At 48.0% G+C, this 71822-nt stretch overlaps 1 protein-coding gene, 2 long non-coding RNA genes and 6 other non-coding genes across 9 annotated transcripts; 5 read left to right on the forward strand and 4 right to left on the reverse strand.

Moving 5' to 3' along the window:
- Positions 1 to 5559: 5559 nt before the first annotated feature.
- On the reverse strand, positions 5560 to 7505 carry LOC119118826. The gene is made up of 2 exons (XM_037245615.1): positions 7211 to 7505; positions 5560 to 7039 (listed from the first exon to the last, which is right to left on the reverse strand). The coding sequence occupies exons 1-2, from the start codon at positions 7354 to 7356 to the stop codon at positions 5560 to 5562; spliced, it is 1626 nt and encodes a 541-aa protein (XP_037101510.1). The 5' UTR covers positions 7357 to 7505.
- Positions 7506 to 11342: 3837 nt separating this feature from the next.
- LOC119118829 lies at positions 11343 to 14176 on the forward strand. The gene is made up of 2 exons (XR_005096982.1): positions 11343 to 11625; positions 13889 to 14176. It is a non-coding gene; the product is annotated as an uncharacterized LOC119118829 (long non-coding RNA).
- Positions 14177 to 19066: 4890 nt separating this feature from the next.
- Positions 19067 to 19139, reverse strand: trnat-agu. Its single transcript has one exon. It is a non-coding gene; the product is annotated as a tRNA-Thr (tRNA).
- Positions 19140 to 19523: 384 nt separating this feature from the next.
- Positions 19524 to 19596, forward strand: trnar-ucg. Its single transcript has one exon. It is a non-coding gene; the product is annotated as a tRNA-Arg (tRNA).
- Positions 19597 to 33678: 14082 nt separating this feature from the next.
- On the reverse strand, positions 33679 to 35084 carry LOC119118832. The gene is made up of 2 exons (XR_005096985.1): positions 34987 to 35084; positions 33679 to 34156 (listed from the first exon to the last, which is right to left on the reverse strand). It is a non-coding gene; the product is annotated as an uncharacterized LOC119118832 (long non-coding RNA).
- Positions 35085 to 45522: 10438 nt separating this feature from the next.
- On the reverse strand, positions 45523 to 45594 carry trnaq-cug. Its single transcript has one exon. It is a non-coding gene; the product is annotated as a tRNA-Gln (tRNA).
- A 6577-nt stretch (positions 45595 to 52171) lies between these two features.
- Positions 52172 to 52253, forward strand: trnas-gcu. Its single transcript has one exon. It is a non-coding gene; the product is annotated as a tRNA-Ser (tRNA).
- Positions 52254 to 57059: 4806 nt separating this feature from the next.
- trnas-gcu lies at positions 57060 to 57141 on the forward strand. The gene has a single exon. It is a non-coding gene; the product is annotated as a tRNA-Ser (tRNA).
- An 11209-nt stretch (positions 57142 to 68350) lies between these two features.
- Positions 68351 to 68432, forward strand: trnas-aga. The gene has a single exon. It is a non-coding gene; the product is annotated as a tRNA-Ser (tRNA).
- The last annotated feature ends 3390 nt before the right edge of the window (positions 68433 to 71822 follow it).

Consider the following 71822-nt stretch of genomic DNA (forward strand, 5'->3'; position numbering starts at 1 on the left):
AGAGAGGATCCTGGAGTTCGGCGACGCACTGGAGCTGGTGCTGTGCAACACGCTTTTCAAGAAGGACAAAGCCAAATTAGTAACATACAGTTCGGGTGGCTGCAAGAGCACAATAGATTATATCATTGTAAGGATGTGGATTAGTGGTTAGGGATGGAGCACTATGGACGAGTCCGGTCAGAGAATCTTGCATCAACTTTATTCTCAACAGCAGTGAGTATATAGGTTTCCAGGAGTGTATGTTAGTGGGTTTGAGTGTGTACTTGTGTGTGTGTGTGTGTATGTGTGTGTGTGTGTGTGTGTGTGTGTGTGTGTGTGTGTGTGTGTGGTCTATACAGAAGGAAAACAAAGAGAAATAATGTAATCAGATTATGACAGTCAGATTACATCATCTAATAAACATATGCATAAACAGCCATGTAGGGCATCTCAACCACAACAGCACAATGCAAGCAACAACAACTGATATACAGGGCAACAAACTTTACCACTGCTACCACCCTTAATGTACATTCAATAAGTGCGTTGCTGCCGCTTTAAGACGTGCACTGCTGGCCGACGGCACTCGGTGTCGGTAATAACAACGTATAGTACACAACTGAACTAAACACAGTAATACATTTCTAACGCTATAGGCACACGTTTGACAAACATATGACGATAGTACGCAGACAACATGGCGGCACCCCGTGCGAAGCCACTAACCACGCACTTATCCCATACAAGTTATATCCGCTCGTACCAGCAACAGGAAGTAAACAAAGATATGTTCGCTCCCCCAAGTGTACAGGCCAGCCTGCATAACTCACCTGGGGTTTCATAAACGCACACAAATGTCACGGGAAAAAGGGGTTTCGTAAATCCGTTTTCCTCCCTAAGCGCGAGACCAACAAAGGAGCGCGCAGCGTTCTCATAAGCGTCCCGCTTTCTGAGGAGGCATTCAAGTGCACCTCGGAAAAGTCGGTGTCGGATCAATAGACTTTCGGACAAAGCCGCCCCCAACTGTCCACGTGGCAGTTGAATGAATGGGAGAAAGTCTATTTGGTTGTCCCTTCTTCGTCCTTGTCGTCAACAGCTGGAAGAAGAATGAGTCTGGCGACAGGACGAACATAGATGCGGTCTTTTACCTGAACCGTGGCAGTCCGAATGCGTCCATCTGCTCCTGAATGCGTCAGGGTAATCCGGCCTACGGGCCATGATGCGCGGGGGAGTTGAGGATCCACGATTAGGACAACGTCGCCTATGGAGAGTGCCTTACCATCTTTCCTCCACTTACTACGCTCTTGGAGCCCTGGAAGGTAGTGACTGATGAAGGATGCCCAGAAACGATCGGCGATGAATTGACTGTGCCTCCATCGTCTCCTTCCTAGGTCACTGGGGTCATAGACAGCTTGAGGAAGGGATGAATCGTGACGACCCATAAGGAGGAGGTTAGGTGTGACTGGGTCAGGATCCGAGGCATCTGATGACAAATAGCCGAGTGGTTTTGCATTTAATATCCCTTCAACTTCCACTAGAGTTGTCATAAGGACAGATTCAGGAACAGTCTGGTCTCTAAGGACAACACGGAGCGCAGACTTGATTGATCTCACTTCCCTCTCCCATGTGCCACCAAAGTGCGGCGCACTAGGAGGATTGAATCGGAAGGATATTTGCTGTTCAGCAAGTTGGTCTTTCAACTCAGGTGCCATGGCAACGACGGCTTCACGCAACTCCCCCTCACCACCGACAAAGTTGGTGCCATTGTCCATGAGAAGCTCAAATGGTCTCCCACGTCGAGAAATGAATCTTCTCAAAGACAACAGGAAAGCGTCCGTGTCCAGGCTCTCCAACAGATCCAGGTGTACCGAGCGAGTTGTCATGCACTTATACACTATACCCCACCTTTTCTCAGTGCGGCGACCGATCCTCACTTGAAAAGGTCCAAAGCAGTCAACTCCTGTTGAATAGAATGGTGGCTTATAGAGTCGTAGTCGAGCTGGTGGGTAATCAGCCATCTTCGGTACATCCGGTTTTGCTCTCCATCGTCGACACTCCAGGCATGTATATTGATGCTTTCTAATGGCCTCTCGACCACAAATTATCCAGAACCGGCGTCTGAGCTCAGCAAGCACGCGTTCTGGTCCCGGGTGTAGTAGAGAATCATCAGCATTCTTAATGATGAGCTTAGTCACATGATGACTTGGGTCCATGATAACTGGGTGGATGGTATCCAGGTCTAGTCCTTCAGCATACCTCAATCTACCACCGACTCTCAGCAGCTCTGTGGTTTTGTCGTATTCTGGTGACAGGGATATAAGACGACTGTTTAACGGAAGCGCACGTCCAACTTTGAGGGCTCTCAATTCATCAGCAAAGCAGTCTTCTTGGGCCTTTTGAAGCATATCCAAGATGGCGGCGCCCCAGTTGGCCGCGGCCGCTACGGGTCTCAGCAATCGACGAGTATTTTCACAAAATATGTCGCCTAGGACACTACAAACAACACAAAGTTTAGTTTATCCATCCAGTAGATTAGTGTATGATCGCCAGCGCCTGCTGGAGGTACGGTCATCAAGTGTTTTCGGACTCGTAGCCACAACTACCCTAGTCTGTTTGCGTAGCCTTGGAGTGCTTAGGGCGCTAGCCCCAGAAGCTCACGACGCAGCGGGCTCGCCGGGCAGCACACGCCGGAGGAGGAGTAAGCGTAGGCGGTGTGACCGGCGGCGAAAGCGCGGCTGTCGAGGTGGGCTAACGGCTAAGCTTAGAGCTAACCCCTACAAACCGCCGCTTCCATCCATCTTCCTCTCCAACGTCCGCTCACTGGATAATAAAATGGACCATCTAAAACTGGAACTCTCTTCAAAGAGGGAAGTTAGAAACTGCTGCGCTCTCATCCTGACGGAGACATGGCTGAACTCATCAATGCCGGACAACGCCGTTAGCCTGGAGGGGCTCGCTACATTCCGCGCCGACAGAAACAGCGAGCTAAGCGGTAAATCCCGAGGAGGCGGGCTGTGTGTCTACATCAACAACAACTGGTGCAAAAATGCTAGATCTGTCGCTAGCTTCTGCTCTTCGGACATCGAGCTTTTGACTGTTAACTGCAGACCCTTCTACCTGCCCAGAGAGTTTACTGTTGTTAGCATCACGGCTGTGTACGTGCCTCCTAGCGCTAACACTAAAGAGGCCATGAGGGTTCTCTATCGGACAATCAGTGAGCTGCAATCCACGCACACAGAGGGGGTTTTCATCATTGCTGGGGACTTCAACCAGGCTAGCATGAAGACTATTCTCCCTCATTTTTACCAACACGTGGATTTTCCAACTCGGGGAGAGAACACTCTGGACTTGGTTTACACCAATATAAAGGATGCATTCAGAGCAGCCCCCCGCCCCCACCTCGGCTCTTCAGACCACCTATCTGTTATGCTAATCCCTGCATACAGGCCCCTGCTGATCAGAGCAAAACCCACAGTGAAGCAGGTGAGGGTGTGGTCTGAGGGGGCCATGGAGGCACTCCAGGACTGCTTTGAGTGCTCTGACTGGGACATGTTCAAATCAGCAGCAACATATGACAATCAGATCGACATTGATGAGTACGCCATGACTGTGTCAGCCTACATCAACAAATGCTCCGAGGACGTCAGCACCACTAAGAACATCATCACCCGAGCCAACCAACGACCCTGGATGACTGAGGAGGTACGTCATACGCTACGAGCACGGAACTCAGCCTTCAAGTCTGGCGACAAGGAGGCACTGAGGACAGCCACGACGCCAATAACACCAGGAGTATGTGACAAGGCATACGGGTGATCACGGACTACAACTTACCCTCCCCCCCGGTGGGTGAGGTTGATGCTGACTTCCTAAATGGTCTAAATAACTTCTTTGGGCGTTTTGAGGCACTAAACAGCACTCCTGCAGTTAAAACTGTTCCCCACCAGGAAGAGGAGGCCCTCTGCCTTGACTCAGCCGACGTGTGGAAGACTCTGAGAAGAGTCAACCCACGTAAGGCCCCAGTCCCCGACAACATACCTGGGCGGGTGTTCAAGGAATGTGCAGGCCAGCTGGCTGGTGTCATCATAGACATTTTTAACATCTCGCTGGACCAAGCCAAAGTGCCAGTGTGCTTCAAGGCTGCCTCCATCATTCCGGTGCCGAAGAAACCTCAAATCACCTCATGGAATGACTACAGACCTGTGGCACTGACTCCCATCATGATGAAGTGCTTCGAAAGGCTGCTCAAAGATCACATCGTCTCCAGACTCCCCCCAACATTCGATCCGTTCCAGTTTGCCTACCGGCAGAACCGCTCTACTGAGGATGCCATCTCCTCCGTTCTTCACCTGAGCCTGGCTCACCTGGAGGAGAGGAACACCCACGTGCGGTTGCTGTTCCTGGACTTCAGCTCAGCGTTTAACACCATCATTCCACAACATCTGGTGGAAAAACTGGAACACCTGGGCTTCAGCACCCCCCTTCGGAACTGGCTGCTAGACTTCCTCACCAACAGACCTCAGTCAGTCCGGGTCGGACAGAACACCTCAGATGTCATCACCCTCAGCACAGGCTCCCCTCAGGGCTGCGTCCTGAGCCCCCTGCTGTTCACCCTGATGACACACGACTGCGCCCCCAGGTTCACCACCAATCACATCGTGAAGTTTGCAGACGACACAACGGTGGTGGGCCTCATCAGGGACAACAACGACCTGGACTACAGAGAGGAGGTGGAGCTGTTGGTGGGCTGGTGCAGAGAAAATAGCCTGATCCTGAATGTGGAGAAGACGAAGGAGATCATCGTCGACTTCAGGAAGAACCAGCCTCACCACGCTCCACTGATCATCAACAGCTCAGCTGTGGAGGTGGTCAGCAGCACTAAATTCCTGGGGGTCCACATCACAGACGACCTCACCTGGACTGTGAACACCACAACACTGGTCAAGAGGGCACAGAAGCGCTTGTACTTCCTGCGGAGGATGAGGAGAGCCCACCTGCCCCCACCCATCATGAGGACGTTCTACCGAAGCACCATAGAGAGCATTCTGACAAGCTGTCTCTCGGTGTGGTGTGGAGGTTGCAGCGCCTCCGATTGGAAGAACCTGAGGAGAGTGGTGAGGACAGCAGAGAGGATCATCGGGGCTCCTCTTCCCTCCATTCAGGACTTGTCATCCCAGCGCTGCGTGTCCCGAGCCCATAATATTATCAGTGACCCATCACACCCCCACCATGGACTGTTCTCCCTGCTGCCCTCTGGGAAGAGGTTTCGCAGCATCCGCTGCAGGTCCACCAGGTTCTGCAATAGTTTTTTCCCTGCTGTCGTCAGACTGTTGAACATTCAAACGTAGCATTCCTCTGCACACTTGTAAATACTGCTTTTGTCTCCTGCACTGTTTACATACTTTATCACTGCTGCACTTTGTACTTTATAATTATCTTATTTCATATTTTTATATAGAATGTCACTTTTTTAACCAGCCGAAATACCACTACATTGTTGAAAGCCGTATGGAACGAAATTTCGTTTTGTACACACCTAGTGTTGACAAAATGACAATAAAGTTCTGTCTAAGTCTAAGTCTAAGTCATAAGCTTCTCTGCTTGAAGGAAATCTGTTGCTGAACACTTTGCTGTGGTGTTAGTGTTGGCCGCCCCATGAAGGGAGCTAGCGGTTTCCTGAAGAAGCTCTTGCCAAGTGGAGAACTTACTCAGGTCAGGATGTTGTGTGGGCAAGGCGCTGGAGACTGCTCCCACGAAGGCTGACTTCCTTAACTCGGTAGTGTCTGGTTCTGCCTCAGATGAGGGCATGATGGGCCACTCTCTCTCTGGCAAAAGGAGGAAATGTGGACCTTTGTTCCAGCGGTGATCCTGCACCATCTCTTTCAAGGTGAGTCCTCGGGTTATGTCATCTGCGGGATTGTGTAGACTACCAACATACCGCCATTGAGATGGACTGGTAAGATTCTGGATTTCTGCTACACGTGTTCCAACAAATACTTTGTAGCGGCAGGATTCTGATTTAATCCAGTACAGTACTGTTGTGGAGTCAGACCAAAGAGTGATGTGCTCAGGCGTTACTGTGAGCTCAGTCTCGATCACTTTTGCCAGCTGTGCCCCTGTAAGTGCGGCGCTGAGCTCGAGACGCGGGATGGACAGCTGCTTACGCGGCGCAACTCTCGATCTGGCAAACACAAAGGAAACGAAGACTTGTTGTCTGTCATCCGTTATTTGCATGTAAGCTACTGATCCGTAGGCGCGCTCTGAAGCATCACAGAAGATGTGAATATGACGGGCTGCATTGACGGTATTTCCACTGGCTGGTGAATAGGGACGAGATAACTTGAGTTGCTGCAGAGTAGGAATTTCCTGCACCCAACTCAACCATTTTCCGAGAAGTTCAGATGGTTGAATCTTGTCATCCCAGCCAATGTTAGCCTTCCACATGTCCTGGACAAGCACTTTACATCTTGTGGTAAATGGCACAATGTAGCCCAATGGGTCGTAAAGCTTGGCAAGGACGCTGTAGACGTTACGTAGAGTGGCAGCTAGAGGCTCGTTAGAGCGATGCTTATAACTCAACGTGTCGCTCAAACAATCCCGGCACAGTCCAAGTGTGGGCTCTTGAAGGTTGTCACTGGCCTTGGACAGCCATAGCTCACTGCTAGTCGATTGTGCTTCAGGGGGTAGGTGTGCGACAACTTCAGGCACATTACTGGCCCATTGTCTGATCTCAAAACCTCCCTTTCTCAGAAGTGCTCGCAAGTCATCGACCAAAGCCTTGGCATCTTCTGGTTTACTTACACTGTGGAGGCAATTGTCGACATAGAAGGACTGCTCGATCACATGCGTGAGGGGGGGATCTGGAGGTTCGTGGTCTCTGACGTGCTGCTGCAGGGCGAAGACGGCGCAACAGGGGCTACACGTTGTTCCAAATGGTAACACCTCCCATTGGTATATCCGTGGTTCAGACGTTCTTTGCATGTCCCGCCACAGGAAACGTAGGAGAGGTTTGTCTTTTGGCATCAAGCGGATCTGATGGAACATTGACTTGATATCTCCGCTGATGGCGACAGCATGACATCGAAACCGCATCAGGACACCAATCATGGTTGGACCAAGCGTCGGTCCCGGGAGGAGTTGGTCATTCAATGAGAGGCCATTGAAGGAGAAGGAACAATTGAAGACAACTCTGTCCTTTCCATTGTGGTGCACCATATGGTGTGGTACATACCACGATTCGGTGAAAGTTGCGGCCTCTTCCGTAGAGATCTCTGAAACGTAGCCGGCCTGAAGTAGTTTGTCCATCTCCGTACAGTATGAAGCCGCTCGAACTGTGTCCTTGGCTAGCCGCCGTTCAGTGCAACGTAGGTTGGGCATCACAGCAGCCGGCGAAGCACAAAGTGGGATGACTGGCTGACGCCTCAACAGTGGAGTAGCATAGCGCTGAGTACCGTCAATAGATACGCGTTCAGAGGCTGTCTGTAGGAGGGTGAGAGCCCGCTGGTCTTGCTTAGAACGGGTTGCAGTCTTCTCTGTCAGGTTCCCACGTCACCTGACTTCCAGCCGAGCCCGACCCATGTAATTGCTAGCACCTGCTACAGCTCGTTAGGCTCCCCATTTAACCTCTCTGTGTTCTGCCAGTAGTTGTCAGTTCGTCTGATTACCCTGCACGTGATACTGCTACCTTTTTGTCCCCGGACCAAACTTTGTAGCCAACTGCTTCCCTGAACTTCGACCACGCTCCAGATCGCCGCCTGTCCTGACTACTTGCTTGACCTTCGACCACGCTCCAGATCGCCGCCTGCCCTGACTACTTGCTCGTTCTACGTCCCCGTTTTCCCTCTCACCATTAAAGGATCGTGCTGCACTTGGTTCCCTGTCTTTGTTGCCTGACAGAACGAACTGACCAGAAATGCAACCAGCGCACGATTCCCTAGACATGGCCCGCTTGACCCACACGGAGTGGGAGCTCGGCAAGACCACAGAGGAGATGGCGGCGTTAACTAGGGTCGTCCAGCAGCAGCAACAGCAGCTCCAGCTGCAGCAACAGCAACTGCAGCAGCAGCAACAGCAACTGCAGCAGCAGCAACAGCAACTGCAGCAGCAGCAACAGCAACTGCAGCAGCACCATCAGCTCCACCAGGAACTGGTAGAGGCTCTCAGGGACCACAGAGACTTGGCTCCTCTGGCTGCTGCAGATCGGTTTGCGCCAACTCTGTCCACATCCGTGCCGCTCAGCCCCGCCGATCAGCCCACCGTTATGACCACGCCCCGTCCTGCCTCGGCACCCGGGCAGTACGTGGACGTCCCTGAGCCCAGACTCAGCAACCTCGCAAGGTTCGACGGTGACCCCAAGTACGTCCGGGCCTTTCTGACGAACTGCCGCGTCTTGTTCGACCTCCAGCCCGTCACATTTGCCACGGAACCAGCCAAGGTGGGTTTCGTGCTCACTCACCTGACGGGCGAGGCATGGCTGTGGGGAACGGCAGAATACGAGCGGCAGGGACCCGCCTGTTCGTCGTTTGACGCCTTCGCCGCTGAGATCCTGCGCGTGTTTGACTTGGGCTCCGCCTCGGAGGACGCCTCCACAGAGCTCCTCACGCTGCGCCAAGGCAGCAGGTCCGTCGCCCAGTACGCCATCCGGTTCCAGACGGTGGCGCGTCGTAGCGACTGGAACACCCCGGCTCTCGTCGGTGCCTTCATCCACGGACTCGCGGAATATATCAAGGACGAGTTGGTGTCCTGCGAGCGCCCACAGACCCTTGAAGTGGCCATGGACCTGGCAGTACGGGTGGACCGGCGGATCCAGTCGAGGCGACGCGAGGAGAGGAGAGTGTCTCCGCCCCCCCGTCGCCGTGACATCAGCCCGACACCTCGGGTGTCAGGGAGAGCACCGGTTTTTTCACCTGACCTGTCGTCCGCCAGGGACCCTGTCCACGTAAGCCAGCGCGCCTTTACTGCTCCTCACACCCAGCCCAGCTGGTCAGAACCGATGGAGATCGGACGCACCTCTCTCTCTGTGAGGAAACGCAGTCAGCGCATCAGAGAGGGGCTTTGCCTGTACTGCGGGGGTGAGGGTCACTGGGTGGTCTCTTGTCCGACGAGACCTAAGGACACCCGCCAAGCAGGGATCCGTGTGGGGTCGGTTTTCTTGCCCCCCACTACCTGTCGCGAGTCCCTGTCCCAGAACCACTACTCGACTCCAGCCCGCGCCCTTGCCTCTCGGCCCTCCGCTTCTCCAATCCGTGGGCAGCGGCCGCGGGTCCGGTCTCGCCGTCGGCCGCAGCGGATGGCCCGGGCCCTTACTCCGCTGCCGTTGCGACGTCCGCAGCCGGGTTCTGCTCCGGTGGGCGGGGTGTTAGGGTCTGACCGGCTTCCTGCTCGGAGTCGTCCGGTAGGGACCCGTCCGGTTCCCGCGCCGGCCCCCTGGTCGGCGTCTCCCGATGCCGCTGCTGGGAAGGTGGACTGGGCGGTAGTGCCGCCTGATGACGGGGCTTGGTCGACATGTTCTGATTCGGACTATTGACTGCCGCACGTCTTGGGTTACCCCCCTCCCGCCCGGTCTCCTGCTCCGTCTTGGGGTTCTGTTTTTGGGACGTCGGGGGCCGTCCCTTGGGGGGGGGTTCTGTCAGGTTCCCACGTCACCTGACTTCCAGCCGAGCCCGACCCATGTAATTGCTAGCACCTGCTACAGCTCGTTAGGCTCCCCATTTAACCTCTCTGTGTTCTGCCAGTAGTTGTCAGTTCGTCTGATTACCCTGCACGTGATACTGCTGCCTTTTTGTCCCCGGACCAAACTTTGTAGCCAACTGCTTCCCTGAACTTCGACCACGCTCCAGATCGCCGCCTGTCCTGACTACTTGCTTGACCTTCGACCACGCTCCAGATCGCCGCCTGCCCTGACTACTTGCTCGTTCTACGTCCCCGTTTTCCCTCTCACCATTAAAGGATCGTGCTGCACTTGGTTCCCTGTCTTTGTTGCCTGACATTCTCACTGATATAAGGAACTGTATCGATATGCCAAAGGCGTTCCACATTCCTGATAAGTTCTGTATATGGTGATTCAGTGGCGATGTGAAAACAGTAAGGCTGGTGAGAAGCAACTGGAATGATGTCCGACGGACCTTGCAAGGACCAACCGAGCCTTGTACAGACTGCCATGGGACTGCCAAATGGGCCTGATCGGACGGGCTGTGTTGGTGAGAGCAGATGGGCCATATCTGAGCCGATGAGGAGTAGAGGTTGTGCTCTGTGAATAGGCGTCAAGGGAAGTCCTTTGAGGTGCTCATAGCGCTTCTGGAGAGCTGCTACTGGGTACGTGTGCTCAGACAAGCTAAGACTATCTGCGGTGAACGCATGTCGAATGCAAAACTTCTGGTTTGGCTTGAAGACAGGGGATACATGAACGCTGACGCAGGAACCTTTCAGCTCCTTCACCTCTTGCTGGACGGTCCTAAGATGTAGCGTCTCTGGGTGTTGTGGGAGTTGTAGTTGTTCTACAGCTTGAGGGAGGATAATCGTTCTCTCTGAACCATCATCAAGCACTGCAAATGTCTCAAGGACGCGATCGCCATGATGTAGAAGCACTTTGACAACTTTCAGTAGCACTCTTTGAGGGCTTCTGGGCTGTTCGATGTAGATACTGGCTGTTGGATTACTAACCAGCAGCACTGTCTGCGAAGACTCTTGGATGGCATCATGCAGAACTGTAAGGTGTTTCTCTTTGCATGTCTTACACGGCCGTTTAAGCGTGCAGGCTGTAGCTTTGTGTGCCCGGCCGCACCTCCAACATCGGTCACCTTCCTGGATCCACTTCTTAATCTCAGCAGGGGACAGTTTCTTGAAGTCGAGACATGAGTTGAGATAGTGCTCCTTATTGTTACAGAATGGGCAATAAGGGCTGAGTTTGAAGGCTTGAGGCTTCGGCCGAGTGGTCTCTTTGGTGGCTCTCTCCCTTGTACAGAGGAAGACTGATGCGGTCTTATCTCTGGGCTTTGCACGAAACTGTTCTCTCTTAGGTGTAGAAGGCCCGGTAGAGTTATAGAGAAGGGTAGCTCGACTGGCCAGACGCTTTGCTTGAGCCTTCATCTGGAGCCATGCGGCAAAGTCAGGCAGGGAGTAGGTGAGCTCTGAACCGGGCTGCAGGATGCCGCGAACGAGGCAATATTCCACAAATCCATCTCTCTGGGATGGAGACAGTTTGCTTAACAGGCGGTCAACATGGGAACCGCACCGGAGCTCGTAACCTACAGGTCCCTCTAGCGTGCGCAGCATACCGACCAGTGACTGGACCGAGAGGGCAAAGGAGTCGAATGCATCAGCATCTCCACATTTGATGGCTGGGGAGTTGAGTATTGCCCTAATTCACTTTGGACCAGTTGTCTCGGTTGTCCGTATTTGTCTTGCAGAGCTCCCACTGCGGCTGTGTATGGTGCCGGGTCATACATGTATGATTTGGCCAACTGCAGAGCACTCGGGAGCTTGAGCTGACCCAGGAGCACTTGATATTTATAGTGTTCGCTGAGATGAGTGTGACTGTTCATCAAGTTGTCGAGTGCCATCTTCAAAAGTGCAAAGTCACTTTCTTTACCACTCTCAAAGAAGGGAAGTGTTGGTTTGGGAATGCCATAGGATGTAGCAATCAAGGTCTCCATGCCTGGGTAGGTCCAAGGCGGTGCAGCGGGGACGGGTGTTGCAGTTGGTGTAATGGGTTGAGCAAATGGCATTGTAGGAGGTGGTGGCATCACTGAAGTTGCCAGTGGTGGTGTTGTGAAGCTTGTACGCTCCCCGTACGGGCCACCACTTGCAATCGGTAGCGTTCCAACTGCATGGCTTGTTACCGTGGGGAGGACGGGCGAGGATGATACACGTCCAGGTGGAAATGCAGCTACTGTTGCTGCAATGGGTGGTGCGCTGACAGGAACACTAGCTTGGGCACTTGTGATGAGATTAGCGGGTGGTGCTACTATCTGTCCAGGGACAGTAGCTGGAGGTGGTATTTGAACGGGCGCTGGAGGTGGCGGTTGTACAGGTGGATGCTGGGTGAGAACGAAGGGCACCCGCGGTGGCTGTGATCGCAGGGACGGCTTGGAGAATGTAGCGGGAGCTGATGAAGTGGACAAGGCATCATCGTTCGTCTCTGATAGGTAGGTCTTCACAAGACTGGCAATTTGTACCTCTTTCTCCAGCTTCTTCAAGCGCCTGCGTCTCCCCATCTCTTTAGCTAGTCTCTCTTTAGCCAAATGTGCCTCTTCTTGTAGCCGTTGTCCTTCCCTGGCTTGGGCATCCAATGCTGCGGCCTCCAAGTCAGCCTTTCTTTCCTCTTCTATTTCCTGTTGTAGGTCTGCAAGCTCCAAACCCTTTATCTCCTCTTCTAATGCAGCTGCTTGTATATCTGATGTGCTTTGACGCAGACTGAGACTGTTTGACCTCTGAGAGGATCGTCGTGAATGTGCAGCTGACCGGTAACTTGTCAAACTCCTTGCTCTGGTTGACAGAACCTGGCCTAGTTGTCCTACAGGTGTAGAGGAGGCTTGGGCTACAGGTTGTTGAGAGGGCAAAAGAGTGACTTCATATGGGTCCAAATGTGCAGGTGGACGAGGATCTCTCTTGGGTCGGTCCGATGACTCCCGCTGCTGACAATCAGTTGTTGATTCCATAGTGTCGGGGGAACCCTAATCCGGCTCGAAGGACCATGTAAGGATGTGGATTAGTGGTTAGGGATGGAGCACTATGGACGAGTCCAGTCAGAGAATCTTGCATCAACTTTATTCTCAACAGCAGTGAGTATACAGGTTTCCAGGAGTGTATGTTAGTGGGTTTGAGTGTGTACGTGTGTGTGTGTGTGTGTGTGTGTGTGTGTGTGTGTGTGTGTGTGTGTGTGTGTGTGTGTGTGTGTGTGTGTGTGTGTGTGTGTGTGTGTGTGTGTGTGTGGTCTATATAGAAGGAAAACAAAGAGAAATAATGTAATCAGATTATGACAGTCAGATTACATCATCTAATAAACATATGCATAAACAGCCATGTAGGGCATCTCAACCACAACAGCACAATGCAAGCAACAACTGATATACAGGGCAACAAACTTTACCACTGCTACCACCCTTAATGTACATTCAATAAGTGCGTTGCTGCCGCTTTAAGACGTGCACTGCTGGCCGACGGCACTCGGTGTCGGTAATAACAACGTATAGTACACAACTGAACTAAACACAGTAATACATTTCTAACGCTATAGGCACACGTTTGACAAACATATGACGATAGTACGCAGACAACATGGCGGCACCCCGTGCGAAGCCACTAACCACGCACTTATCCCATACAAGTTATATCCGCTCGTACCAGCAACAGGAAGTAAACAAAGATATGTTCGCTCCCCCAAGTGTACAGGCCAGCCTGCATAACTCACCTGGGGTTTCATAAACGCACACAAATGTCACGGGAAAAAGGGGTTTCGTAAGTCCGTTTTCCTCCCTAAGCGCGAGACCAACAAAGGAGCGCGCAGCGTTCTCATAAGTGTCCCGCTTTCTGAGGAGGCATTCAAGTGCACCTCGGAAAAGTCGGTGTCGGATCAATAGACTTTCGGACAATCATGGTCAGAAAGGAGGACCGCGTCCTGGTCAGGGATGCCAAGGCAATCCCCGGAGAAGAGTGTGTGTCTCAGCATCGCCTAGTCATCGGAGACCTAACTCTGCGGATCAAGAAGTTGGGGGCTAAGAAGCATCCTCCCAAGTTGAAGGTGTGGAAGCTACATAGCGGAGGGAATAAAAACGAGTTTAGGCAGAAGATTGAGCATATAGCAGAAGAAGTGGAGGAGATGATGGAGTTGGGTTGTGTCGATGGCAAGTGGCAGGCAATGAAGAAGGCTCTGCTTGAAGCCACAGAGGAGGTGTGCGGATGGTCAAAGACAAAGAGAGACATGGTGGTGGAATGACAGCGTCGAAAGAGCGGTGAATGAGAAGAGGAGGTGCCATAAAGTATGGAAGAAATCTAAAAGGGAGGCAGACCGAGTGCGGTATGTAGAGGCAAGGAGGGCGTCACGGACAGCAGTGTGGGAGGCCCAAGAGACCAAGAGGAAAGAATTTGCAAGTGAATTGGAGAGTGAGAGAGGACAAAAGAGCTTCTTCAAGATAGCGAAGCAAATGGTTAAGGAGAGGCGTGATGTGACCGGTGCAAACTGTGTGAAGGATGAGGATGGCAACATCGTGACAGACAACAGAGGAGTGAAGGAAGTATGGTGAAGGTACATGGAGAAGTTGCTGAATGTGGAGAATGACTGGGATGGTGAGGCGGGATGCGACGAAGTGGAGGCTGAATGTGGCCCGATCACACGGACAGAAGTGGGAAAAGCCATGAAGGCCATGAAGGATGGAAAGGCAGCTGGACCATCTGGAGTGGTGGCAGAGATGCTAAAGGCAGCGGGAGACGTCGGTGTGCAGTGGATGACCGACCTGTGTAACAGTGTCATCGCTGAGGGGCACATTCCGGAGGACTGGACAAGAAGCGTCCTGGTGCCTCTATTCAAAGGGAAGGGGGACCCACTCGCATGCGGGTCATACAGGGCCATAAAGCTGCTGGAGCATGGAATTAAGTTATTAGAGAGGGTGTTGGAAAGGAGGGTGAGGACACGGGTAAAGGTGGACGAGATGCAGTATGGCTTCATGCCTGGTAAAGGTACAACAGACGCAATTTTTGTCATCCGACAGATGCAAGAGAAACACCAGGAGAAGAGGAAGAGGTTGTACTTCGCTTTTGTCGACCTGGAAAAAGCGTTCGACAGGGTGCCAAGGGAGGTGGTGAGGTGGGCCCTAAGGAAGTCGGGTGTGGAAGAGGGACTGGTAAAGGCTGTGATGGCTCTCTATTGCAGAGCCTGCATCTAAGGCCCCATCCCTGAAGATGAGAGGCCAAGTGTACTCAGCCTGTGTCAGAAGTAGTATGACGTACGGAAGTGAGGCATGGGCCCTGAAAACAGAACACGAAGACAAACTAAACAGAGCAGAAATGAGGATGATCAGATGGATGTGTGGTGTGTCAATGAGGGAGGAAAAGACCAGTGCAGAGCTGAGACAGAAGATGGGAGTGGAGGCCATAGTGGATGTGGTGAGGAGAGGCAGACTGCGATGGTACGGACATGTAGTGAGGAAGGACGAGAACGACTGGGTGAAGAAAGTTATGTCGTATAACGTAGAGCAGGGGTGTCCAAACTACGGCCCGCGGGCCGCAGTTGGCCCGCGGTCCAGTTTTTATTGGCCCGCAGCAAAGAAGTACTGGGCAGGCTAACGAGTTAGCGGAAAGATGCTAATTCGCGATCGTGCTAACACGCGCAAACGGACCTCTAAAGGAAATTAAACGAACATTTGGAGCAATACTACATTGTCCTAAAGGTTAGACACATGTGATCATTCATTTCTCTTGTTAGGAGACACACTTACATCGCCAATGACTCCTGTACCACTGTAACCGACATATGTACAAGAACGTAAAAAAGGAAGTGGTATCGCCTGAAAACGGCCTTCAAAATAAATCACCCTACCTCAAATCAAAGCATGGCTGAATAACATAAATAACATGGAGAATTCTTAACACAAACTGTAAATATGTTTTTAGAACAACTTTTATTATTATACTTTTTTTTATAACAAGGTAGAAGTGTACATACTGTAAATATGTTCTTAGAACTCTTTTATTATTATAACAATTTTCTATAACAAGGTACAACACTGTAAATATGTTTTTAGAACTCTTATTATAATAACCTTTTTTTGTTTTTTAAAAATGTACAAGTGCAGGTACACTGCAATTGTGTGGGCACTCCTTGCCTTCTGCTGGCGTATGGGCAAGTTTTGTGCCATAATTCCTCAATTTAGAAGTTTTATTTTGACTTTTAATTATTTTTTTCAATTTGGGAAAAAAATCCACGATGTAGTGAAACCGCGATAAACAAACCGTGATGTAGCGAGGGATTACTGTGCATCACTGAAAATCAAGGCAATTGTGTTTGTCTAATTTGTAAAGAGACGGTTGCCTTGTTTAAGGTTTTCAAACCATCTGTGTCACTCCAAATCATTAAATCCTTCAAACTCTTCGTCCTACGTGTCACTTACAAGCAAAGCCACTAAAGATGCCGGTAGTACATGGGGCTCTTCGTCATCTTTGTCATCCCGTGATCAAATCCTTTGTCATTTAAGTAAACAACCGCCGCGCCGCTGACGTCACTTGCAGTTCAAACTACAGTAATCCCTTGCTACATCACGGTTCGTTTATCGCGGTTTCACTTTTTTTATTTTTTTTTATTTTGAAAATTTGTGACAAAAAAATCACATATAAGTCGCTCCTCAGTATAAGTCGGCCCCCCACCCAAACTATGAAAAAAACGCGACCTATAGTCCGAAAAATACGATAATGACAACACACAATACAACACAACACAACACAACACAACAATACTTAACTTTCCTTTAAAATCTTTTTCTCTACCTAACACAGACAGATAATGGGAGAATGTGTCACAATGTGAAGGAGATGTATTGGGTAATGCAGAAACAAAACAAAAACTATTATTTATTGTTAGACACATTATCCACTAGGCTACTTTCCTCTTGACATTCATTAAATTGACAATGAAGGGACTTGAACCCCTTAATCTTCTGATCCAAAGTCAGTTAACTTCACTTGAATCTAGGCTGTAGATTTACTGTATATGCTCAAAAATCATTGCACTGCTATCACTTGTCAGAATTTCCTGTATGGCTATCTGGCCTAATGGATAAGATTTCAAATCTAAACAGATCTTCATGTCTAGTGTATCATCAAATTGAAAGAGGAAAATATAGGTAAACTGTTTGTGTGCTGTTTTGATCTTTGTTGTGATGACCCCAAATGTCATTGACAAAAGCCAAAAGAAAGAGGCAAATTTTTCATCTTATGTACAATTTTTAATTTGTTTCTCTTGACTCCAGTCGAGCAACCTGTGCTTGCTGATATTCACAATCCCTGCTTACTTTGCTGCCCTACCCCTTAAAAGAAGAAAAAGTTATTTTAGTCTGAGCAACCTGCTCCCGACTGAAAGTAGGGTTTCTAACTAAGGTTTCCAACTAGGACTAGGGTTTCCAACTAGGGCTAGAGTTAGGGTTAGGGCTAGTTTGGACTAGGTATATAAAAAGTCTGCCCCACCTGAGGACCGAACTCTTGACCTTCAAATTGTGAGACTGACATGCTAGTACCTGCACTAATGAGGCTGTGCATTTGCAGTTTTACAATTCTTTTTTACTGTAAAATTGATCAAACCACCGGCCATTTCAATCAAACTGAACTTCACAGAAAGAAAAAGTGACTGTAAGTCTGAGCAACTCGGGTTAGGGAAGCCAACTAAGGTTTCAAACTGTGGCCAGGGTTTTCCAACTGGGGTTTCCAACGAGGATGAGGGTTTCCAATTAGGGCTAGAGCAGGGGTGGCCAACCAGTCAGAGACTAAGAGCCACATTTTTTACTGTGTCATCGCAAAGAGCCACATCATACACATGAGCACACATGAACACCCCCCCCCCCCACACACACACACACGCACACAAACACGCACGCGCACGCACGCGCACACGCACGCACACACACACACACACACACACACACACACACACACACACACACACACACACCCCTCTGCTCAGCCAAATTTATTGTGTGACATTATTATGTCACGCACCAACATGATAATGACAAATTGACTCCTACAGTACTAAAACCGCAGACCAAAGACCACATTTTCAACAATGAACATTGTGTGCATTGTCTCACACAGACAAACTCTCAGTTCAACAAATTCTACAAACAAAAACATAATACGTTTTTTCACTTACTATGTGTGGCGGGACAGACCATTCGTTTGAGTTCGTCGTTTTCAGGAGACAAGATTTCAATAACGTCACTGAGGCATATTTTAACGAACTCCACTTCATTGTATGGCTTTTTAGCCCGTGCAATGTTCCAAGCCAGTTGAAACAATGCAAGTGTGACAGTCTCTGAGTGCTTCGTAATTTTTTTGAAAAACTGTACCTATTTTTCTGCCTGACTTTTCAAAGTCTCCAAACTTGTGCCTGCGAAATTCAGTCCATTTTGCAAAGTCCTTATCGATATTGGCATGAAGTGAGCTGAAGTGGCGCTGACCATTTGAAGCTTTTAAATGCGCCAATGACGTCCGACATATCAGGCAGAATGGCTTGCCATAGCATTCAACAAAAAACAACTTTAACTCTGTTAAAAACGTCCTGTGTTCATCGTCATATATTCGTTTAGCTGTGCATTTTTTCCTTGCCATTTTGGCAAGCGTCTTGTCAGCTTTTCTGGACCTAATGGGCCCCCGTAGTCAAAGTCGCCATTCATAAAAAAAGCGGGCAAAACCAATCTCTCTGTTTGTCCCTCCTCCTTTGCGGGATTTCACCTTCACGCGCATGCGCGTTTGACCAAAATACCATATTGAACTCAAGCGAAGCAAATACGCACGAAAAATAAACACAAATGTTGATATGAACGTAAAAGAGCCGCATGAAACTAGCCAAAGAGCCGCATGTGGCTCGCGAGCCGCGGGTTGGCCACCGCTGGGCTAGAGTTAGGACTATATAAAAGTATGCCCCGTGTGAGGGTCGAACTCACGACCTTCAGATTATGAGACTGACACGCCTGCGCCAACGACGCTATGTTTTTGCATTTTGTGCAATTGTTTTTACTGTAAAACTGATTCAACCACCGCCCATTTTGATCAAACTTAACTAGGCTAGGATTTCCAACTAGGACTTACAGGAAAGGCTAGTGTTAGGGTTGGACTAGATATAAATCATGCGCCGTGTGAGGATCGAACTCTCGACTTTCATGTTACGACACTGACGCGCTACCGCCTGCGCCAACGAGACTTTGTGGCACCGGTCTTAAAATTCTTTTTTACTGTAAAAAAGATTCAACCACCGGCCATTTCCATCAAACTGAACTTCATCGAAAGAAAAAGTTACTTTTGTCTGAGCATTCTCAAACTTCCAACTGGGGATGGGGTTTCCAACAAGGGCTCGAGTTAGGGTTAGGACTAAATAAAACAGAGCCCCGTGTGAGGGTTGAACTCACGACCTTCAGTTTACTAGACTGACACGCTACCGTCTGCGCTAACGAGGCCGTGAATAGTTGGTTTTACAAAGCTCTTTTACTGTAAAATTGATTCAACCACCGGCCATTTCAATTAAACTCAACTTCACAGACAGAAAACTTTATTCTATTCTGAGCAACCTACTATCTTCTGAAATTGACAATGATTTTACTGTGGACTATGGAAAACAGCGCCCCGTGTGAGGGTCGAGCTCACAACCTTCAGATTTTGAGACTGATGCACGACCACTTGCACTAACAAGGTAACATGTCAATTGCATTACAATTCTCTTTTACTGTAAATTGATTAATCCACAGGCCATTTGTCTGGAACAATTGTGAACTTCACTTCCCACCAAAGGCTGCAGTCATCAGAAGTCGTTGCCATGTTTCACTTGGTACAGTCTTTCACATGGCTATGTGGCCTAATGGATAAGGCGTCTGACTTCGGATCAGAAGATTGAGGGTTCAAGTCCCTTCATGGTCAATTTAATATTATTTATATGAGATCAACGACTTTATTTCAGTCTGAAGCAACTCTTGTATACTGTCAGAAAGGGTTTTGGTTTCTGATTTATTTTTTTGTTGTGTTGACTCCCCCCCAATCTCCGTTTTAAGTGCAAAAAGTGACAAAAACCAAAAGAAAAAATGCTTTCTCTATTACACACTAGGGCCAGCGTTTCCAACTAGGGCTAGGGTTTCCAACGAGGGCTCCAACTCCGGGTAGGGTTTCAAACTAGGAATTCCAACTGGGGCAAGGGTTTCCAATTAGGGTTTCCAACTTGGGCTGGGGTTTCCAACTAGAGACAACATTGGACAGCTGCCACTTGTTGGGAACCTTTAAATGTTTAGTCTTATCAACGAATGTGTTTCAGAGGCTAGATTTAAAACGTGGCTGCTGGTTTTCGTGAACCAAACCCATTAAAAAAAAGTGAAAGAATGAAACAACTCTCAATAGCAGAAGCCTGGTTAGCTCAGTTGGGAGAGCATGAGACTCTTAATCTCATGGTCGTGGGTTCAAGCCACACGTTGGGCGTCCCTGCTTGTTGGGAGCCGTTGAATTCTTAGTCTTATCAGTCTTTAAAAATTTCAGATGGCGATGTGGCCTCATGGATAAGGCGTCTGACTTCGGATCAAATGATTGGAGCGTTCGAGTCCCTTCATAGTCAATTGATGTGTCATGCTTTAGAAATCCAAAACTTTACTTCAGTCTGAACCAACTCTTGATTGAGTGATTGAACTTTATTCATCCCACAGCGGGGAAATTCACTTGTCACAGCAGCGCATATGAGTGCAAGAATAATACGAGTGCAAGAATAAAACAAGTGCCAGAATTACAAAAAGGGTAAATAACAGACAAGGATAAACACAAGTGCTGCTAGTAGAGACGAAACACATTCATTTTATCAGGTGGCATGCATGTTGTAAAGTCTGACAGCAGAGGGAATGAAGGACCTGCGGAACCGTTCCTTCCTACACCGAGGGTGCAAAAGTCTGCCGCTAAAGGAGCTGCTCAGGGACCGCACAATCTCATGGAGGGGGTGAGAGGTGTTGTCCATGATGGATTTAAGCTTAATCAACGTCCTCCTCTCACCCACAACCTCAATGGAGTCCAGGGGACAGCCTAGAACAGAGCTCGCTCTTCTGACCATCTTATTCAGTCTCCCCTTGTCCCAGTCAGTACTGCCCCCACCCCAGCTGACCACAGCGTAGATGATGGCCGAGGCCACCACAGAGTCATAGAAGGTCCGTAGAAGAGCCCTGCACACACCGAAGGACCTCAGTCTCCTCAGCAGGTGGAGGCGACTCTGGCCCTTTTTGTACAGGGCGTGGGTGTGATCAGTCCAGTCCAGTTTGTTGTTAAAGCGAACACCCAGTAATTTGTAGTTCTCCACTACCTCAATGCCCGATCCCTGGATGTTCACCGGAGTGAAGATGGGTGCTGTCCTCCCGAAGCTCACAATCAACTCCTTCGTCTTGCTGGTGTTCAGCTGAAGCTGGTTGAGCTCACACCAGCTGACAAAGTCCTTGATGACCAATCTATATTACAGATCGTTCCCCTACGAGACATTTCCAACAATGGCCGTGTCGTCGGAAAACTTCTGGATGTGGCAGTGAGCGGTGTCGTGGGTAAAGTCTGAAGTGAACAGGGTGAAAAGGAAAGGAGAGAGCACCGTGCCCTGGGGGACACCCGTGCTGCAGCGCACCACGTCGGACTCACAGCGATGTAACCTCACATACTGCGGCCGGTCGGTGAGGAAGTCCGTTGTCCATGCAGCCAGGCGCTGGTCCACACCCGCCTTCTCCATTTTTACCCGAAGCAGTGACGGCTGGATGGTGTTAAAAGCGCTGGAGAAATCGAAGAACATGATCCTCCCAGTGCTCCTGTTGTCCTCCAGGTGAAGCAGTGTTCTGTGCAGTCAATAAATCACTGCATCGTCCACCCCAACACCAGGCCGGTAAGCAAACTGCAGGGGGTCCAGCTGCGCTCCCACTAATGAACGCAGGTGACCCAGGATGATCCTCTCCATAGTCTTCATCAGGTGGGAAGTCAAGGCAATAGGCCTGAAGTGGTTAGGCTCCTTGGGGCGCGGCACCTTCGGTACAGGGACCACGCAGGAGGTCTTCCACAGTCCTGGGACCTTGTTCAGGCTCAGGTTGAACAGGTACCTGACCACACCACTCAGCTGGTCCACACAGTCCCTGAGCAGTCTCGGCCAGATGCCGTCTGGGCCCGGGGTCTTCTCTGCCTCGATCTTTCTGAGGTGACTCCTCACCTGAAGATCTGTAAAGGAGAGGGGGATGTCGGAAGACCGGGGTGATGGAATGGAGAGGGTGGTTGAGAGGGGGTTGGTGAGCTGGCGTGGGGGCTGGAGTGTCGAAGGTGGCAGAATGAGGTGCGGAGCGAGGTGAAGGGACGGGAGGGAGGCGGAATCAAATCTGTTGAAGAACAGATTGAGTTCATCCACCCGGTCCTTGTCCCCATAAGCTGGTTTCCGATCAGCCCCTTTACCATGGCCCGAGATGGACTGCAGACCCCTCCAATGTCAGTTATAAGTTCAACAAAAACCAAAAGAAAAAATGCCAAGTTTTCTCTGTTGCAGATGTTTTGGTGTGTTGATCACTAAAACAATGTTAAAATGAGGAGGCCTGAAAGCACTGCTTTTACAATTCAGGAATATACAAACGTTTTGTGTGCCAAATCTTCATTACAGCCAATAGCAGAATCCTGATTAAAGGTACAAAAAGACAGGCAATGACTATGTGTGTCCGCTGGTTCTTCTCTGCAACACAGGAAGTTTGCATTAACAGGGACACTACAGTTGTGCCCATCGGCAAAAGGCAGCCCCCAACTACCACATGAGTAGCCGACAGGCCTGTTCTAAAACAGCTCACTGATGAGGACGTATTATTTTCAAGGAATAGTTGTACTAGGTTCATCTTGTTTTTTCCTTTTCAATTACTTCACTGGTTCTTCTATATCAAACAAATTTCTTAGGTTCATTTACCTGACATGTTTCGGCGGGTTCTTCCGCCTTCATCCGTCTGACATGCCCCACTTGCCGCAGGGGGCCAGGGGCCGCAGGCCCCCCCCAATGGGGGCGCAGTGGGCCGGGGGCCACTTGCCCCAATTGGGGGATGCAGGGGCCACAGGCCCCTATTGGGGGCCACAGGGCCCACAGGCCCTACTTGGGGGCCGCAGAGGGCCAGGGACAACACCCCAGAGGGGGCTCAGGGGGAAAAGCTCCCTGGAAACTCCTGCATTTTGGCAGTATAGCAACCCCAAAACCATTAATTTCATCACTCGATTTCAACAGTTTTGTTAAAAAAATATTCCTGCTTGGTGGGCTGCCAAGGTGAATATAATACAGTCAAGCCTCGGTTTTCGACCACAATCCGTTCCAGAAGGCGGTTCGAGAAGCGAATCGGTCGAATTCCGAATCTATCTTTCCCATTCCAAATAATGGAACATTTTTAATCCGTTCCAAGACTTTTTTAAGCATTTTTTCATTTGCGCATTTTTGTCCGATCGCGCAACTGCAGCGCACCGCCGAACGCGCAACAGTAGCGCGTTGCCGACCGCGTAACTGCACCGCGCTGGTTGCATTATTGTGACAGAGCCGTCACTGAAATTTAGAAAATATTTTTAAACTCCTGATGTACTTTCCAATATTCAAGTGGACCTAAGTGCGCAGGGAGCTTAATATATTCCGATCGCGCAACCGCAGCGCGCCGGGCGCTCACTGTCGCATTGCTTTAAAAGCGTCTTTGTGTTCCGAGTTGTAAAATGACGCTGCTCTCGAGCCATGCCCATCTGAAGCAGTTCGTGATCCCGTTTGACTTGTCTATTTCCCTGGCACGATCCTCGTCTTTTTTCTCTAAAACCTTCGGCATGCTGGCTAAAACCTTTGCTAATCAGGCAAATGAGTAGGCAAATGATGTGACGATAGTAGCGCCAAAATGCTGCCGAAAATAATTCAGTTGTTGTCGCAATACTGCTGCCAGCCCCCCCATATACTATAACTACGCAGATCCGATGATCCCTAAGACTTGAGATGAGACAAAATTGGAAAGACTTTTTTGTTGACAGTGTCTGTGAGTTACTTCAAAAAAAAAAGTTCACAAAAAGTACACATAGCTAATGTTGACCACAAAATGGCATGTGAGCTAGCCAGGAGTCCTGGAATCTTCTGATCTGTAGACAGATGCGTTATCCATTGCTCCACTCGCCCCACGGGAATATGTGGCTTGTAAACTTGTGTGTAACACTTTTGCAAAAATGAAAAAAAAAAAAAAATTGGTGACATTATTTGAATACGCCATGATGCTTTATCCATTGCGCCACTCGCCCAACAAGTTACGGCTATTGACCGTAAACTTGTGTGGAAAATCGTCATTGTCCAAAAGATGGCAGTTTAGCAAGAGTGACCAAGGTACAAATTCCACAAAGCAATTTGATTATGCCATGACCAAGATGTTAACTGGGGTTGCTGCGGCCACAACGCAGAGTACTAACCACTATACGATCGTGGCCAATATGCACAACTGATTTAATGGTCCTGCATACAATCGTGTAGTGTTTAATTCCGTTGTGTTCGATTCGAATCTGGGTCATGGCATAATCAAATTACCGTTTTTTTCCATGTATAATGCGCAAAATTTAACTAATTTATTGTCCTAAAATCTGGGGTGCGCATTATACATGGGTACAATTTTTTTTAATTTTTTTTTTATTTATTTATTTTTTGTGAAGAAAATCATGGTACAACAATTTTTGAAGAAAATCTTGTCACGGATGGTTCTTTACAACGTCACTTTCCTCTCTTTTCATTTTAACCTAACTGATCGCGGTGGTGCCTTTCTGGGCAGTCGGAGAAATCAACGCCAACAAAAAAAATACATCCAGCCTAGTTAAGAAATCACCAGAAAGATCACCATGACAATTGTGAATAATAAATAAATAATTATTATATATATTATATATCTAATTATTTTAATAATAAATAATTGTGATAAATAACTGGAACATCACTCAAATATTGGTGATCCAGTTGAGAGTCTCACATATTTCTTCGCTATTGAGTTTGCTACTGCATGTGCAGTGATACTGACCGGCAGAATAACATCCGGTTGTTCCCAAAGATGATCTTTTTTCTGAAATAATTTTATGTTTACGGACTTAAGTAACCCGGCCGGGTCATACCAAAGACTATAAAAATGGGACCCATTGCCTCCCTGCTTGGCACTCAGCATTAAGGGTTGGAATTGGGGGGTTAGATCACCAAATGATTCCCGAGCGCAGCGCCGCTGCTGCTCACTGCTCCCCTCTCCCCCAGGGGATGGATCAAAATCACACGGGGATGGGTCAAATGCAGAGGACAAATTTCACCACACCCAGACGCGTGTGTGACGATCATTGGGACTTTAAAAAAAAAAAAAAAACGTTGGAAACTTTGGAATCCAAAGTGCTTCACTGTCGGCTCCCCTTTCACGTGCCTGCTCTGCTCACAACACAGCACGCCGCGTACTGCTCCCGGAAAGAGGAAGCAAGCAACAATGAACTGGATTTCAAAATAAAGTCGCGTCTAATGTCCGAGGTCAAACACGGCGATATAAATCGATGTTTACGTTTAGCATCGATGTCAATAAATCGTAGAGCATTATATCGATTAATCGATGTGTATCGATGAATCGTTACACCCCTAGTTGATATCATTACATCGTAAGATGGCGCCGCGGATGGCCACCTCGGTGACTCGCTCTATATTTATTATTTTACATCTTTTTAACCTCACTTTGTATCATACTTCCGGTTTGCCACATAGAGCGCCGCAGCGTCACTTGAGAGAGGATCTACATTCCTACATTTCTATATGCTTTTCTAATTTTTCCTCGCTTTTTACGTTTTTTACTCCAGTTTTGGGAGTTTACTATTGTTGAAAGTCACGGACCGTCAATTCCTGCCATTTCAACCACGTCACTGTTTGGCTCTCAGCGGAGGCTTCGTGGCTGTTTGTCTACCGTCGATCATCGGACACGTAAGTATGGCTGCGGATCAAGAGGTTTGTACGGCTTTGTGCACCAACTGCACCCTTCTCTTAGAGAGGTTGTCCCTGCTAGAGGGACATGTCCGCCAGCTTGAGGAGAATAGTGTGATAACAGTAGATTTTGGCGGACACAGATGCGGACTGTAGTCAGCCCGCTAGCCCAGTTAGCATTAGACTTAGACAAACTTTATTGTCATTTTGTCAACACTGGGTGTACACAAAACGAAATTACGTTGCGTACGGCTTTCAACAATGTAGTGGTATTGCGGCTGGTTAAAAAGTGACATTCTATATAAAAATATGAAATAAGATAAGTATAGAGTACAAAGTGCAGCAGTGATAAAGTATGTAAACAGTGCAGGAGACAAAAACCGTATTTACAAGTGTGCAGAGGAATGCTACGTTTGAATGTTCAACAGTCTGACGACAGCAGGGAAAAAACTATTGCAGAACCTGGTGGACCTGCAGCGGATGCTGCGAAACCTCTTCCCAGACGGCAGCAGGGAGAACAGTCCATGGTGAGGGTGTGATGGGTCACTGATAATATTACGGGCTCGGGACACGCAGCGCTGGGATGACAAGTCCTGAATGGAGGGAAGAGGAGCCCCGATGATCCTCTCTGCTGTCCTCACCACTCTCCTCAGGTTCTTCCAATCGGAGGCGCTGCAACCTCCACACCACACCGAGAGACAGCTTGTCAGAATGCTCTCTATGGTGCTTCGGTAGAACGTCCTCATGATGGGTGGGGGCAGGTGGGCTCTCCTCATCCTCCGCAGGAAGTACAAGCGCTTCTGTGCCCTCTTGACTAGTGTTGTGGTGTTCACAGTCCAGGTGAGGTCGTCTGTGATGTGGACCCCCAGGAATTTAGTGCTGCTGACCACCTCCACAGCTGAGCTGTTGATGATCAGTGGAGCGTGGTGAGGCTGGTTCTTCCTGAAGTCGACGATGATCTCCTTCGTCTTCTCCACATTCAGGATCAGGCTATTTTCTCTGCACCAGCCCACCAACTGCTCCACCTCCTCTCTGTAGTCCAGGTCGTTGATGTCCCTGATGAGGCCCACCACCGTTGTGTCGTCTGCAAACTTCACGATGTGATTGGTGGTGAACCTGGGGGCGCAGTCGTGTGTCATCAGGGTGAACAGCAGGGGGCTCAGGACGCAGCCTTGAGGGGAGCCTGTGCTGAGGGTGATGACATCTGAGGTGTTCTGTCCGACCCGGACTGACTGAGGTCTGTTGGTGAGGAAGTCTAGCAGCCAGTTTCGAAGGGGGGTGCTGAAGCCCAGGTGTTCCAGTTTTTCCACCAGATGCTGTGGAATGATGGTGTTAAACGCTGAGCTGAAGTCCAGGAACAGCAACCGCACGTGGGTGTTCCTCTCCTCCAGGTGAGCCAGGCTCAGGTGAAGAACGGAGGAGATGGCATCCTCAGTAGAGCGGTTCTGGAACGGGTCGAATGTTGGGGGGAGTCCGGAGACGATGTGTTCTTTAAGCAGCCTTTCGAAGCACTTCATCATGATGGGAGTCAGTGCCACAGGTCTGTAGTCATTCAATGAGGTGATTTGAGGTTTCTTCGGCACCGGAATGATGGAGGCAGCCTTGAAGCATACTGGCACTGTGGCTTGGCCCAGCGAGATGTTAAAAATGTCTGTGATGACACCAGCCAGCTGACCTGCACATTCCTTGAACACCCGCCCAGGTATGTTGTCGGGGCCTGGGGCCTTACGTGGGTTGACTCTTCTCAGAGTCTTCCACACGTTGGCTGAGTCAAGGCAGAGTGCCTCCTCTTCCTGGTGGGGAACAGTTTTAACTGCAGGAGTGCTGTTTAGTGCCTCAAATCGCCCAAAGAAGTTATTTAGACCATTTAGGAAGTCAGCATCAACCTCACCCAACGGGGGGGAGGGTAAGTTGTAGTCCGTGATCGCCCGTATGCCTTGCCACATACTCCTGGTGTTATTGGCGTCGTGGAAACAATCCTGAATTTTTCGACTGTGGCTTCGCTTCGCTAACCTGATGGCACGGTTCAAGTTGGCTCTCGCTGTCCTCAGTGCCTCCTTGTCGCCAGACTTGAAGGCTGAGTTCCGTGCTCGTAGCGTATGACGTACCTCCTCAGTCATCCAGGGTCGTTGGTTGGCTCGGGTGATGATGTTCTTAGTGGTGCTGACGTCCTCGGTGCATTTGTTGATGTAGGCTGACACAGTCATGGCGTACTCATCAATGTCGATCTGATTGTCATATGTTGCTGCTGATTTGAACATGTCCCAGTCAGAGCACTCAAAGCAGTCCTGGAGTGCCTCCATGGCCCCCTCAGACCACACCCTCACCTGCTTCACTGTGGGTTTTGCTCTGATCAGCAGGGGCCTGTATGCAGGGATTAGCATAACAGATAGGTGGTCTGAAGAGCCGAGGTGGGGGCGGGGGGCTGCTCTGAATGCATCCTTTATATTGGTGTAAACCAAGTCCAGAGTGTTCTCTCCCCGAGTTGGAAAATCCACGTGTTGGTAAAAATGAGGGAGAATAGTCTTCATGTTAGCCTGGTTGAAGTCCCCAGCAATGATGAAAACACCCTCTGTGTGCGTGGATTGCCGCTCACCGATTGTCCGATAGAGAACACTCATGGCCTCTTTAGTATTAGCGCTAGGAGGCACATACACAGCCGTGATGCTAACAACAGTAAACTCCCTGGGCAGGTAGAAGGGTCTGCAGTTAACAGTCAAAAGCTCGATGTCCGAAGAGCAGAAGCTGGCGACAGATCTAGCATTTTTGCACCAGTTGTTGTTGATGTAGACACACAGCCCACCTCCTCGGGATTTACCGCTTAGTTCGCTGTTTCTGTCGGCGCGGAATGTAGCGAGCCCCTCCAGGCTAACGGCGTTGGACGGTATTGATGAGTTCAGCCATGTCTCCGTCAGGATGAGAGCGCAGCAGTTTTTAACCTCCCTCTTTGAAGAGAGTTCCAGTTGTAGATGGTCCATTTTATTATCCAGTGAGCGGACGTTGGAGAGGAAGATGGATGGAAGCGGCGGTTTGTAGGGGTTAGCTTTAAGCTTAGCCGTTAGCCCACCTCGACAGCCGCGCTTCCGCCGCCGGTCACACCGCCTACGCTTACTCCTCCTCCGGCGTGTGCTGCCCGGCGAGCCCGCTGCATTGTGAGCTTCTGGGGCTAGTGCCCGAAGCACTCCGAGGCTACGTAAACAGACTAGGGTAGTTGTGGCTACGAGTCCGAAAACACTTGATGACCGTACCTCCAGCAGGCGCTGGCGATCATATACTAACCTACTGGATGGATAAACTAAACTTTGTGTTGTTTGTAGTGTCCTAGGCGACATATTTTGTGAAAATGCTCGTCGGTTGTCGAGAGCCGTTGCAGCCGCAGCCAACCGGGGCGCCGCCATCTTGAATCTTGAATTAGCCCCAAGCGGCTTGCTAACCGCGATGAGCCAGTTAAGACGCATAGCCGTCCCAAGCCATCTCGGCCTACTGGCTCTCGCATCTTGGTCATAGGTGACTCCATCACACGAAAAACACCACACTTAAAAATCCAGCCACGGTAATGTGTATCCCTGGAGGCAGAGCACCCGACATAGAAGCTAATCTAAGGGCGCTAGCTCGCAATAGGTCTAGTCAACAGCGTAGGTCCAACAACACTAGCCACTCGGATATAGTGATACACGGTGGCTCCAATGATATATTTCAAGCATATATCGGCTCTATTGATAATCTTACAAATGTATTTAATGCGACATTGTTAAATGCCATCGACTCGGTAGTGCCACTACGTCTGAAAACTCGCCGTAGAAAGCCTACTACACGGTTCACAGGTGAAACACGGACGCTTAAGCAATTATGTAAAAAGCATGAACGAAAATAGCGTTGAACCAAACTTGAGGTTTTCCATCAGGCATGGCGCGATAGCCTCCTGAAATACAAAGATGCGCTTATTTTAGCAAAAACTAATTATTTCTCGCAAATTATTAATCTCAATAAAAACAATCCTAAATACTTATTTGATACAGTGGCAAAGCTGACGTGGTGCCATCCGACCTCCGATAGCTCCTTCCACTCAGCCGACGGGTTCATGAAATTTTTCGCTTGAAAGATTGAATCCATTAGGGATGAGATCAAGATGACAGTTCCAATCGCTCAGTCGAGACCGCCCATTACCGGCGCTGACGAACATGCAATAACCCTATCAAATTTTAAAAGTGTGTCCGTTGAAAGGCTCACGCAATTGGTTAGTGCGGCTAAGCAAACGACATGTTCACTCGACCCGCTCCCAGCCAAACTATTTAAAGAATTACTTCAAATTTTAGGACCGTCCGTCTTAAATATAATTAATCTGTCTGTCTCCTCTGGACAGCCTTTAAAACCGCTATCATTAAACCGCTACTTAAGCGACCAAATCTCGACCCGGACTGTCTCAGTAATTATAGGCCGGTTTCAAATCTCCCATTCGTAGCAAAACAACGAGTAGTCCATGGTAATGCGACCTCTGAGCTCTATAACGTCACTTGTGGTGTCCCGCAGGGATCGGTACTCGGACCAATTCTATTTAATATGTATATGATTCCGCTTGGGGACATAATACGTAAATATAACATTAGTTTTCAATGTTAGGCGGATGACACTCAATTATATATGCCGTTATCGATGACAAATCCGCAGGACTGTTGTAATCTTGAGGCGTGCCTTGCGGAGATCAAGCAATGGATGTCTCTCAATTTCCTTCGTCTTATCCCAGATAAAACTGAGATGTTGATAATTGGTCCAGCTTGTTATCACCACTTATTTAAGGAAACCACTATAACTATGGATAACTGTACTATCACTCAGAGCGATACTGTAACTAATCTCGGGGTAACATTTGACCAAACGCTCTCCTTTCAAAAGCACAATAAGAACATAACTAAAATTGCGCTTTTTTACCTCCGTAATATTTGTAAGATTCGTCCGATTGTCTCGTGATGCGGAAACTATTATACATGCGTTTATTATGTCGCGCCTGGACTACTGTAACGCATTATCAAAGTCAAAGTCAAAGTCTGCTTTATTGTCAATTTCTTCACATGTCAAGACATACAAAGACATTGAAACTGCGTTTCCTACTATCCCACGGTGGAGACAAGACATATTACACCCAATTGGTCCACAGACAAACAAAACATTCAAGTAAACAATACACAAAGTAAAAATAAGAAGGCACATAGTATATAAATGTATTATTTATTTATATAAAGGCCGGTCCACGAAAATATTTCTGACACGTAACCGGTCCGTGGCGCAAAAAAGGTTGGGGACCAGTGATTTAGTAGAAGGTGGCTACAGATAAAAGTTTGAGTTCATTTTGAAAAACTAACAGGTCACTCACTTAAGATGCACGCACAACCAATGCAGCTCTCTAATAACTCTGCTGCAAACATAGGTTAACGCACTTGGGTTGAAAACCGAACCCCAGTCTTTCACGCGACAAGCAGAGATACTATCCACGATACTAACAAGGAACATGCCCTGTGTTGGGGCAAGATGGACTGCTTGGCGGGAGAAAGGAAAGGGAGGAAGCAGAAAGGGGAACGCTCACAGAACACATGCGCTTATAACTATTATGTGGATTTTAACCATCTGTAAACGTTATTAAAACAGTACTGAAATGGGGCAATCTGCTGGTCTTTTTCGTATATGCCTGCCTTCAAGTTTAGAGGGCACTACCTTTAGGGGGCGCATTAGAGGTTAGGGTTAAAGGTGAGGGGGTTACCGTTAGCGAGTTAGCAGGTTAGGGGTTAATTATTAGGGTTTGGTTATTGTTCTGGTTTTAGAGTTAGCGTTAGAGCTTGCAGTTAGGGAATTAGGAGCCTTAGGCCAACCAGATTCCATTTATTCCATTAATCACTGACATTCAGTCTTCAGGTCCATGGGCTACCAATCGGAATGTAACGGGGTCAGCTGGTCGACTATGGAGCTCATCGGTGCAGGGGAATGATTCTCGCTTAGGGTGCATCATTACCTGGGTTTAACTCCCGGACGATCTCTTCTTGGAAACACTGTTGTCTATCATTATGTGGAGCGTTTGACAGGCCAACGTTACACGGAATGTAACATGGTCTGCAAGCTTCCGTCATGACTCGTTGGTCTAGGGGTATGATTCTTGCTTTGGGTGTCGGAGGTCCTGGGTTCAACTCCCAGACAAGCCCTTCTTTAAAACGTTGCTGTTGATCAACTAGCCCAATTCAATTTTGGGCGCGAGCCCGAATCCATACACGGTGGATGGCGGCAGTGATATTTGAGAAGTGAAATGAAGTTGATTGGATTTGCAGACAGTGTGCAATCATTATTTCATCAAAAGTAGGCAGGTACATAAATTTGGGCACCCCAAGAGAAAAATGACAATATTTCAATATCAATATTTAGTAGATCCTCCTTTTGCAGAAATAACAGCCTCTCGACCAGTGGTTCTTAACCTGGGTTCGGTCGAACCCTAGGGGTTCGGTGAGTCGGTTTCAGGGGTTCGGCAGAGCCTCCACTCCGGAGGTCCAAACACACCTGATTAATAAATTCGCATATCTGAACTGGTCTCGCAAAGGCAACAGCAGAAGTCACACTGATTTGCTGGTATGTCATTTGTTGTGAATTCATGCATTGTGTTGGTTCTATTCTTTGAACAAGGTGATGTTTATGCACGGCTCATTTTGTGCACCAGTAAAAACATCTCTGTCTTCAATTTGAAAAAAATAAATATATATTCACAAAAGAGGGGTTCGGTGAATGGGCATATGAAACTGGTGGGGTTCAGTGCCTCCAACAAGGTTAAGAATCACTGCTCTAGACACTTCCTATAGCTTCCAATGAGTGTGGATTCTGGTTGAAGGTATATTTCACCATTCTTCTTGACAAATCTGAAAGTCCCATAAACTTCATTTCACTTCTCAAATATCATTGTGTCTGTCCGCTATATGATATATTTTACTGATATTGCCTCTGAACAGGCGAGCAAGTGCTCCTCCGGCCGTCATGACTACATTCTACCGTGGCACCATTGAGAGCATCCTCTCCAGTTGTATCGCTGTTTGGGGTGGTAGCTGCACTGAATACAACATGAAGGCCCTGCAGCGCATAGTGAACACAGCTGGTAAGATTATTGGTGCTTCACTCCCCTCCCTGAAGGACATTTACACCTCCCATCTCACCCGCAAGGCGACTGCGATCGTGAGTGATGTGAGTCACCCCGCTCACTCTTTGTTTGATCTTCTGCCCTCTGGGAAGAGGTACAGGAGCCTGCGCTTCCGCACCACCAGACTCACCAACAGCTTCATACTCCAGGCTGTTATGATCCTGAACTCTCTCCCCCCTTCTGCGTAGCGTCCTGTACTTTTGCGGTATATTCTGACTGTCTGCTGTATGCACACTTGCTCCATTTTTGCTCCTCTTATTTATTATGTTATTTATTTATTTATTATTTATTCATCACTCTTATTTATTCATTGTTTGTGCCTTCTTGTTTTTATTTTTCGTGTTGTTTACTTGTATGTATATTGTGTACTATGTCTTGTCACCGTGGGATAGTGGGAACGTAATTTCGATTTCTTTGTGTGTCTTGGAATGTGAAGAAATTGACAATAAAGCAGACTTTGACTTTGACTTTTGACTTTGATAAAGGAAAATCTTGAAATAGATTTTGCATACAAATAATACTTTTGCATATGACCGTATATGTAACTCGGAGAACATGTGATTGATTACTTTATCAAATACTATTTGACTAAATATTTGAGGTCCCACTGAAACTTAAAACTCGGATCACGGGATTCAGAGTCCAGAGTGCTAATCATAACACCATGGAATAGACACACACACGCACGCGCACACACGCACGCGCACACACACACGCGCGCACACGCACACACACACACACACACACGCATCCTTGTTAACCTCCCTCTGCAGGACCCAAAGTACTTTACTGAGTTGTGGGGTCCACCCTTTCTAGTGGTCCAAGAACTATGAAAAAAATCAGGCAAGTCTCAAAAAAAATCTTGTTACTAAAAATCACTTTCAATAAACACAATTCAAAACTTTATTTTACATGTCAGTTTTTCAGTCACATGTGGGGCCTGTTTCTAACCTTCAGGCTTTGCGGGGTCCACCTTTACACACATGAGATTTTTAGTCAGTTATGGGGCTCGCTTTTAATATTTCAACCTTAAGAGGTCCACCTATACACACATGACAAATAGTGAACAAATGGTGAAACAGGACCAGCCATGTGTTTCTACCTCTGTTAAGGGAAGCTCTTTCACTCATATTTTCTCCTCATGGTGGTTATTCTATTTTTGACAAAGTACTTAACAGCTTTCCAGTCTCTGTTACTCAGTGCTTGTGGTTCTGCAGCAATGCATCTCTCGCAGTCAAACTTACCAGGAACCTGATTTGTCAATATATACTTCCTTAAATGTTTATTTACTGCAGCACATTCCTCTGGGGTCCAGCTTCTTTTCACAACTTTTTCTTTACCTAAGGGCATAAGAAGAGCACTTTTTAGTTGACAACTTAATTAGAACAAGACTGCATAAAGAATACATTCACTTTATGTACAATAGTCCGACAAAATAATTTAAATGAGATATTTTAAAAAGTCAACTATCTTTGTCAACGGTGATGAGCCCACAATAGACATAAGTAAATCAGTTATTATCTGGGATATTAATCCGGTCATTTAAGTCGCTCGGTGGTCTTCAGTGTCAGCTGTTTTCATATTAACAAAATTAAAAATAGATGCACAAAAGGGCAATATTAGAATGGCCCCAGTTTTGGGGGTGGGGGAAAGAGGTCTCTCATTTTCTTGACTACTTTTAAGCAGTTTTGCATTTGACCAGAGTGTCACTGCTGGTAGATGAAGCAATTCCTGGCCCCTACAGAGGTTGCACAGGCAGCACATTGGGATGCACCATTTCTCTGACAAAACCATTAAGAACAGATACAAGTTGTTGCAAAATCAGGGAAAATAAAAATCTGAAAAAAACTTTTTTCAGACAGTGTTTTACATGTATGGGGAATTTGCTTTGATAACGTGCTACACATAGACAAACAAAGATGATATAAATAAATTTGGATGGGTTAATTTTCATTTTATCACAAAATTCAACTATGATTGAATAAAGGTCTAAACTTTAGACCTTACATGTCTAAGAAAAAAAGTCGTGGTGTTTAATATATTGGGTCATCTAAATCTTAGTAAGCAGCATATGTGAGGATAATTAGATACTGATACAGTAGTAACAATTGGACAATTTAAAAGCAACCGTGATAAAGTTATATATTGAAAAGGATTACTCCAAACTCACCTCACTTTTTGGCAGACTTTTCATTACTTGGGTCACGAGATGTGAAGGTACAAGAGGTCACTTCTATGACTTCTGGCATCAGCCCATCTGAAATGATGATTTTTAAGTACAGAAAAAAATATGTTAAACTTATCTTATTAGGACAGCAAACACACGGATCAAGGGTACAGTTTCTAACAGCAAACTAAAGAGAAAAAAAAACTATCTACACTTGTGCTCATAAGGAGTTATTTATTACAATAATGTCCTGTAGAACCAATCTTGTTGGAACCAAATTTGGATTTTGGTAAATACTAGACAGGAGCAGATATGAATGTAATGGACTATTTAAAAGTGGTGGAATTAAAAAATAAATAAAAATCAATATTGAAAACGAGTACTGACCTTAAACTGCAGTTTTACAAACTCACCTTTCTTTTTGGCCATTTTCTTCCACTGAGACTTGAACTCTGGTCGCTGGGGTGAGAGTCCTAACCCTAGCCCTAGCTCTAACCTTAACCCTACCTCTTACCCTAACCCTAGCCCTAGCTCTAACCTTAACCCTACCTCTTACCCTATTCCTAACCCTAACCCTAGCCCTAGCTCTAACCTTAACCCTACCTCTTACCCTATTCCTAACCCTAACCCTAGCTCTAACCCTAGCTCTTACCCTATTCCTAACCCTAACCCTAGCTCTAACCCTAACTGTAACCCTAACTCTTACCCTAATCCTAACCGTAACCCTAGCTCTAATCCTAATCCTAGCTCTTACCCTATTCCTAACCCTAACCCTAGCTCTAACCTTAAACCTAACCCTAACCCTAATCCTAGCTCTTACCCTAGCTCTAACCCCTCACCTTTCTTTTTGGCCATTTTTTTCCACTGAGACTTGAACTCAGGTCGCTGGGGTGAGAGTCCTAACCCTAGCCCTAGCTCTAACCTTAACCCTACCTCTTACCCTAACCCTACCTCTTACCCTATTCCTAACCCTAGCTCTAACCCTATTCCTACCTCAACCCTACCTCTTACCCTATTCCTAACCCTAGCCCTAGCTCTAACCCTAGCTCTAACCCAACCCTAGCTCTTACCCTATTCCTAACCCTAGCCCTAGCTCTAACCCTAGCTCTTACCCTATTCCTAACCCTAACCCTAACCCTAGCTCTAACCCTAATCCTTACCCTAGCTCTTACTCTAACCGTAATCCTAACCTTAGCTCTTACCCCTCACCTTTCTTTTTGGCCATTTTTTTCCATTGAGACTTGAACTCAGGTCGCTGGGGTGAGAGTCCTAACCCTAGCCCTAGCTCTAACCTTAACCCTACCTCTTACCCTAACCCTAGCCCTAGCCTTAACCCTACCTCTTACCCTAACCCTAACCCTACCTCTTACCCTATTCCTAACCCTAGCAACCCTAACAACCCTAACTCTAGCATATGGTATATGGTATATGGTTTTATGGGGGAGCACACGAGCAACTCTGTTGCAAATTTTTCAAGGATAAGATATTTTTGGTCCCACTGGGATTTGAACTCAGGTCGCTGGGGTGAGAGTACAGAGCACTAACCACTACACTACAGAACCCACGCCATTACTTCATGGATGTTACCTATATGGTTTTATGGAGCAGCTCACAAGTAAATAGTATAGATAGGAATAGGTAAATGCCAAAATACTTGAGGTTCCACTGAGACTTGAACTCTGGTCGCTGGGGTGAGAGTCCAGAGCACTAACCACTAGAGTATGTAACCCACACCATTAATCCATGGAAGTTAGCTATATGGTTTTATGGAGCAGCTCACAAGCAAATAGCATAGATAGGAATAGGTAAATGTCAAAGTAGTTCAGGTTCCACTGAGACTTGAACTCAGGTCACTGGGGTGAGAGACCAGAGCATTAACCACTACACTATGGAACGCACACCAATATTCCATGGAAGTTACGTATATGGTTTTATGGAGCAGCTCACAAGCCAGATATAGGAATAGTATAAATAGGAATAGGTAAATGCCAAAATAGTTGAGGTTCCACTGAGACTTGAACGCAGGGGTGAGAGTCTAGAGTACTAACCACTACAGTATGGAACCCACACTATTAATCCATGGAAGTTACCTATATGGTTTTATAGAGCAGCTCACAAGCAAATAGCATACATGGGAATAGGTAAATGCCAAAATAGTTGAGGTTCCACTGAGACTTGAACTCAAGTCGCTGGGGTGAGAGTCCACAGCACAAACCACTACAGTATGGAACCCACGGCATTACGTCATGGAAGTTACGTATATGGTTTTATGGACCAGCTCACAAGCAAATAGTATATATACATAGGAATAGGTAAATGCCAAAATAGTTGATGTTCCACTGAGACTTGAACTCCAGTCACTGGGGTGGGAATCCAGAGCACTAACCACTACACTATGGAACGCACGACATTATTTCATGGAAGTTACGTATATGGTTTTATGGAGCAGCTCACAAGCCAGTATAGATAGGAATAGGTAAATGCCAAAATAGTTGAGGTTCCACTGAGACTTGAACTCAGGTCGCTGGGGTGAGAGTACAGAGCACTAACCACTACAGTATGGAAACCACACCATTGTTTCATGGAAGTTATGTATATGGTTTTATGGAGCAGCTCACAAGCATATATATAGGAATAGGCAAATGCCAAAACAGTTGAGGTTCCACTGAGACTTGAACTCGGGTCGCTGGGGTGAGAGTCCAGAGCACTTACCACTACACTATGGAACTCATGCCATGGAAGTTACGTATATGGTTTTATAGAGCAGCTCACAAGCAGTATAGATAGGAATAGGTAAATGCAAAAAAGGTTGAGGTTCCACTGAGACTTGAACTCGGATCAGTGGATTCAGAGTCCAGTGTGCTAACCATTACACTATGGAACCACAAGGTCCAGACCATGGCAGGCATATGCTGGTGTGGGAGCCAGAAGTTTTGAATTCTTTTTTTTTTTTTTTCTTCTTTTTTTTTAATTGCTAATGTGTCAATTGCTGGGCATCTGAAACCAGTTTTTCCAGTGTCCAGAGACCAGCTATTCCAATTTAGTCCCATAATTGGCTTTCTGTACAGCGCACAAGTGGCAGGGAAGTCTGGGAGTACAGTCAAACCTCGGTTTTCGAACGTCCCGGTTCTCGAACAAATCGGAATTCGAACAAAGAAATTCGAGATTTTTTTGCTTCGGTTGTCCAACAAAATTCGGAGGTTGAACCTCGCAAGATGAGCCGAAAGGACCCGAGAAAACCCGACCGCGCGGCCCGGATGCCGACTGACTCCGTTCGTTATTGTAATTTCGTTACTTTGAGGATTGTATTAACCCCTAATCATGCCTCCAAAGAAAGCAAGTGGGAGCAGTAAAGCCATCCTAAAACACAAAGGCGCTCTTTAAGCAATGCGACAGTGAGCGCCCGGCGCGCTGCGGTTGCCCGACCGCACCAAATTAAGCTCCCTGCGCACTGAGATCCACTTAAATTTTAGAAAGTACATCAGAACTTTAAAAATATTTTCTAGATTTCAGCGACGGCTCTGTCACAATAATGCGACCAGCGCGGTGCAGTTGGGCGGTCGGCGGCACGCTACGGTTGAGCGTTCTCTCTCGCTCTCGCTCTCTCTCGCGCTCTCTCTTGCTCTCTCTCTCTCTCTCTCGCACTCTTTCTCGCTCTCTCTCACTCTCTCACACACACACACACACACACACACACACACACACACACACACACACACACACACACACACACACACACACACCATCATCGGCGGACACTCGGGACGAGTATGACTGTCTTCTTCTCAGGGTCGTCTACTTGTGGGTCCGCAGGTGGGCGTAGAGGCCGATCCGGGATCCACATATTTTTGTGCAGTGTGGGCAGGGGAAAGTGGTGGTGGGTTGTGGTCGTGCTGGAGCCTGTTTTTGTCTTTCCTTACGGAGTTGTTGTTTGGTTTCTGGGACACGGCGGAGTTCCTTTTCATGATGTGCTGCCCCTTCTTGCACCGCTACCCTCCAGCAGTTCCTGTTCAAGGCGATGCGCTCCCAGTCCTGAGATGTTATTTGGAATTTCTTGAGACTGGTCTTGAGGTTGTCCTTAAAACGTTTCTTTTGCCCGCCCGGGGCTCGCGGACCTCTCTCCAGCTGGGAGTATAACATCTGTTTGGGGAGGCGGGTGTCAGCCATGCGGATGAGATGTCCTGTCCATCGGAGTTGGTGCTGCATTATTAAGGTGGTGATGCTCGGTATCCTGGCTTCCTCCAGAACGCTGATGTTTGTGCGTCTGTCCTCCCATTTGATCCTGAGTATTTTCCTCAAGGTTCTCTGGTGGTGTTGTTCAAGAGCTCTTAGTTGCCTGCTGTAGGTTGTCCATGATTCTGCCCCATAAAGTAAGGTGGGGAGAACCACAGCTTTGTAAACCAGGAGGTTGGTGTCAACCCGGAGGTCTCTGTCTTTAAAGACTCTTTTCCGCAGTCTGGCATACGCTCCACTGGCACAGCTCAGGCGATGGTTGACCTCAGAGTCAATGTCCGCTTTGGAGGAGAGAAGGCAGCCGAGGTAGGGGAAGTGGTGAACATATTCAAGTGCAGTGTTGTCCACATTTATGATGGGCGGAGTAGATGGCTGGTTGGGTGGGGGTTGATGTAGCACCTGGGTCTTCTTGATGTTCACGGTCAGACCCAGGGCTCTGTATGCCTTAGCGAAGGAGTTCAGGATGCCCTGGAGGTCTTCTGCAGAGTGTGCTGCAATGGCATTATCGTCTGCATACTGAAGCTCCACGACCGTGGTGGTTCTGATCTTGGTTTTGGCTTTGAACCTGTTAAGGTTGAAGAGCCTGCCATCAGTTCTGTACCAAATTGGGATTCCGTGTGGTAGTTCTTCGTTGATGAGGTGGAGTATGGCGGCAATGAACACAGAGAACAGGGTGGGTGCAATGATGCATCCCTGTTTGACCCCTGTCTCTACAGTGAAAGGCTCAGTCAAGGAGCTGTTGTTGAGCACTGTGGCTGTCATTCCGTCATGTAATAAACGCAGTATTCTGACGTATTTATCCGGGCAACCATACTTCAGAAGGATTTTGTCAGGTCTATGAAAGCCATGAACAAAGGCTGTTTATGCTCACGGCATTATTCCTAGAGTTGGCGTGCTGTAAAAATCATGTCTGCAGTGCCTCTAGATGGGCGAAAACCGCACTGCGATTCTGGGAGAACTTCCTCAGACAGTGGCAGTAGGCGATTGGCAAGAACACGAGCAAGTACTTTGCCAACTGTTGAAAGGAGCGAGATGCCCCTATAGTTTCCGCAATCCGCTTTGTCCCCTTTCTTGAAAATGGTCACTATCAGAGCATCCCTGTGCTCCGAGGGGAGTACTTCTTTTTCCCAGACCTTCAGAAAGAAGGAATGGAGGTGGCGCTGGAGCTCTACTCCACCTTCCTTTAGGACCTGAGCTGGGATCCCATCTGGCCCAGAGGCCTTGTTGTTCTTCAGGCTCCTGATGGCATCTTGGACCTCTGCTAAAGTGGGAGGTTCACCCATGTCTTCCCTGATGGGACTCTGAGGGATGTGACTGAGGAAATCTGACTGAGTTGTGCTGTCACGGTTGAGGAGTTCCTGAAAGTGCTCTCTCCACCGGTTGTTTATGGACTCATTGTCCTTCAACAGCTCCTGCCCGTCTTTAGAGCGTAGGGGGTTTTGGCCGCGATGGCTTGGGCCGTAGACAGCCTTAGTAGCGCTGAAAAAGCCTCTGGTGTCACCAGAGTCTGACAAACTCTAGATTTCCAGTGCCCTTTCTGTCCACCAGGAGTTTTTAATCTGTCTCACCCGGCTCTGGACGTCAGCCTTGGCTCTGGAGTTAGCCTGTCTCTTTGCTGTGCAGGTGATGTCATTTTGCCAGACACGAAAGGTTTCCCTTTTCTTGGAGATGAGCTGTTCTATCTCCGTGTCGTTCTCATCAAACCAGTCCTGATGCTTTCTGGCCTTGTACCCGAGAGTGGCACGGCAGGTGTCGAGGATGGAAGACTTGAGCAGGCTCCAGTGTTCGTCAATGTCCTCAGGGTATTCCTGATTGAGGCTTTCTCCAAGAGAGGCCTGAAACTGCTGCAGGGCGGCAGTTTTGTTCAGGGTCTCAAGGTTTAGTCTCTGCCGGCTCAGCTTCTTTTGCAGTCTCCTCTTCCTCTTGAGTCTGATGGACATCGTGGATCGTATCAGGCGGTGATCTGTCCAGCAGGCCTCTGAATCCATCATGGCTTTTGTGATGCTCACGTCGCGCTGATCCCTGGCCCTGACAATGACATAGTCAATAAGATGCCATTGTTTAGAACGAGGGTGTCTCCATGAACCATTGAGTTTGTTCTTCTGGCGAAAGATGGTATTGGTGATGGTAAGGTCGTATTGAGCACATTTGCTAAGAAGCAAAACCCCATTGGAGTTGATGTTTCCAATGCCTTCCTTTCCAATGGTGCCCTTCCAGAGGTGGTGGTCTCGGCCCACCAGGCATTGAAATCTCCCAATATAATAATCTTGTCCTCCTTGGGGATTTTTGACAATACCTCATCCAGACAGGCATATAAGGCCTCTTTTTTGTCCTCATCGGAAACGAGGGTAGGTGCATAAGCACTAAGAACTGTTGCCGTCATCTAACATCCACCGCCTGATGTGCCAGCTTGTGACTAGGGGCTTCCAGACTTCACAATCCTGCCCCCGTTGCCACTTACTGGTCGCCACAGGACTTTAATCCGGGATGTAAAGTGGACTCCCTGAAAAAGACGCCTGTGCGTGACTTTGTTTAAAGTGGGGAGACTGGTGCACAGACAGTCACCACACTGTCCTTGACAGATCGGGGTCAGAGTCCAGTGGCAAGGAGACCAAGACGACTGGTGACCCTTTTCTGCTGCAGCCTTCATCCGCCTTCCCAGCCGTTGTGACGCCACCCCTTAGGTCAGCTATCATCCTCCGCCTGGTCCACCGTTGAGGTCTTCACTATTTTACCCATAGCTGGAGCTGTTTACCCACAGTGGTTGATGGGCAGTAGGGCGTGTCCACACACCGGTGGGCCTACATGCCACATCTCTGGGGCCCACTGCTGCTCCGAGATCCTGCACAACTTAGCCTGGGACCACAAGGTGCCAGTTGCCGTGTGTGGCCACGAGGAGGCGTGTGCAAGTCTTGGCAATGGAGAGGCTGTGTACCGGCTTATACACTCGGCTCCTCTTTTCACCCCCGGAAACAGAGGGCTAGCCGGTGGCGGTAGCTGAAAGCAGAAAAGTGGCAAGCAGACGCAGCATGCAGCATGCACAAACTACAGGCACTACGACTCCAACACGACTGCACTGACGCATCACACGCCCTGTGTGCTGATGGAACACACACACACACACACACACACACACACACACACACACACACACACACACACACACACGCACACACACACACACACACAGGGCAGTGACTCTCCAATACACATAGATACCAAATGGTCAGGTGAAGCTTTCCCGCCTTTTCCGGACAGTATAAAACCTTCTGACCTGGAGACCTGACCTAGTGTTGTTACATCTGCTGAAGTGCCATGTGCATTGACCGGCCATTAAACAACCCAAGATCTTGCCAATAAAGAACCAACCGTTACTCCACATCTTAGTTTTCCTGACCCAACAACAGACATCATCAACAACATGCAACAGCCGTTGGTGGAATCGAACCCGCACTTTCCTAACTGTGAAGCGGACGTGCTAACCAGTGTACCACCGAGCCGCCAAAGAGTATAAATATTACTATGTTGAGTCAAATACAAGACAGATTACAGATTTAAAACCACCCTTCGACGAGGATGGGAATCCATGCGTGCAGAGCACAGCGGATTATCAATCCATCGCCTTAAACTCTCGGCCACCTCATCGTGGACAACTTGTGTTGACACATCACATTATGTACGTTGTGCCAAGATACTTTGGATGTGAAGATAATGAAAATCCGGCGAGGATGTGATATGAAATGATGAGTGGAGAGCACAATGGGGTAGCAACACATCGCCTGAATATCTCAGCCACCGCATCTCATGCATGAGTTGTATGGGCGACATGATATGGTATGTACGGTGTGGTATAAGCCGCAAGGTAATATGATACAATACTTTAGATGTGAAACGAAGAAGAGATAAGCCACAAAAGAAGTGACACTGCCAACAAAGAAAAACGTTTTTTCAATGTTGTCTCACCCCAAATCTTTGGGATTATCGGATCTGCGCAGTTGGATAATTCCACCAACATTTTAACATCAACATTCTTTCATGGTCTGCCTGGGTGTCCTGGCTGAAGATCCTAAAGGTTTTGAATTCATTTTATGATTCCGCATATAAGCCATGATCGTATAGTGATAAGTACCGTAAATTCCGGACTATAAGCCGCGGCTTTTTTCCCAAATTTTGAACCCTGCGGTTTATAGTCAGGTGCGGCTTATATAAGGATTTTTTCGTGATTTTTGTGATGACTTGATCACTTCAAGATTCAAGAGTTTTTTATTCGCCATGTTTGAGCGTGCCAAACAAGGAATTTGACTTCGGTAAAACACACCCTCTGTTCAACATTTAGGTGACTAACAACACTCAGGACATGTGAAAAATGGCAAAACCAAACAAAAAAAAAATAATAATTTTCACTTTTATACACTGCGGTATCTTGAAGAAAAAAACAACAACAAAAATACTATTTTGAAACACTACTATGGCTGCTGCTTATTCTGGCTGTGTTGCTTGTGACTATTATTCAAGATTCAAGAGTTTTTATTCGCCATGTTTGAGCGTGCCAAACAAGGAATTTGACTTCGGTAAAACACACCCTCTGTTCAACATTTAGGTGACTAACAACACTCAGGACATGTGAATAATGGCAAAAACAGTGTAGACAAATTCAAAAAGGTGTGAAGAGCAGGATGTTATTGCACAGTAATGACTCTGAGACTCTATGAGTGGTGTGAGTTCATCAGAGCAACAGCCTGGGGGAAGAAGATGTCTCTGTGTCTGCTGGTTTTGGCGTACCGAGCTCTATAACGCCGTCCGGAGGGGAGTAGTTCAAACAGACTGCAACCTGGGTGAGAAGGGTCTGTAGAGATGTTCCTTGCACGTTTCCTGGTCCTGGACAGGTACAAGTCTTGGATAGATGGGAGGTTGATTCCAATGATCTTTTCTGCAGTCCTGATTGTCCGTTGCAGTCTGTGCTTGTCTTGTTTGGAGGCTGATCCAAACCAGACAGTGATGGAGGTGCAGAGGACAGACTGGATGATGGCAGTGTAGAAGGTCTTCAGAAGCTCTCGCGGCAGGTTGAACTTCTTGAGCTGTCTCAGGAAGTACAGCCTCTGCTGGGCCTTCTTCCGGACAGAGTCTATGAGGCCGGTCCATTTCGGGTCGCGAGAGATTGTGGTTCCCAGGAACTTGAAGGTGTCTGTGGAGAGAATAGTATTACTGCGGATAGTGAGGGGTAAAAGTGGTGAAGGGTCTCGCCTGAAATCCACTGTCATCTCCACGGTCTTGAGCGGGTTCAGCTCCAGATGAGAGTCTGTGCCCCTCTGGTGGGACACGTTACGTGCTGTCTGTATCTGGGCAGTTCGTGTGCGAGGTTCGCCCTGTTAAGATCACCCAGAACAATGATTAGTGAGTTTGGTAGAAGTTTCTCCATGTCTGTTACCTGGTCAGCCAGCATCTGCGTGGCTTCACTCGCACGTGCGTGTGGTGGGATGTAAACAGCCGCCATGACGATCGAGGAGAACTCCCGTGGTGAATAGAACGGCCGGCAGTTTATGAAAAGTGTTTCTAGGAGAGGGCTGCAAAACTCTTTCAACACCGTGACATCAGTACACCAACGTTCATTAATGTAGAAACAGAGACCACCTCCCTTTGATTTTCCGGAGAGCTCCGCGCTGCGATCTGCTCGCGTTAGCCTGAACCCGGCTAGCTCCACGGCGTGGTGGGGGGTTCGTTCGCTGAGCCACGTTTCCACAAAGCACAGCGCGGCCGATCTGCTGAAGTCCGTGTTCCTTGAAGTGAGGAGCAGCAGTTCGTCCATCTTGTTCGCCAGGGAGCGGACATTCGCCAGATGATATTATGAGCTTTAGTAGGAATGCACGCTAGGTGACCTGCGTCAAAGGGCTCTAAACCCTTTCTCTTACTCTGCCATGTGACTCAGAGATTACACAAAGCAGTGGCGCTGTTTGGACCATCTGCATTGTATTAAAACCCAATCAATCAGCATTTAAATTCAATTCTTCTGACATTTTGCTCACCAAAAACAAGTTGTAATGAACGTGAACTTTTAATGCATTTTATTCAGAAGGTTACTTTGAACCCCGAGGCTTGAATGGCGGCGCGGCGTATTTATGGATTTTACGGCCTCCAGGGGGCCCTCTAGCAGGAAGCAAGTCGCTCTTGCTTCTTATTATTCTTATTATTATTATTTCTTCTTCGTCTGTCTCGCTGACAGACGAAGAAGAAATAATGCGCCGAAGAAGACGTGCTAGTTTTTTTTAATCCAGCCCTATTAGTCTTGTGTAAATGACAAATTATTTGAGGTCCCACCGAGATTTGAACTCGGATCACTGGATTCAGAGTCCAGATTGCTCACCATTACACCATAGAACCCTGGCAGTGACAGAAGGAGGAGCATAATTCTTTCTGAGCACAATGCACTAACTAAGGCGCTCATTTTACGAAATTGACAAAAGTAGTGGAGGCAGGGCTTACACACTCATAGGGCTGTCCACAAAGTACTGAATTGGAATTTCCAAATTTGTGTTCCATGTAAATGACTACAAATTGGAAGTTCCACCAAGGCTTGAACTTGGATTGCTAGATTCAGAGTGCTCACAATCACACCATGCCAACATTGATTAATTGATTGATTGATTGATTGATTGATTGATTGATTGATTGATTGATTGATTGAACATTTATTGATCCCCGGGGGTGGGGAAATTCAGGCCCCATCAGAATCCATACCACAGAGCGGGTATACAAAAGACACACAGATGGCATGAGCGCAACTCAATAGGCTCTCATAAGGCTGCCACACAAAAGCGCCACAAAGAAACCCATTAAGTACGAAAAATAAAAGCCATCAAAGCAAAGGAAAAAAAGTAACAGCGGCCAACCAGCACCCCTCAATATCAGAGAACACCCCAAAACACACAAAATAGCCTCCACGGGGTCCATAAACAGGTGTAAGGACAGTCCAGTTCAACGGCGCCCAATGGACCGTGGTTGTGAATCGGTGAAAACATCACAAAACAGGCAAACGTGTGAGCAGCGTCCTGGGCACCCAGTCGGGGCAGGTGCAGATGGACACCACGGGGCTAGCACGGCGAAGGTCGTTGGTTCCGACGATCACGAGGCTGCGAGGCCAAGGCGAGGGACCCGTCAGCACCGGCCGGATAAGCAGGAAGCCGTCGTAGAGTTACGCCGGTCTCAACCGATTACTCGGTAATCCAGAAGAGCATTAGCTTTAAAACCATCCAAGATCTAAAGTAAGTTCCACCAGTTGACATTGTAACTCGGAGAACATGTGATTACTTTATCAAATACTATATGGCTCCTGTTTGCCGAGGTGTCCCTGGCACACTTTGCAAAGCAGACAACACTGACAAATAGATTTAGAAAATGTTGTTTCCACCCAGTCTCAAACAGGGGGTCTTTCGCGTCTTAGAAGAACAGGATGACCAATACGCTATGGAAACTGCTGTGACGTCCAAAGCATTTTGAGAAGCCTGGCAAAAGTTCACCAAAAGGGAGTGAGGAAGAAAGCAGGCACTTATGAACTTTTTGATTTGCTTTTCAAAACTGTGCCAGCAAAAGCAATTTTTCCATACAAAGAAATAAACTCCGCGTCGGGGAATTGAAGCCCGATTTGCCGAGCCCAGGCTGAGTCGTTTCGCTAAAGGGTACCTGATTTGAGACTGGGTGAAAACCAGGTTTCGCACTTTTCTTTAACTTTTGCCAAGCTCTTCAAAAGGCTATGTGTGTCAGCGCGGTTTCCATGGTGTAGTGGTTATTACATTCCCTCACACGCTGAAGGTCCCTGGTTGGAAACAAGTCTTATGATCCTTTTGATTTTAGACTCCGCGTCGGGGAATTGAAAATGTGGAGTAACAGATGAGTGAGTCGTCACCTTATCGTGGTGGAGGGGTTTGCGTGCCCCTATGATCCTAGGAGCCATGTTGTCTGGGGCTTCATGCCCCTGGTAGGGTCACCCATGGCAAACGGGTCCTAGGTGAGGGGCCAGACAAAGCACGGCTCATCAGCCCCTTATGATGAAAAAAATTAATGGATCACGTTTTCCCTCGCCCGGACGCGGGTCACCGGGGCCCCCCTCTGGAGCCAGGCCTGGAGGCGGGGCTCGAAGGCGAGCGTCTGGTGGCCGGGCCTTCGCCCATGGGGCCCGGCCGGGCTCAGCCCGAAAAGGAAACGTGGGTCCCCCTTCCCATGGGCTCACCACCTGTGGGAGGGGCCAAAGGGGTCGGGTGCATTGCAAGCTGGGCGGCGGCCAAAGGCAGGGACCTTGGCGGTCTGATCCCCGGCTGCAGAAGCTGGCTCTTGGGACATGGAATGTCACCTCTCTGGCTGGAAAGGAGCCCGAGCTGGTGCGCGAGGCAGAAAAGTTCCGACTAGATATAGTCGGACTTGCCTCCACGCACAGTTTGGGTTCCGGTACAAGCCCTCTCGAGAGGGGCTGGACTCTCTTCCACTCTGGAGTTGCCCACGGTGAGAGGCGTCGAGCAGGTGTGGGTATACTTATTGCCCCCCGGCTGGGCGCCTGCACATTGGGGTTCACCCCGGTGAACGAGAGGGTAGCCTCCCTCCGCCTTCGGGTGGGGGGACGGGTCCTGACTGTTGTTTGTGTCTATGCACCAAACGGCAGCTCAGAGTACCCACCCTTCTTGGAGTCCCTGGAGGAAGTGCTGGAGAGCGCTCCTTCTGGGGACTCCGTCGTTCTACTGGGTGACTTCAATGCTCACGTGGGCAATGACAGTGAGACCTGGAAGGGCGTGATTGGGAGGAACGGCCCCCCCGATCTGAACCCGAGCGGTGTTCTATTGTTGGACTTCTGTGCTCGACACGGATTTTCAATAATGAACACCATGTTCAAACATAAGGGTGTCCATGTGTGCACTTGGCACCAGGACACCCTAGGCCGCAGTTCGATGATCGACTTTGTAGTCGTGTCATCGGATTTGCGGCCGCATGTTTTGGACACTCGGGCGAAGAGAGGGGCGGAGCTGTCAACTGATCACCACCTGGTGGTGGGTTGGCTCCGATGGTGGGGGAAGATGCCGGTCCGACCTGGCAGACCCAAACGTTCTGTGAGGGTCTGCTGGGAACGTCTGGCGGAATCCCCTGTCAGGAAGAGCTTCAACTCCCACCTCCGGCAGAGCTTTTCCCACGTCCCGGGGGAGGCGGGGGACATTGAGTCCGAGTGGACCTTGTTCCGCGCCTCCATTGTTGAGGCGGCCGACCGGAGCTGTGGCCGTAAGGTCATTGGTGCCTGTCGTGGCGGCAATCCCCGAACCCGCTGGTGGACACCGGCGGTAAGGGATGCCGTCAAGCTGAAGAAGGAGTCCTATCGGGCCGTTTTGGCCTGCGGGACTCCGGAGGCAGCTGACAGGTACCGGGTGGCCAAGCGGAACGCGGCTTCGGCGGTTGCTGAGGCAAAAACCCGGGCGTGGGAGGAGTTCGGCGAGGCCATGGAGAATGACTTCCGGACGGCTTCGAGGAAATTCTGGTCCACCATCCGGCGTCTCAGGAGGGGGAAGCAGTGCAACGTCAACACTGTTTACAGTGGAGATGGCGTGCTGCTGACCTCGACTCGGGACGTCGTGTGTCGGTGGGGAGAATACTTCGAAGACCTCCTCAATTCCACCTACACGCCTTCCATTGTGGAAGCAGGGCCTGGGGACTCTGAGGCGGACTCTCCAATCTCTGGGGTTGAAGTCACTGAGGTAGTTAAAAAACTCCTCGGTGGCAAGGCCCCGGGGGTGGATGAGATCCGCCCGGATTTCTTAAGGGCTCTGGATGTTGTGGGGCTGTCATGGCTGACACGTCTCTACAGCATCGCGTGGACATCGGGGACAGTGCCTCTGGATTGGCAGACTGGGGTGGTGGTTCCCCTCTTTAAGAAGGGGGACCGGAGGGTGTGTTCCAATTACAGGGGAATTACACTCCTCAGCCTCCCTGGTAAGGTCTATTCAGGGGTGCTGGAGAGGAGGGTCCGTCGGGAGGTCGAACCTCGGATTCAGGAGGAACAGTGTGGCTTTCGTCCTGGCCGTGGAACAGTGGACCAGCTCTTCACCCTCAACAGGATCCTCGAGGGTGCATGGGAGTTCGCCCAACCAGTCCACATGTGTTTTGTGGACTTGGAGAAGGCGTTCGACCGTGTCCCTCGGGAGGTTCTGTGGGGGGTGCTTCGGGAGTACGGGGTACCGAGCCAACTGATAAGGGCGGTTCGGTCCCTGTATCACCGATGCCAGAGTGTGGTCCGCATTTCCGGCAGTAGGTCGGATTCGTTCCCAGTGAGGGTTGGACTCCGCCAAGGCTGCCCTTTGTCACCGATTCTGTTCATAATTTTTATGGACAGAATTTCTAGGTGCAGCCGAGGCGTTGAGGGTGTCCGGTTTGGGGACCTCAGCATCGCGTCTCTGCTTTTTGCAGACGATGTTGTGCTGTTGGCTTCTTCAGGCCGTGATCTCCAGCTCTCACTGGAGCGGTTCGCAGCCGAGTGTGAAGCGGTCGGGATGAGGGTCAGCACCTCCAAATCCGAGTCCATGGTCCTCGATCGGAAAAGGGTGGAATGCCCTCTCCGGATCGGGGATGAGATCCTGCCCCAAGTGGAGGAGTTTAAGTATCTTGGGGTCTTGTTCACGAGTGAGGGGAGGATGGAGCGTGAGATCGACAGGCGGATCGGTGCAGCGTCGGCAGTAATGCGGACTCTGTACCGGTCCGTCGTGGTAAAGAGAGAGCTGAGCCAAAAGGCAAAGCTCTCAATTTACCGGTCGATTTACGCTCCTACCCTCACCTATGGTCACGAGCTATGGGTCGTGACCGAAAGAACGAGATCCCGGATACAAGCGGCCGAAATGAGTTTTCTCCGCAGGATGTCCGGGCTCTCCCTTAGAGATAGGGTGAGAAGTTCGGTCATCCGGGAGAGACTCGGAGTAGAGTCGCTACTCCTCCACGTTGAGAGGAGCCAGATGAGGTGGCTCGGGCATCTCATCAGGATGCCTCCTGGACGCCTCCCTGGGGAGGTGTTCCGGGCATGTCCCACCGGTAGGAGACCCCGGGGACGACCCAGGACGCGCTGGAGAGACTATGTCTCTCGGCTGGCCTGGGAACGCCTTGGTATCCCCCGGGATGAGCTAGATGAAGTAGCTGGGGAGAGGGAAGTCTGGGAGTCCCTCCTGAAGCTGCTGCCCCCGCGACCCGACCCCGGATAAGCGGAAGAAGATGGATGGACCAAAAGCAGGAACTAGGAAGGGAATGGGAGGGAAGGATAAGGTCTGTTCTGTTATCACCTGAATGTCCTGTTATTTACTGAATGTTTTGTGACTATGTGTCATGGAACTTAACTGAGCTCTGTGTGCCGTGTCTGTGCTCACTGCCTATGTGTAAGTGAAAGTCACAAAGCTCTGTGTGCCGTGTCTGTGCTCTGATTGAGCGACTATGTTTGGGTAAATTATTTACACATTGATCGATATGATGAAGTATATATGTTTGTATAAACTAATAAGAGTATCTGCACATTGCTGTTGCTCCCTCTTCAGGCCCTAAACTGATCGCCATTCAATTCCATCCATTCCATCCATTATCTGTACCGCGGGGGGTCGCAGGCGTGCTGGAGCCTATCCCAGCAGTCATCGGACAGTAGGCGGGGGACACGTTGTAACTGGTTGCCAGCCAATCGCAGGGCACACAGAGACAAACAATCATTCGCACTTGCACTCACACCTATGGGCAGTTTGGATTACTAAATCGGCTGACCAAGCATGTTTTTGTGATGTGGGAGGAAAACCCGGGGAAAACCTACGCAGGCACGGGGAGAACCTACAAACTCCACACAGGGAGCACCAGATCACAAGTCAAAAGTCCTTATATGTTACAAATGGATTTGATTTCATGTCGAATCGTATGCTTTGCATGTTTGAGTGGGGATTTGGGGAGGTTTCACCGAACATGTCAATGAATGAGGGAGTAACCGTAAAGATCTAAAATAGTGATGGTTCGGGTGCGCTTGGTGCCCAGTAGCACCCACCTTTGGTCCAGTAAGTAAGGTGCACCACTGTAGCAGATGTTTCCATAGTGTAGTGAGTATCATGTTTGCCTAACACGCGAAAAGTCCCCAGTTCGTGACTGGGTAGAAACAGCTTCGTTACATTCCGATTGGTAGCGAATATGACATGGACCTGAGGACTGCATTTCAGTGATTAATGAATTCTGATTAATATCATAGCCGGTTTGGACGTGTCCTTTCAGGGTCATAATTGTGTGTCTACCGCTGCCTCGTGGCAGCCAGGCCTAAAAAAAGATGGGAACGCCTGAGGGAGTTTCGCCAAGATGAATTAGGAAGAACTTTATGAAATAAAGTTGATGTGAAAACGTAGGTGGACGTAATGTCTGGAAGCTTGTGTTCAACAGAAGGCTGTTTGGTAACAGTGAACAACGGACAAATTCAGCAAGGTAATTTAATTACGCCATGACCCAGATTCGTTCCGGGGATGCTACGGCCACAACGCTATACGATCATGCAATAGCATACAAGAAATTTAGGGTCTTTTCTTTAGGATCTTCAGCCGACCATGAAAGAATGTTGATGTTAAAATGTTGGTGGAAATATCCAACTGCGCAGATCCGATGATCCCAAAGATTTGGGGTGAGACAACATTGAAATTTTTTTTTTCTTTGTTGACAGTGTCACTTCTTTTGTGGCTTAGCTCTTCTTCGTTTCACATCTAAAATATCGTATCATTTTACCTTGTAGCTTATACTACCCCGTACATGCCATATCATGTCGCCCATACAACTCATGCATGAGATGCGATGGCTGAGATATTTAGGCGATGGGTTGCTACTCCATTGTGCTCTCCACTCATCATTTCATATCACATCCTCGTCGGATTTTCAAAGTATCTTGGCACAACGTACATAATGTGTCCTGTCAATGCCATATGAGAAAGATGAGGTGGCCGAGAGTTTAAGGTGATGGATTGCTAATCCATTGTGCTCTGCACTCATGGGTTCAAATCCCATCCTCGTTGAAAGTTGGTGTTAAATTGTTGTACAGACGAGCCTCGGTTCTCGAAAAAATCAGTATTTGAACAAAAAATTTGAGAATTTTTTGCTCCGGATGTCGAACGAAATTCGATTGTCGAACCTCACGAGACGAGCCGAGAGGACCCGCATGCCAACTGACTCCGTTCGTTATTACATTCTCGTTACTCTGAGGATTGCAACAACTCTAATCATGCCTCCAAAGGAAGCAAGTGGGAGCAGTAAAGCCATCCTAAAACACAAAGACGCTCCTAAAGCAATGCAACAGTGAGCGCCCGGCGCGCTGCGTTTGCGCGATCGGACCAAATTAAGCTCCCTGCGCACTGAGGTCCACTTAAATTTTGGAAAGTACATCAGGACTTTAAAAATATTTTCTAAATTATTGCTAAGCACTGCAGTTGCGCGATCGGACAAAAATGTACAAATGAAAAAATACTTTAAAAAGGCGGGGTTTTTAAATTTAAATTTTACATTTTTTTCCATTATTTGTAATGGGAAAACATGATTCGGAATTTGAACGATTAACTTCTCCAACAGCCTTCTGGAACGGATTGTGGTCGAAAACCGAGGCTCCACTGTATCTGTAATCTGGTTTGTATTTGACTCAATATAGTAATATTTATACCCTTTGGCGGCTCGGTGGAGAACTGGTTAGCATGTCCGCTTCACAGTTAAGAAAGTGCGGGTTCGATTCCATCAACGGCTGTTGCGTGTTGTTGATGATGTCCGTTGTTGGGTCAGGAAACCTATGATGTGGGGTAACGGTTGGTTATTTATTGGCAAGGTTTTGGGTTGTTTAATGGCGGCCAGTACACATGGCACTTCAGCAGATGTAACAACACCCCCCATCTCCAGATCAGAAGGTTTTATACTGTCCGGAAAAGGCGGGAAAGCGTCACCTGACCATTTGGTATCTTTGTGTATTGGAGAGTCACTGCCCTGTGGGTGCGTGTGTGTGTGTGTGTGCGTGTGTGTGTGGGTGTGTATATGTGCGTGTGTGGGTGTGTATGTTGTTGTAAGGCGGACGTAGTTGAGAGCGCCATGAGAACGTTAAAGGGGCAAGTGTGTGCATGGATTGTATTTATAAAACCCGCGCCCTATGACGCGGTGCGCCCTATGTTTGTTAAACACAGTCATGGCACACATAACTGAGACTGCGCCTTTTATTACGGTGCGCGTTTTAATCGTGAAAATACGGTAACTCGTCAGCACTGGTTTACTGCAATTTGACGACAAACCGCAAAACTATTGGGCATGGAAAGCATCATGTATTGGCGCGACTAAAGACTTAAATTTATCAGAAAGAGAGGAGTTCGACCTACTAACAAGGTGGCTAGGTCCAAGATCTGCAGAACTGGTGAAAAGGGTTCATGGCGTACCCGCTGGAGGCGTAAAGATGATTTGGGAACGGGTTGAAGAGTGTCACCGTTCCTCAGAAGCAATTGAGGACACACTGCTAAACAAGATAGAGGAGTTTCCAAGGCTAACAAACAAAGATACGAGCCAGCTAAGAGACCTGGGAGACATCTTGTAGGAGCTATTGTGGGAGCTAAGTCAGATGATTGATTGATTGATTGATTGATTGATTGATTGATTGATTGATTGATTGATTGATTGATTGAAACTTTATAGATCCCCGGGGGTGGGGAAATTCAGGCCCCAGCAGTATTCATACTGAAAAGGGAGCAACAGCAATGTCTAAATATTTCATATTAATTTTATATTAATTTATGAAAACATAGTTGCTCCATCAGAGCACAGACACGGCACACACAGCTTGGTAACGTTTCCATTACACATAAGGCAGAGCTTATTAACGTCATGACACATTGATACAAAACATTCAGTAGAAAACAAGAAATTCTTATGAGGATATGTTTTCCTTCTTTTCCCCTCCCTTTTCTTCCCTTCCGTATTCCTGCTTGCGGAGAATATAAAACCTTCTGATCTGGAGTCTGACGTGGTTGTTCTCCTCTGCTGAATTGCACTTGTACTGACTGCCGTGAATCAACCCAAGATCTTGCAAATAAAGAACCAACTATTACTCCACATCTTTGTTTTCTTTGCTCAACGACGGACATCTTGAACAAAACGCAACATAACCCTGCCTGATAGAAGTGTGTTTGAATTTTTGATTAGCGGTAGGTGCTAAAGCCTCATTGCTAGCAAGAGAACTGGTCTTGCAAAAAAGGATTCACTCGCTGAGTCCAAATTCACAGGCTGCATCCTTAGAAAGTTTTTTTATTTTTTTATTGCCAATTATAGGGCTGCATGACGTGACTCCCGGTGCGACGCGAACGCATCACGTGACACACAAATTCAGCCTTAAAACTGGCATTCGTTAAATGGCGACGGATGCTGAGCGGAGACTACATCAAAGTCAAAGTCCCAATGATCGTCACACACACCTGGGTGTGGTGAAATTTGTCCTCTGCATTTAACCCATCCCCGTGTGATTTTAATCCATCCCCTGGGGGAGAGGGGAGCAGTGAGCAGCAGCGGTGCCGCGCTCGGGAATCAGTCATACGTATATTTTAAAGTCATTTCCCATATTACTCTTTCAAATATCTATTCAGAAACTCTGAACATATAAGGACATATTGATTGAGAGAAAACAGGGGGGGGGGGCTGAGAGTGGACAGGTTTGGTGAACCCCTGACATCTGGTCAAATCAGAGCAGGGGGTGTTTTATGATGTTGGGGGAAACAGAACAACTTGATTGCTTCCTCTGCAGCTGGTTAACCAGTGCAGAGGTCTTAGCACTTTGTTTACGATGTTGTGGGAACAAACAGAATATTTTTTCCCCCTCAGCAACTGGTTAATCAATATAGTCTCCATTCCAACACAATCGTACAATCAAGACAATTTGTCAACCCTAACAATCTTGGGCCAGGAACTGAGCAGGAAAAAGGTTTCTCACCTGTGTGTGTTCTTGTGTTTATTTTTAAGTGACTGATCTGAGAGATTCTTTGACCACAAACTGAGCAGGAAAAAGGTTTCTCACCTGTGTGTGTTCTTGCATGTGTTTTTAAATGTCGCTTCTGAGAGAATCTTTGGCCACATTTTTTTTGATGAAAAGACACACCTTGTCCTTTTGCTCGTTAGGCATGACTGTTGTCACATTCAAACTTGTACATAAAGGAGAATCAAAATCAGGACTCGACCCTGCTTTCCAAGACCACCGCTTCAACCAGCTATGAGGTTCGAGAACACTAACTGGTTCTCAAACTTGGCCCAGCTATCTTGCTTTGCTTGCTCGCAAAATAGTAGCATGGTAGTTAAACGTGCCTATTGATTTGTGACACATCCTAATTTCGCAATATTGTACATGAATAGTTTATAGTTTATTAGTAACAGCCGTAGGTCAGACCTTGTAGCACAGTAGTTAGGGTACTGGTTTAGTAAACAAGGGGTTATGAGTTCAATTCTCACTGAGCCCTGATAATATACTTAATTGCTGTGCCAGCTGAATTTATAATAGTTGAGGGTGTAATTACACGTATCTTGTCCATGGTACTGGTGACCAGCAGTTGTGTGATGAGTTGTTGTTGTCTTTGGGGACATGAAGGGAAATTTGATAGTTTCTCATGGCACACAAATGTGCCCACACTGGTTGAAATTCACTGGCCTAGAGTCCTGGTTAGACTACATTTTCAAGAGTTTCTTTTGGTTCATCTTCTAAAAGTTTGACACAGTTTTGCCAAGCAAGGCCGCGTAGCTTAGTGATAAGAGCACTAGAATTGTAAATCAGAGGGTGTGAGTTAAATTCCCACTAGGGTCTGACAGACAGCTACATATGCGAACCTTGCTTGTTTGTTTGTTTTTTGTTTGTTTGTTTGTTTATTTTCACATACAAAAACAATTTAAAATGTACATAGATTAAATAAATGTGATGGAGAATGTCTAAAAAACCCTCCAGGGGCTTGCGAAGTGGCATTCTCCAGATATATGAATACATTTAAGATAAAATTTCAATGGATAGAGAAATATGCATCCTAATACATGTCATACGGATGAAAAAAAAAATTATAACAGGGATAAGGCATACAACATACAACAATAAGGAAAAACACACCAAAACTATAACTAAAGAGAAGAATGAATGGATCCGGGTTCATTTAGCATACCATATGGAAAGTATTTAGTGTCTAAGAGAAGTGATTTCAGAGCCTTCTTAAATTGGTCCCATAAAAATAGTGGCAGCGAATTGTAAATCTTTGACCCTCTGTAGTCTATGTTAAACTGAGTTTGGGCTGTACGGGCTATTGGTGGTCTGAGGTCATTTGAGCTGCGTGTGGGGTAATTATGGACCTGAGAATTATGTCTAAATAAGTTATGAAAAAATAGGGGAAGGGTTCTCCCCAATGAGCCTTGAACAAAGAGACCAATTTGAAGATGATTGACTTGAAAAACAGTGAGGACACCTAGCCGAGTAAAAAGAGGCTGACATGAATGTTTCGGATGTACACAACATATTACTCTTAGAGCTCGTTTCTGCAGACGATATATAGGCTCAAGTTTGGCACTTCTTTTGTGGCTTAGCTCTTCTTCGTTTCACATCTAAAGTATCGTATCAGTTTACCTTGTAGCTTATACTACACCGTACATGCCATATCATGTCGCCCATACAACTCATGCATGAGATGCGATGGCTGAGATATTTAGGCGATGGGTTGCTACTCCATTGTGCTCTCCACTCATAATTTCATCACATCCTCGTCGGATTTTCATTATCTTCACAAAGTATCTTGGCACAACGTACATAACGTGACATGTCATCACCAGATGAACAAGACGAGGTGGCCGAGAGGTTAAGGCGATGGATTGCTAATCCATTGTGCTCTGCACGCATGGGTTCAAATCCCATCCTCGTCGAAAGTTGATGTTAAATTGTTGTACAGTGGAGCCCGGTTCTCAAACAAATCATTATTTGAACAAAAAATTCGAGAATTTTTTGCTTCAGATGTCGAACGAAATTCGATTGTCGAACCTCGCGAGCCAACTGACTCCGTTCGTTATTACATTCTCGTTACTCTGAGGATTGCAACAACTCTAATCATGCCTCCAAAGGAAGCAAGTGGGAGCAGTAAAGCCATCCTAAAACACAAAGACGCTCCTAAAGCAATGCAACAGTGAGCGCCCGGCGCGCTGCGGTTGCGCGATCGGACCAAATTAAGCTCTCTGCGCACTGAGGTCCACTTAAATTTTGGAAAGTACATCAGGACTTTAAAAATATTTTCTAAATTTTAGCGACCGCTCTGTCACAATAATGCGACCAGCATCGGCGAAGCACTGCAGTTGTGCGATCGGACAAAAATGCGCAAATGAAAAAATACTTTAAAAAGGCGGGGTTTTTTTTGCTTGGAACGGATTAATTTCTTTCCATTATTTGTAATGGGAAAACATGATTCGCAATTTGAACGATTCACTTCAACAACCTTCTGTGGTCGAAAACCGAGGCTCCACTGTATCTGTAATCTGGTTTGTATTTGACTCAATATAGTAATCTTTATACTCTTTGGCAGCTCGGTGATACACTGGTTAGAATGTCCGCTTCACAGTTAAGAAAGTGCGGGTTTGATTCCATCAACGACTGTTGTGTGTTGTCGATGATGTCCGTTGTTTGGTCAGGAAAACTAAGATGTGGGGTAACGGTTGGTTCTTTATTGGCAAGATCTTGGGTTGTTTAATGGCGGTCAGTACGCATGGCACTTCAGCAGATGTAACAACACCCCCCATCTCCAGATCAGAAGGTTCTATACTGTCCGGAAAAGGCGGGAAAGCGTCACCTGACCATTTGGTATCTATGTGTATTGGAGAGTCACTGCCCTGTGTGTGCGTGTGTGTGTGCGTGTGTGTGTGTGGGTGTGTATATGTGCGTGTGTGTGTGTGTGTGTATCCAAAGACCTCAACGGTGGGAGTGGCGGAGGATGACACTGTGAGTCACAACGGCACTGAAGGCGGACGAAGGCTGCAACAGAGGGTGGTCTCCAATCGTCATGGACCCATGCCATTGGATCCCGGCCCCTTTCTGCCAAGGACCGTGTGGTGGCTGCAGGCGCATCAGTCTCCCCACGCTAAAAGACGTCACGCGCAGGCGTCCTCCTGAAGGGAACGTATTCCATTTTACATCCTGGACAACAAAGTCCTGTGGCGATCAGGAAGTGGTAACGGGGGCAGGACAGTGAGGTCTGGCAGCCCCTAGCCACAACCTGACACACAGGCGGGGGGTGTTAGATTCAGTCGTTAAGTTCTTGGACTGAGGCAGAAGAGCTTCTCGGCAGCTGCACCCATGACTGAGCAGCCCTATTTAGGATCCACTCTGCTCACCCCATTTAGGGGAGGGGGTTAGAAAAGGTACCCTAAACATAGCCTGCCTCCCAAATCCTGTCTGGAATACCGCATCCAGAGGGATCACCATCACGCGGTCAGAAACAAAAACATGTACACATTGGAGCCTGGAACGTGCGGACCCTAACGGACAACCAAGCCAGTGATCGACCTGAAAGGCGAACTGCCATCATCTCCAGAGAGCTAAGGAAGTTCCAGATCGACATCGCAGCACTCTCCGAGACCCGACTAGCAGATGAAGGGCAGCTGAAGGAGGAAAAAGGTGGATATACTTTCTTTTGGAAAGGAAAACCTGCAACTGAGCCAAGAATCCATGGTGTGGGTTTTGCTATCAAGAACCGCCTCATCAACCACCTCCATGAACTCCCTGTGGGCATTAACGAGCGCCTAATGACCATACGCCTGATGCTTGCCAACAATCAGATGGCCACGGTCATTAGTGCCTATGCACCAACACTCGATGCACAGGACGAAGTTAAGGAGGCCTTCTACGCTGACCTAGACAAAGTCCTATCGGACGTCCCCAAGGAGGATAAGCTAATCCTGCTTGGAGACTTCAACGCCAGAGTGGGACGAAACCACCACCTATGGAGGGGTACGCTGGGACGAGAAGGGGTTGGAAACACAAACTCTAATGGCACATTACTACTAACCAAGTGCTCAGAACACAACCTGGTCATCACCAACACACTTTTCCGTCAAAAAACCAAGTTCAAAACATCTTGGATGCATCCTCGCTCCAAACTGTGGCATCTCATCGACTATGTCATTGTCCGCTCTAAAGACCGCCGCGATGTCCTAAACACCAGAGCAATGACCAGTGCAGACGACTGCTGGACCGACCATCGCCTCATTCGCTCCATCATGTCCATCCGCCTAATGCGGAAAAAACGGATGCAGAAAAGACAATGCCAAGAATAAACATCGAGCTGTTGAATGACACCGCCTACCAACAACAGCTGCAGGAGGCTCTTAGTGCAGCGCTGCCCAACCACTACCCAGAGGATACTGAAACACACTGGAGCACACTTTCGACTACCATAATGAACACCTGCAAAAGAATCCTCGGGCACAAAAAGCGGACGCATCAAGACTGGTTTGATGAGAATGACACTGAGATCCAGCAGCTAATTAACAACAAGCGGCAAGCTTTTATCACCTGGCAAAATGACATCCACTGCAAGGTGAAAAGAGTAGCCCATGCCAAAGCGAAGGCAGCCGTCCAAACACAGGTTAGGAAACTGAAGAACCAATGGTGGACAAAGAAGGCTCTGGAGATCGAGCAGCTTGCTGACTCTGGAGACACGAGAGGCTTCTTTGATGCCACGAGAGCGGTGTATGGTCCCAGCCACCGCTGCCTAACCCCCCTTCGCTCAAAGGATGGCCTGCTGCTGAAGGACAAGGAGGCAATTGCAAACAGGTGGAAAGAACACTACGAGGACCTCTTAAACAGGGACACTATACCTGAGATGGAGGCTCTTGATCAACTACCACAACAGCCCACAGCTGAAAGCATGGGAGAGCCACCCAGCCTGAACGAGCTGCAGGATGCCATTGGGAAGATGAGGAACAACAAGGCTGCTGGGTCCGATGGAATTCCAGCAGAGGTCTTGAAGAAAGGCGGACCCGACCTTCTCAGGCACATCCATGCCCTGCTTCTTAAGATTTGGGAAGAAGAGAAAATCCCTGCGCAGCTCAGAGATGCCTTAATCGTCTCCGTATTCAAGAAAGGAGACAAGGCAGACTGCGGGAATTACCGTGGCATTTCTCTCCTCTCCACCATAGGGAAAGCCCTCGCTCAGGTTCTGGCCAACAGACTCACCCCCCTGTCAGAAATCATCCTTCCTGAGTCTCAGAGTGGATTTCGCCCAAGCAGAGGCACCACAGACATGGTTTTCATTGCTCGACAACTGCAAGAAAAATGCCGGGAACAAAATCAACCACTATACATGGCCTTCATAGACCTCACCAAAGCCTTCGATTCAGTTAACCGTCAGGCCCTTTGGCTGGTTCTATCCAGGATTGGCTGCCCAGACAAATACATCAGAGTACTGAGACTACTGCATGATAACATGTCAGCCACAGTGCTCAGCGGCAGTGGAGACGAGACGGAACCCTTCAGGGTTGACACAGGTGTCAAACAGGGATGCGTCATCGCTCCAACACTATTTTCCATCTTTATTGCTGCTATCCTCCCCCATACAAGCAAGCATCTGCCCCACGGAGTCAAAATCATGTACAGAACTGACGGTCAACTCCTCAACATCAACCGACTCAGGGCTAAAGGTCAAACCACCACCATATCCATCATGGAGCTGCAGTATGCGGACGACAATGCCCTTGTGGCCCTGTCGGAAGAAGACCTACAGAGTATTCTGTCTGCCTTCGCGAAGGCATACAAACAGCTTGGTCTGGCCATTAACATAAAAAAGACCCAAATCCTCCACCAACCACTACCAAACTGCAGTTTGCTTGTCCGCCTCCCAAGCATCTCTATTGATAACATCCGACTGGAAAAGGTTGACCACTTCCCCTATCTTGGCAGCCTCCTGTCATCTAAAGCCACCATTGATGATGAAATTGACCATCGCCTCAGCTGTGCCAGTGGGGCTTTCTCAAGGCTACGGAAGCGAGTCTTCGAGAATCGTGACCTCCAAGCAAAGACCAAAATCCTGGTCTACAAAGCTGTGGTCCTCCCCACCCTTCTGTATGGGTCAGAAGCCTGGACCACATACAGCAGGCACTTAAGGGCACTGGAGACCTACCATCAGAGATGCCTCTGGAAAATCCTCAGGATCAGCTGGAAGGACCGACGCACCAACACCAGCGTCCTGGAGGAGGCTGGCTTGCTTACCATCACTGCCACCATTGCCCAAAACCAACTGAGATGGATTGGCCATGTAATCCGCATGCCTGACTCTCGCCTCCCAAAACAAGTTCTTTATTCCCAGCTCGCTGAAGGAAAGCGGGCCCCGGGAGGTCAGAAGAAGAGGTTCAAGGACAACATAAAAGCAAACCTGAAGAAGTGCCACATAAACCTTAAAACTTGGGAAGACAAGGCCGCAGACAGGACGACGTGGAGAAACCTTGTCCGTGACGGCGCCGCTCAATATAACGTTGACCTCCACCATGCCGCTCAAGACAAACGCAGACGCAGAAAGGAGAGAGCCCCCACCAAGCAGGCCCAACCCAAACCCACCACCATTACATTCCCCTGTCCACACTGCTCCAGAGTTATCGGGTCCAGGATCGGCCTCTTCAACCACCTGAAGACCCACAAAGACCAAGAAGGAGGACCGTCATACTCGACTACGAGTGACCGCCGATGATGATGATGATGATATGTGCGTGTGTGTGTGTGTGTGTGTGTGTGTGTGTATGTTGTTGTAAGGCGGACGTAGTTAAGAGCGCCATGAGAACGTTAAAGGGGCAAGTGTGGGCGTGGATTGTATATATAAAACCCGCGCCCTATGACGCGGTGCGCCCTATGTGTGTTAAACACAGTCATGGCACACATAACGGAGACTGCGCCTTTTATTACGGTGCGCGTTTTAATCGTGAAAATACGGTAACTCGTCAGCGCTGGTTTACTGCAATTTGACGACAAACCGCAAAACTATTGGGCATAGAAAGCATCATTTATTGGCACGACTAAAGACTTAAATTTATCAGAAAGAGAGGAGTTAGACCTACTAACAAGGTGGCTAGGTCCAAGATCTGCAGAACAGGTGAAAAGGGTTCATGGAGTACCCGCTGGAGGCGTAAAGATGATTTGGGAACGGGTTGAAGAGTGTCACCGTTCCTCAGAAGCAATTGAGGACACACTGCTAAACAAGATAGAGGAGTTTCCAAGGCTAACAAACAAAGATACGAGCCAGCTAAGAGACCCGGGAGACATCTTGTAGGAGCTATTGTGGGAGCTAAGTCAGATGATTGATTGATTGATTGATTGATTGATTGAAACTTTATAGATCCCCAGGGGTGGGGAAATTCAGGCCCCAGCAGTATTCATACTGAAAAGGGAGCAACAGCAATGTCTAAATATTTCATATTAATTACATATTAATTTATGAAAACATAGTTGCTCCATCAGAGCACAGACACGGCACACACAGCTTGGTAACTTTTCCATTACACATAAGGCAGAGCTTATTAACGTCATGACACATTGATACAAAACATTCAGTAGACAACAAGACATTCTTATGAGGATATGTTTTTCCTTCTTTTCCCCTCCCTTTTCTTCCCTTCCGTATTCCTGCTTGCGGAGAATATAAAACTTTCTGATCTGGAGTCTGACGTGGTTGTTCTCCTCTGCTGAATTGCACTTGTACTGACTGCCGTGAATCAACCCAAGATCTTGCAAATAAAGAACCAACTATTACTCCACATCTTTGTTTTCTTTGCTCAACGACGGACATCTTGAACAAAACGCAACATAACCCTGCCTGATAGTAGTGTGTTTGAATTTTTGATTAGTGGTAGGTGCTAAAGACTCATTGCTAGCAAGAGAACTGGTCTTGCAAAAAAGGATTCACTCGCTGAGTCCAAATTCACAGGCTGCATCCTCAGAAAGTTTTTTTTATTTTTTTATTGCCAATTATAGGGCTGCATAACGTGACTCCCGGTGGGACGCGAACGCACATCACGTGACACACGAATTCAGCCTTGAAACTGGCATTCGTTAAATGGCGACGGATGCTGAGCGGAGACTACATACGTATATTTTAAAGTCATTTCCCATATTACTCTTTCAAATATCTATTCAGAAACTCTCAACATATAAGGACATACTGATTGAGAGAAAACAGGGGGGGGGGGCTGAGAGTGGACAGGTTTGGTGAACCCCCGACATCTGGTCAAATCAGAGCAGGGGGTGTTTTATGATGTTGGGGGAAACAGAACAACTTGATTGCTTCCTCTGCAGCTGGTTAACCAGTGCAGAGGTCTTAGCACTTTGTTTACGATGTTGTGGGAACAAACAGAATATTTTTTCCCCCTCAGCAACTGGTTAATCAATATAGTCTCCATTCCAACACAATCGTACAATCAAGATAATTTGTCAACCCTAACAATCTTGTGCCAGGAACTGAGCAGGAAAAAGGTTTCTCACCTGTGTGTGTTGTGTTTATTTTTAAGTGACTGTTCTGAGAGATTCTTTGACCACAAACTGAGCAGGAAAAAGGTTTCTCACCTGTGTTTGTTCTTGCATGTGTTTTTAAATGTCGCTTCTGAGAGAATCTTTGGCCACATCTTTTTTGATGAAAAGACACACCTTGTCCTTTTGCTCGTTAGGCATGACTGTTGTCACATTCAAACTTGTACATAAAGGAGAATCAAAATCAGGACTCGACCCTGCTTTCCAAGACCAGCGCTTCAACCAGCTATGAGGTTCGAGAACACTAACTGGTTCTCAAACTTGGCCCAGCTATCTTGCTTTGCTTGCTCGCAAAATAGTAGCATGGTAGTTAAACGTGCCTATTGATTTGTGACACATCCTAATTTCGCAATATTGTACATGAATAGTTTATAGTTTATTAGTAACAGCTGTAGATCAGACCTTGTAGCACAGTAGTTAGGGTACTGGTTTAGTAAACAAGGGGTTATGAGTTCATTTCTCACTGAGCCCTGATAATATGCTTAACAATTGCTGTGCAAGCTGAATTTATAATAGTTGAGGGTGTAATTACACGTATCTTGTCCATGGTACTGGTGACCAGCAGTTGTGTGATGAGTTGTTGTTGTCTTTGGGGACATGAAGGGAAATTTGATAGTTTCTCATGGCACACAAATGTGTCCACACTGGTTGAAATTCACTGGCCTAGAGTCCTGGTTAGACTACATTTTCAAGAGTTTCTTTTGGTTCATCTTCTAAAAGGTTGACACAGTTTAGCCAAGCAAGGCCGCGTAGCTTAGTGATAAGAGCACTAGAATTGTAAATCAGAGGGTGTGAGTTAAATTCACACTCGGGTCTGACAGACAGCTACATCTGCTGACCTTGCTTGTTTGTTTGTTTTTTGTTTGTTTGTTTGTTTGTTTATTTTCACATACAAAAACAATTTAAAATGTACATAGATTAAATAAATGTGATGGAGAATGTCTAAAAAACCCTCCAGGGGCTTGCGAAGTGGCATTCTCCAGATATATGAATACATTCGATCTCTTTGTGTGTCTTGGCATGTGAAGAAATTGACAATAAAGCAGACTTTGACTTTGACTTTGATTTAAGATAAAATTTCAATGGATAGAGAAATATGCATCCTAATACATGTCATACAGATGAAAAAAATATATATAACAGGGATAAGGCATACAACATACAACAATAAGGAAAAATACACCAAAACTATAACTAAAGAGAATAATGAATGGATCCAGGTTCATTTAGCATACCATTTGGAAAGTATTTAGTGTCTAAGAGAAGTGATTTCAGAGCCTTCTTAAATTGGTCCCATAAAAATAGTGGCAGCGAATTGTAAATCTTTGACCCTCTGTAGCCTATGTTAAACTGAGTTTGGGCTGTACGGGCTATTGGTGGTCTGAGGTCATTTGAGCTGCGTGTGGGGTAATTATGGACCTGAGAATTATGTCTAAATAAGTTATGAAAAAATAGGGGAAGGGTTCTCCCCAATGAGCCATGAACAAAGAGACCAATTTGAAGACGATTGACTTGAAAAACAGTGAGGACACCTAGCCGAGTAAAAAGAGGCTGAGATGAATGTTTCGTATGTACACAACATATTACTCTTAGAGCTCAAGTTTGGCCTGGTGAGTACTAGGTCAAGCGATACTACAATAGTAAATATACGGCTCGATCATTGAATAGTATAGCATATGGCTACCTCGGAGCTTATTAGATGAAGGGTTTTACGCACAATACCAATGCTCTTGGCCATTTTTGTGGAAATAGTCATGATATGACATTTCCAGGACAATGATCCATCAATCATAATGCCAAGGAATTGTGTAGAACACACGTTAATTATAGGGATGTTATCAATATATATTGCTGGTGATTTGTTAAATATATGAGATTTGAGACGAAAACATATGAAGTTTGATTTTTTTAATATTAAGTGATCATTTGAATGTGCTTGATATATGTAACTATTGAATGTAACTGTATGCTGATACATATGCTTAATTTGAATGTGCCTCATATTGGTTCAGCAGTTCATTTTTTCGGACATTTTTCTCAGTTGTCATTGTCATCCCAGTGTCAAAGTTCAATGTGGCTTAGAATAATATTGAATGTTTCGTGACTTGGAAGAAATTCAAGAGGTAGTGGCATAGTGGTTCTCTCAACTCATTTCAGTTTCATTTATGGTCTATTCTTCGGTTCAGGTTTTAAACATGACCACGGCCAAGATCTTGAGGTATGGCGTCACAGATGACGAGATGGTGGACGAACTGCAGAAGAGAATTGCAGACGAAACCAGCATCCCTGCAGCCCAGCCGGAGTTGCTGCTGGAGGCCGGCTCAGCCTTGGAGCCTCACGGGCCGGCCACGCAGTGCGCCATCGATTACACCGTAACTCATATTGAATCGTTCTCGCATGAAAAAAATGTCAATGGTACATCATCATCATCATCATCGGTTTAAAGTCCGCTTTCCAGGCGCCGCTGGGTTGGACTGGGTTCTCGATATGGCTTTCTTCCATACTGAGAATATTTTTGGAGCAAAACTTTTTCCAGTCGGATGCCCTTCCTGACACCAACCCAAGGGGAAATTGATTTTCTGGAGGGGTTGACTCCCTTAGCCCATTCCTCTCCCGAGGAGCCCACTGGGCAGTGGTACTATTTAACCCATAGTTGGGGTCTGGTTCGTGGGCACCAGGGCGTGTCCACACACCGGTGGGCCTGCGTGCCGCACGTCTAGGGGCCAAACCTCCTCCGAGTCCCTTGTAGTTTAGCCTGGGTCCGTGTTGTACCCACTTACCATGTGTCGCCGCATGGAGTCACTACATAGGGCTTGCTGTTAAAGAGGCTATGTACTGGCAGCGAGAGACTTACGCACTCGGCTCTCCCGTTCGCATACTGCTAGCCAGCGGTGAGGGTTGACAGTGAGAAGTGACATGCACTGGGCACTCCACCAACACACTAGACGCATCACAACAACCCGACTTGGTCTTATGAAGTCAGACACACCACATCATGTCTCAAATCTCACACTATGTGCAGGAGATAGATGGGCGGCGGACAGACTTCCCTCTCGTTTTCCTGTTTGATCGCTCATCTTGTAGTTCCGAACCACCGTTGACTCCTCGCGTCCTCCCTGAAAACATCCGTTTTCTCCATGAGTCTTCCTCCTCCTTTTATTGGAATTAAAATGTATTTTATTCTTAGTGTGTGCCATAGAATAGTGGAACTCTTTAAACATTCTTAGTATTAGAATTACCAACATAGAAAATAAGGCAGAAATTGTATTACTGAAAAGTATGCTTCATCGCGTGAGCCAATGTAACATTATTCAGTTTGAACATTAAAAAAGGGCTAATGGGAAAATAAAAAAAACATTAATATCAATTATATTGTAAAAATACTGTGTACGAAACACAAATATTGAATTTGTCACCATTTAACTATCAATTTTAAATTAAATTTACAAAATTACTCTTTTTTTCCACACTTTGATTTATTTTAACCCCCTTATTATCATATTATTTTTTGTGTAAAACCTATCAGATATACTACATAAAGCTAGATTTTATGATAGTTATTAATGGTAAAATTATTGTAGTCTTCTTCTTTACCAGAAAAGGATCCAAAGCGCGTTCTGCCTTACAGCCCTCTGAGGAGGACTTGTGGCCAGGTGTGGCACACCATCCGTTCCCTGAAGGAGGAATGGCAGAGACTGAGACTGCAGCAGGGACAGAAAGCAGCCAAGTAGGAAACACGCACGCACACACATGAATGTGTGAACTGTATCCAAAAATGACAATATTTTCCTCCCAGCATGAGCTTGCTGAGACAAAACTTAGCCCTGTCCAAGCAGAAGAATGAGATGGTGTCCATGCACCAGAGACTCATGGCCAAGCTGGACTTCTTCAACACCACCCTTCATATAGACATGGACAAATGCCAGGAGCAGACCGCTACTGGAATTGGTATCATGTTAACTCTGTTTCTTTGAATGGGAACAGATCATTGGATTAATTGAATTTGAATGCAATTTGATGGTGGACCTTACCAGAAATGGACTGAAGTACAATCAGCGGCGAAGATAGTATTAGAAGTTCCGATGGATTTCAAGTCCATCGCCTTATCCACCATGTATTTATTATTATTACATAGTGTGCTTGTGGCTGAGTGGTTAAGGAGATGGACTAGAAATACATTGGGGTCTCACCTCGTAGGTCCGGGTCCTGCCGACAACGATCCAAATTTATTCTCATGGTGTAATATTAAGTTAAAGTTAAAAGTTAAAGTCCCAATGATCGTCACACACACATCTGGGTGTGGTGAAATTCGTCCTCTGCATTTAACCCATCCCCGTGTGATTTTAATCCATCCCCTGGGGGAGAGGGGAGCAGTGAGCAGCAGCGGTGCCGTGCTCGGGAATCATTTGGTGATCTAACCCCCCAATTCTAACCCTTAATGCTGAATGCCAAGCAGGGAGGCAATGGGTCCCATTTTTATAGTCTTTGGTATGACCCGGCCGGGGTTTGAAACCACAACCTTCCAGTCTCAGCTGAGATACTCACCACATTTGTACGGTGTGTACTACACAGTGTGTTGTTGTGGCCGAGTGGTTAAGGCGATGGACTAGAAATCCATTGGGGCCTCCCCTCGCAGGTTCGAGTCCTGCCAACAATGATTTAGAATCTTGTGTTGTATTATGAGATACTCACCACATGCATTTAAACATTGTGTGTCACAGTGTGTTGTTGTGGCCGAGAGGTTTAGGTGATGAACTAGAGATCCATTGGGTCTCCCCTCGCAGGTTTGGTTCCTGCTGACATTTCAGATTTTGAATTAGAATCTTGTTAGCTCCTCGCAATATGCATTTTGACAATGTGAAGACCTCGCCAGTGTGTGTTGTTGTGGCCGACTGGTTAAGGCGATAGACTTGAAATCTGTTGGGGTCTCACCTGGCAGGTTCAGGTCCTGCAGACAATGATCCATAATTTTTATTAGAATCTCGTGGTGTATTATGAGATACTCACCACATCCATTTTAACAGTGGGTATTACAGTTTGTGTTGTTGTGGCCGAGTGGTTAAGGCAATGTACTAGAAACCCATAGGGGGTCTCCCCTCTTAGGTTCAAATCCTGCTGACAACATTTCCATCCATCTTCTTCCGCTTATCCGGGGTCGGGTCGCGGGGGCAGCAGCTTTAGGAGGGACTCCCAGACTTCCCTCTCCCCAGCCACTTCATCCAGCTCATCCCGGGAGATCCCAAGGCGTTCCCAGGCCAGCTGAGAGACATAGTCTCTCCAGCGCGTCCGGGGTCGTCCACGGGGTCTCCTACCGGTGGGACATGCCCGGAACACCTCCCCAGGGAGGCGTCCAGGAGGCATCCTGATGAGATGCCCGAGCCACCTCATCTGGCTCCTCTGAACGTGGAGGAGTAGCGACTCTACTCCGAGTCTCTCCCGGATGACCGAGCTTCTCACCCTATCTCTAAGGGAGAGCCCGGACATCCTGCGGAGAAAACTCATTTCGGCCGCTTGTATCCGGGATCTCGTTCTTTCGGTCACGACCCATAGCTCATGACCATAGGTGAGGGTAGGAGCGGAAATCGACCGGTAAATTGAGAGCTTTGCCTTTTGGCTCAGCTCTCTCTTTACCACGACGGACCGGTACAGAGTCCGCATTACTGCCGACGCTGCACCAATCCGCCTGTCGATCTCGCGCTCCATCCTCCCCTCACTCGTGAACAAGACCCCAAGATACTTAAACTCCTCCACTTGGGGCAGGATCTCATCCCCGATCCGGAGAGGGCATTCCACCCTTTTCCGATCGAGGACCATGGACTCGGATTTGGAGGTGCTGACCCTCATCCCAACCGCTTCACACTCGGCTGCGAACCTCTCCAGTGAGAGCTGGAGATCACGGCCTGAAGAAGCCAACAGCACCACGTCATCTGCAAAAAGAAGAGACGCGATGCTGAGGTTTCCAAACTGGACCTCCTCAATGCCTCGGCTGCGCCTAGAAATTCTGTCCATAAAAATTATTAACAGAATCGGTGACAAAGGGCAGCCTTGGCGTAGTCCAACTCTCACTGGGAACGAATCCGACTTACTGCCGGAAATGCGGACCAAACTCTGGCATCGGTGATACAGGGACCGAACCGCCCTTATCAGTTGGCTCGGTACCCCGTACTCCCGAAGCACCCCCCACAGAACCTCCCAAGGGACACGGTCGAACGCCTTCTCCAAGTCCACAAAACACATGTGGACTGGTTGGGCGAACTCCCATGCACCCTTGAGGATCCTGCTGAGGGTGAAGAGCTGGTCCACTGTTCCACGGCCACGACGAAAGCCACACTGCTCCTCCTGAATACGAGGTTCGACCTCCCGACGGACCCTCCTCTCCAGCACCCCTGAATAGACCTTACCAGAGAGGCTGAGGAGTGTAGTCCCCCTGTAATTGGAACACACCCTCCGGTCCCCCTTCTTAAAGAGGGGAACCACCACCCCAGTCTGCCAATCCAGAGGCACTGTCCCTGATGTCCACGCAATGTTGTAGAGGCGTGTCAGCCATGACAGCCCCACAACATCCAGAGCCCTTAAGAACTCCGGGCGGATCTCATCCACCTCGCCACCGAGGAGTTTTTTAACTACCTCAGTGACTTCGACCCCAGAGATTGGAGAGTCCGCCTCAGAGTCCCCAGGCCCTGCTTCCACAATGGAAGGCGTGTCGGTGGAATTGAGGAGGTCTTCGAAGTATTCTCCCCACCGACACACGACGTCCCGAGTCGAGGTCAGCAGCACGCCATCCCCACTGTAAACAGTGTTGACGTTGCACTGCTTCCCCCTCCTGAGACGCCGGCTGGTACCAGGAGTGGATTTTTTTTGTCACCGCGGGAGGGGGACGTTGCTTCGTTCGGTGTCCGGGGAGGGTGCCTGGTCCCCGGACTCGCCTCTTACGCGCGCCCGCTGTCATTCTCCGGAGGCAAAGTTACACTAAGGGGAGGCTGCCTCCTCCCGCCTGCCGCCCGAGGATGCTGCCTCATCCCCGGACGAGCCTCTTACGCGCGCCCGCTGTCATTCTCCGGAGGCTAAGTTACACTAAGGGGAGGCTGCCTCCGCCCGCCGCCCGTGGATGCTGCCTCATCCCCGGACTCGCCTCTTACGCGCGCCCGCTGTCATTCTCCGGAGGCTAAGTTACACTAAGGGGAGGCTGCCTCCGCCCGCCGCCCGTGGATGCTGCCTCATCCCCGGACTCGCCTCTTACGCGCGCCCGCTGTCATTCTCCGGAGGCTAAGTTACACTAAGGGGAGGCTGCCTCCGCCCGCCGCCCGTGGATGCTGCCTCATCCCCGGACTCGCCTCTTACGCGCGCCCGCTGTCATTCTCCGGAGGCTAAGTTACACTAAGGGGAGGCTGCCTCCGCCCGCCGCCCGTGGATGCTGCCTCATCCCCGGACTCGCCTCTTACGCGCGCCCGCTGTCATTCTCCGGAGGCTAAGTTACACTAAGGGGAGGCTGCCTCAGCCAAGCACACACACCAAATGTCTGAACCTGCGGTTCCTCTCGTACTGAGCAGGATTGCTATTGCGACGACACATTATCAGTAGGGTAAAACTAACCTGTCTCACGACGGTCTAAACCCAGCTCACGTTCCCTATTAGTGGGTGAACAATCCAACGCTTGGTGAATTCTGCTTCACAATGATAGGAAGAGCCGACATCGAAGGATCATTTAAAAAAAAAATTAAAACATTTAAAAATACACCTTCTTCACCTACTATATTTTGCGGTTTGGGGGTGAAGTGGATATATATTCTGAAATTCTCACCGACCTCCGTGGAGGAGAGGCCGGATTTTCGCCATTCGGATCCGACCGGAGAACCGGCGCGGCTCGGACGGAACGTGCGGCAGCCCACGCTCGCACTTAGAAAATATGCTGAAATTCTCACCGACCTCCGTGAAGGGGTACAATGCCAAATTTTAAAGGTAAGGAGAAAATGTGTGTCAGTGGAATTATTATTGAATGTGCCGGACTTAAAGCACTTCCTCGGAAGCAGATATGTTGCCCTGCACC

This window comes from Syngnathus acus, unplaced genomic scaffold (genome assembly GCF_901709675.1).
Source record: "Syngnathus acus unplaced genomic scaffold, fSynAcu1.2, whole genome shotgun sequence".
Classification (NCBI taxonomy): domain Eukaryota; kingdom Metazoa; phylum Chordata; class Actinopteri; order Syngnathiformes; family Syngnathidae; genus Syngnathus; species Syngnathus acus.

Bases quoted from the DNA above. Each gene is read 5' to 3' on its own strand.
- LOC119118826 (XM_037245615.1), bottom strand. From the start codon at position 7,356: ATGCCCAACCTACGTTGCACTGAACGGCGGCTAGCCAAGGACACAGTT. The intron at 7,040-7,210 runs GTATGTACCACA...TGTCGCCATCAG, and splicing joins GCAACTTTCACCGAATCGTG to CGGAGATATCAAGTCAATGT.